The following is a 71130-nucleotide window of genomic DNA, read 5'->3' as shown; positions in this document are numbered from 1 at the left end:
GATCCTCCCTCCTTTGTGTGGGCAGGTAATCCCTCCCCTACCTGGCCTGGTCTCCTTGGCAACCCTTCCCCCAGGTGGGATTGGCCAACTGACTGAGGTAGGTGGAGACCTCCAGGTATCCCACCTGAGGGAAGGCAAAGCCAAGCCTATGCTGTTGGAGCCGCTCCAGATCTAGGGCCTGAACGCGTCCACGCAAAGGGCGCCCCCCGTTTTAAGCGGGGAGCGGTCATTAATGAGATACACAAAGATTCAAACACACTTCTGGTTTATGTCTGTGGACCAGTTTGTATGATCAGCAGGATCGTGTGCTTCCCTGTTCTCTGCTTAGTTGTTGAAATTGGGGCTGTAGGTATATGGTGGTGGTGGTGGGGAGGGTTTACGGCTAAGGGCTCACCGAGATTGACTTTGTTCCTCTTGCTTCCTTCCCTCTTATTATCACCTTCTGGGTTAAATAACTCCTAGCTTTCATTCCCTCCCTGCATCTTATTCAGTTGCCAGCTAATTGTTCCTCCTCTTTACTTTAAGGAAGTTGGGGGCAGTGGGAGGGGCACTGCACATGATGTTGGGGCCCTGGAATTTTTCATCTTCATCCATCACAGTTTTGAACCCAGCTCCCCTACTTCACTCTACCCAATAGCACTTGCTGGTATGGTGCTATGTGTGTTTTGCTTTCCTGTTACAAACAGATTTGAATGAAACCCTCCTGAATGATAAGCCCTCCACATTGATTCTTGTCTCTCCCTCCTTCCATCCTTCCCCAATTTCTGTTCCACTCACTCTTCTGCAGCAAATGCCTTTTGGTGTTACTATTGCGAAATAAAGCTTCCAGCGACTGCTTGTCCTCCAGAAGCAGAATTTTGTTGGGCCGGGATGGGAGCATCATGTTCCACACTGAACACTTATGTCAGTAAGTATGCAAGTGAGTTGGACTAACCCAGCAGGCTGAGGGATCCATTCCCTCAGGAGTAATGCTTGGGAGTGGAGCTGTGTGCCTGCTGTAAGACCAGAGGCAATAAGTAGGTAGGACATCAAATGAGAATCTGATCACTTAGCCACACAAAAGCCAAAGGTTTCTACACCTCCACAGCTCTCTCTGTCTGCACAAACAGGAAACATTCTCACATTCCAAGGACACATTCTGGCCATCTGGGAGAACTTGAGAAGGCTGTGGAGCAGTGGGGCGTGTGGTCTGAGGAGCAGGGATGCAGCCTGGGGCCCGAGAGAGGTCACTCCCCACCAATGCACTATAGCAGAGATGATTCCAGGTTGGCCTTGGTGAAAATGCCCTTACTCTGAGCAGCTCCGCCGATTCTGAAGGATGTATAGTAGCAGGTCATGCCTCAGACGTTATCTCCACCTTCAGAGGGTTTGTTTTCACTGGCTGTACAATGTTCTCCCTGATGAAATGCAAGGGCATCTACCCGTATTGGCATTCTGCTGGCTCTTGAAGATGCCGAGCTGTGTCTCTTCCCCAGGAGACTGTGCCAGTACTGATGGCCTTCAAGCAGCTTTCCCTTTCAATGTAACACTGCCCTAAAATGATTGTTTTTCATGTATGGATGAATGGTGCCTCTTCACTTATAGAGGAGGAAGGAAAGCTCATTTGAATTGGGCCCTACATCTGCTCCTTGCTCATGATGAAGCCACCCAACCTGTTTCTACCTGCTTGACCTCACACTAGGTACTATACCTGCTCAGAAGATCCAACTCACATGGTCAATGAATGCATGTGGAGGCAATGGGAATGTACCCTTTAGCCATGGCCCCCTAGTGGCCATGCAGTAGGTTCTTCTGTGCAAGGGGGAACCCTTTCAGAGTAGGTCCTCCTTCAGATTAATGCTGGATTGTGGCCACCAGGGAGGCATGGCCAGGAGTCAAAACAGAGAAGGCATACTTTGCAAGTGTTACCTTTCTCCCCTATCTTCATGCACATTAATTCAACTTGTTTGTGTGTGCTGGCATCTACTGAATGGCGATTTGGTCACCCAAAAGTGTGACCTGATGCTCAGAGTGGATGGAATTTTGGGAACCCCCCAAATTGGGATTATATTCATCTATCTATTTTGTGTCCTCTCCCCATTCTTCATTCTGTAAGACTCATGGGGTGGGGACACATCTACTGTACTTCCTTGATAATGGGGACTTCTCAGAAATTTCTCCTTTCCCATTTTTGTAAGAAAATTTCATTATTTGTGAGCTTGTTTCAGTGAGCAAAGAAACAGTATTCATTTTGTTGAGGAAGCCTATAAGGCCCCTGTGACTGAGCATAGATACAAAATATAGTTTGCTCATTGACATTTGAGATCTCAGGGAATCAATAATAATAATAATAATAATAATAATAATAATAATAATAATAATAATAATAATAATTTATTATTTATACCCCACCCATCCGGCTGGGTTTCCCCAGCCACTCTGGGCGGCTTCCAACTGAATATTAAAAACAATACAGCATTAGACATTAAAAACTTCCCTAAAGAGGGCTGCCTTCAGTGGTCTTTTAAAAGTAAAATAGTTATTTATTGCCTTGACATCTGCTGGGAGGGCGTTCCACAGGGCGGGTGCCACTACAGAGAAGGCCCAGTAACCTTACTTCTCGCAATGAGGGAACCACCAGAAGGCCCTCGGCGCTGGATCTCAGTGTCCGGGCTGAACGATGGGGGTGGAGACGCTCCTTCAGGTATACAGGACCGAGACCGTTTAAGCCTCAAGAGAGATCAGTGATAACAGAGCAGAGGGTACCGAGTGTTTCATGCATTGTACAAGGTCTCTTACATTCTCTCTCTTTTGGCTTCTAGGGAATACAAAGATTGGTTCTGTGGTGGGTTGTACCCAGGACTGTAGGAATTCACATTCAGTGACACGTGGTTCAATACTTGAGGAGGTCATATGCTGCCCCACTGAGTACTGCAATTCCTAAGCTTGCATAGGCAGTGGAGCCTAGGACAGAAAAAGCCTCAACATCAAGATGCTTGACACTCTTTTGATAAATTGGAGGACACATTTCAGCACAGCGATGTTCTTTCCCATCCTCTCTTGTCTCTCTGCAAGCGCAGTCTGCAGCTGCCATCATCAGCCATGATGCATGTCTCCTTCCATATGCTTTGCTGTCAGGAACCAAACAGATATTGGGGGTCAAGTCACACACACACACACACACACACACACACACACACACACCTTATTGGTCTTGGATTCTGTTCTAGGAACTAGTTTTTAAGGTCCAGTTCTTGAGATGCCTTCAGGGCCAACATCTTACCTTCCATTTGTGGCCAAGGCCTTGAGGACTGGAAGCTGAGAAGAAAGGACAGCTTTGTGTGGTGGGGAGGGATTGTGCTACCCCTCTACTGCCCCTCTTTGAAATTGAATTCATTTGACTGAATTAATTGCTTCAGAGGGGACTTTGTACATACTTTAAAATAAATAAATACAGAAAACATTGTGGGGAAAGATACACCTGACTGCGTGTCATGCAAAGTTTCCATTAACTTGCTTACTTCTCTGGAAATAAATTGCTTTGATTAAAACCAATCAAACTTTTCTGAAGCACCAAAACCTTGTACGGGTATTTTTCTGTGTGAATAATTTCATAAAGTTCCTATCAGTTTATCCTCACAACAATTTAAAGGACTACCTAGACGGCTTGAGCAGGAAGTAATGGTGCACAAGTTGCCTGCCTTTTGCTGGAGTTGGGTTCTTGTGCTCACAAGAGACACCATTCAACCACCTGCGTGGCCTTGGTGGGCGAACTCCAGACCACAATGTTCTTCTGCTCCTGGGCATTGATGTTATCATTTTCTGCATTCTTGTGTACTAGGCCTGAGCCATGATCTGTGGGGTGACATTATGCTAGGTGCCCATCACAGTGTGCTTGGAGTGGGAGGAGGAAGTTGAGAACAGCTAATTCTTATTCTAGCATATTTCAAATCAGTGGTACATTTCCACACTCGGTTTGCTGCTTTAGAGCTTTTCCAGAGATTCAGTAAGAGGGTGCTGAAAAAGAAGGCATCGTGGACACAGGAGAAATCTGCAGTTCATCAGCCTCACAGCTTGGAGGATGCATACTTGTCACGGCCACCCAGGATGGGTCCCAGCTCACAAGAGACCTCACTCCGTTGCAGTTTATTTACAGGAAAAGTTTATTGAAGATTTCTGCTTCTCATACAGTTCAGCATTGTGGCCGTACGTCTGTCACGTTAGACCGCTGAAGTCCCCTCTGACTCCTCCCCTCTTCCACACCAACTTAATAGCCTGGCTCTAGACCACCTCTTCCTCTCCTTTCTTTTCCGCAGGGTCTTCCTGCCCCCCTGGGTTCCCTCTCTCCGTGACTCGCCTGAGGCTGAATCCTCTGCCGCCTCTTCCCCCCTCCTTCTGGCTTTGGGGCCGGGCTCCTCCCCTGAGCTCTCTCCACTTCCGCGCGCCTCTACGTTTGAACTTGGCGCGCGTACGTTGCTCCTGACCTTTCTTTCGACCGCTACACCACCCTTTGTTCTGCTCTCCACCCTTTCCGGCTGAACACCTTGCTCCAACCCCCTTTCTCTGTTCTCTCCTAATCCTGCTCCCTCCGAGAGGCTGACGACTCCACCCCCTTTACTCCGTTCCAGCTGAGACGCCTCTTGCTGCGTCTGTCTTCCACTGGGCTCCTCTCCGCTTCTCCCTTCTCCTCCCTTTTGCTTGATTAAGGTAACCCCCTTTTGAGAATCCTCTGACTCGCTGCTCAGACTCGTGGATTCCCTTAGAATTCCGTCATCTTCTTCCTCATCCTTCTGCCCCTCCTCCCACTCGCTCTCCGTCTCCTCTGTCATCTCCTCCTCTCTCCCAGAAACCCTGACATCCATCCCCCCCTCGAAGCCCCCCCTTCCCCCCTCCCGCTCGCCGGGTGCAGGTTGAGGAAAACGTGGTTCTTCCGGGGTCGGTTCAGGATACAGGTTGTCCACTTCAACGTTCTCCTCTGGCAGCTCCGTATATGTGTGTTCGAACTCGGGTTCCCCACCCAAAGACATCACAGTCTCTTCCTCCATCACTGTTTCTCCTGGCGCTGCCTGCCAAGGACCTACCATCCATCTCTGACTCCATGCCTCCCTTGGCTGATCCACCCACCAACAAGGGCCTGTCTCCTCCCCCCCCAGTCTCGGATCCCTGGTCGGGCTTGTTTCGGGCGTATGGCCCTCGGGCGAGGAGAAACCCTCGAACGTGCTGTCCGACAAAGTGGGCGTGAAAAGCCAATCATCAAAATACTCCTCGGGCATGGGCTTGTGCGGAAAAAGTGCATGGAACTCCTCCTTCAACAGGGGTTCGTCCAACGCGTAACCCGGCACCCAGCTATTGGCAGAGGCCGGAGTGCCTTCCCTGGCGAGAAAATATTCAACTCCCTCCTCCCCCCATCTCGAGTCCAGTATCTCTGTGACCTCGTTAAGAGGTTCTGGTCTTGGCGATTCCCCCCTCTCAGGCGCCCTCCTACGTGGCTCTGGGGGTGCTCCTGACTCTTGAAACCTGTGTGGGGTTTTGTAGGGAGTGAGCACCGACCTATGAAAGACCGGGTGCACCCTGGAACCCTCCGGAAGGGCTAGACGAAAAGCCACCGGATTGATCTTAGCCTCAACTTGATATGGCCCTAGCTGCCTGTGTCCTAACTTCTTCTTGGCCAATGACCTGGCCGGCATCGCGTGGGCTGCTAACCACACCCAGTCCCCAACCTGGATGTCCTCTCCCGCCCTCCTGTGCTTATCGGCCTGCACCTTATACGCCTGTTTTGCCAGCTCCAAATGTCTCCGCAGCTCCTCGTGCACCTCTTGCAACTCCGCTGCAAACTGGTCGGCATCTTGAGGCCCCCCCCCTCCTGGTGCCGCAAATCTCGGGAAGGTCCTGGGATGACGGCCATTGTTCGCGAAGAAAGGCGTCACCCCGGTGGATGCGTGTTTCGTGTTGTTGTAGGCGAATTCAGCCATCGGCAGATAGTCCACCCACGCCGCAGGTCGCTGGTTGGCGTAGCACCGCAGGTACTGCTGCATGATCGCGTTGACCCTCTCCGCTTGACCGTTGGTTTGTGGATGCCTCGCCGATGTCAGGTTGATTTTGACGTGCAAGATGCCCAGAAGCTTTCGCCAGAAAGTGGAAACAAACTGGCGCCCCCTGTCGGACAAGACGGACTGCGGAAGTCCATGCACTCTGAAGACGTGATCGATGAAGAGCTTTGCGGTCTGTTCTGCCGTCGCCACCTTGGCACAAGGGATGAAGTGCGCCATCTTGGTGAACAAGTCCACCACCACTAACACCGCCGTCTTACCTCTGGAGCTGGGCAGGTCTGTAACAAAGTCCAACGCTACCCTCTCCCACGGTTGCTGCGGTGTCTCCAGCGGTTCTAGCAATCCCGCCTGCTTCTGGTGCACTGGTTTGGACCTCTGGCAGATATCACACCTGGCGACGTAGTCCGCCACCTCTCCTCTCATCTGGGGCCACCAAAAGTCTCTAGCCACCAACTCCATCGTCTTCTCTTTGCCGAAATGGCCTGCACTAGGGGCGTCATGCAATTGTTGCAGAACCTTGGCTCGAAGCTCGTCGGTGGGCACGTAAAGGGCACCCTTACGAGTCAAAAGTCCATCTTGCAAGTGAAACTCATCGTTGTCTCGCGACCCTCCGCGTAGCTCCTCCATCTTAGACTGTGCAAACTGATCCCTTTGCAACGCGCGTCGCACCGCGTCCAGGTCGACTGCGATGGTAGCGCACGTCCACGCCTGCGGTGCGAAAATGTGCTTTGCTGCGATTGGAGCTGCTTCCTCCAAGTATTGCGGCTTTCGGGATAGCGCGTCTGCAATAACATTGGAGTCTCCTGGGATGTATTCTATTTTGAAGTCGAAGTCCGCGAAGAACTCCGCCCAGCGCATGTGTCGCTGGGTCTGCAACTTAGCCGTCCGCCAATACTCTAAGTTCTTGTGATCCGTGCGGACCTGCACCGTGTGCTTGGCTCCTATCAAGAAGTGTCGCCACGCTTTGAAAGCTGCATGAATGGCCAACAACTCCCTGTCCCATATGGTATAATTGCGCTCCGTCTTGCTGAGCTTCCGGGAGTAGAACGCACCCGGTCTCCAGTTGCCTTGTGAATCCTCTTGCAAAAGAACGGCCCCAACCGCTCTGTCTGACGCATCGGTCTCTACCCGCATGGGTCTGCCGGGATTCACGTGGAGCAGCTGCTCTTCGGAGGCGAAAAGACCCTTAAGCGTCCGGAAGGACCGCTCCGCTTGTTCGGTCCAGACGAACTTCTTCTTCTTGGAACTGAGGGTGTCAGTGATAGCCGCCGTCGCGTTCGCAAAGCCTTTAATAAACTTGCGGTAAAAATTGGCAAAGCCGATGAACCTCTGGACCTCTTTCCGATTTCGAGGGCTTTTCCAGTCCAACAGCGCTTGAACCTTAGCCCTGTCCATGGCCAGTCCCTCGTCGGACAACTTGTAGCCAAGGAAATCAACCTCTCTGACATCAAACTGGCATTTTTCCAACTTGGCGTACAGCCTGTGTTCCTTCAGCCTCTGCAGGACCTCCCTCACGTCCTTATCGTGATCCTCCGGCGATTCCGAGAAAATCAGGATATCGTCGAGAAAGCAGACACACTTTTTGTAGAGGAGACCTGCTAGCACGTGGTGCATAAATGCTTGAAAAACGTGGCTGCCATTTTGGAGGCCGAAAGGCATGACTCTGTATTCGTATGTGCCCAGAGGGGTGAACATGGCGGTCTTCCACTCATCTCCTTTCCGGATGCGGATGAGATTGTAAGCTCCACGTAGGTCCAGCTTGGTGAAAATCTTGCCCCTCCTGACGGTCGCTAAAAGGTCGTCAATCTTGGGCATGGGGAAAGCTTTGGGCTTAGTCAAGCTGTTTATGAACCTGTAATCCACTATAAGCCTTTTTTGGGGCGTGTCTTTCTTCTTCACAAAGAAAACAGGGCTGCCTCCCGCTGCTTTAGATTCCTGGATGAAACCGCGCTTGAGGTTATGGTCTATGAACTCCCGAAGCTCTTGCATTTCGTCCTCCGACATGGAGTACAGCTTGGCAGCAGGCAGTTGCGCCCCTGGCACTAAATCAATCGCGCAGTCGTAAGGTCTGTGAGGCGGCAACTTGTCAGCTTCCTTCTCACAGAAAACCTCCAAGAAGTCCTGGTACTTGTGAGGCACTGTTTGCACCATACCCAGATGCAACTGCTGCTCGGCTTCTCCTCCCTGATCGGTCTGAAAGCAATGCTGAGCACAATACGATGAACAAAAGGTGATCTGCCGCTGATACCACGCAACCGCGGGACTGTGCCTCTCCAGCCAACTCATGCCTAACACGATGGGCGTGTCCGATAAGTGGGTGACATTGAAACTAATAAGTTCTCGATGGTTGCCAATCTGCATCAGCATGGGAGGGGTTTGCTGCACCACTTGCCCCCCCAGCAACTTCCTGCCGTCTACCGTGACCACGTTCAGAGGCGTCGTTGCAGGCAGGAGCGCCATGTTGTGCTGCTTAACGAACTGCAGTCCCACGAAGTCGGCGTTGCTTCCCGAATCGATCGTTATTGGAACCTCGAGGAGTCTCCCATCAGGCAGCTGGAGTGTTGCTGTGAGCAGAACTGCCGGTTTGGGAGGCAAAGGGTCCACGCTCTGCGGCGATGCTGGGGGCTTGTCTACAGATCCGCCTGGCTGAGCCCCAGGAGCTCTGCTTCCAGCCAGGCACTGTCGTTTCCCTGAAGTCGCTCCCCTGGTTGCACCTCTGCTGTCACAGTTGCCAGTGCCGCAGTGTGCTTCTGGAGCCTCTGGGGGCACTCTTTCGCCATATGGTGCGCACTGTCACAGATGTAACACTTCCTGGTTCCTCTAGGAGGCTTCGCTTTGGCTGCACCAGGGACAGGGCTCTGGGATGGCTTCTGAGCCCTAGCACCACCAATCTCCATTGGCTCCTCGCTGTCCTTCCCCATTGGCGAGGGGTGCGCACGGCTGAAATCCCTGTGCACAAAAGGGAGAGTCCTCGCTTGCGCACGCGCTTGGGGCCCGTCCTCCCCGTGCCACGGACGTCCCTCATGTCGAAGTCCAATAGCTAAAGCCCGTTGCACCACGTCTTCTAGGGTCTGGGGTCTGTCCCCCCTAGCGATCTCATCCTTGATGGGGGGGCTCAATCCCTCCCAAAAAAGATCTCTGACCGGTTTACTGTCCTTTGGCCAATCTAAGGCGGTGAGCAATGCAAAAAATTTAGAGTGGTATTGGCGCACAGTCGCTTTCCCCTGCCTCAGCCCGTGCATTTGACGGCGCGCAATGTCCACATCCACAGAGGATTGAAAACAAGAATCCATCGCTTTGATGAACGCAGTTGAATTGCGACGGGCCGGTCCATCTTCGCGCCACAGATTGCGTAGCCAAGCCCTGGCCTCCCCATGCAGGTGCGAAACAATGAACCCCACTTTCTCCTCCTCATCTTTAAAATCGTGACGGAGTAAATGCAGTGCATACACGACGTCCGCTCTGAAATTGGGATAGTCTTGCAAGTTGCCATTAAAATGCGGAACCAGGGCACCCCCCCGCCGTCCAAGCGCAATGCCCTCCGCTCTGGATCCTGGGGCCCCCGCCCTGTCCGCGTGTTCCCACCTTGCCTGCAAATCCTGGCACGTCTTCTCCAAGTCGTCATTCTTCTTCTGCGAAGCAATGACTGCCGATGTGAGAGCGGTAACCTGATCCCGCAGTGCAACCAGCTGCTCCTCAGCGCTCATGGCTGCTCCCGTTCGTGAGCTTCGCAAAAAAAAATTTTTTGCTTTCAGAGAGGGGACTTACTGTCACGGCCACCCAGGATGGGTCCCAGCTCACAAGAGACCTCACTCCGTTGCAGTTTATTTACAGGAAAAGTTTATTGAAGATTTCTGCTTCTCATACAGTTCAGCATTGTGGCCGTACGTCTGTCACGTTAGACCGCTGAAGTCCCCTCTGACTCCTCCCCTCTTCCACACCAACTTAATAGCCTGGCTCTAGACCACCTCTTCCTCTCCTTTCTTTTCCGCAGGGTCTTCCTGCCCCCCTGGGTTCCCTCTCTCCGTGACTCGCCTGAGGCTGAATCCTCTGCCGCCTCTTCCCCCCTCCTTCTGGCTTTGGGGCCGGGCTCCTCCCCTGAGCTCTCTCCACTTCCGCGCGCCTCTACGTTTGAACTTGGCGCGCGTACGTTGCTCCTGACCTTTCTTTCGACCGCTACACCACCCTTTGTTCTGCTCTCCACCCTTTCCGGCTGAACACCTTGCTCCAACCCCCTTTCTCTGTTCTCTCCTAATCCTGCTCCCTCCGAGAGGCTGACGACTCCACCCCCTTTACTCCGTTCCAGCTGAGACGCCTCTTGCTGCGTCTGTCTTCCACTGGGCTCCTCTCCGCTTCTCCCTTCTCCTCCCTTTTGCTTGATTAAGGTAACCCCCTTTTGAGAATCCTCTGACTCGCTGCTCAGACTCGTGGATTCCCTTAGAATTCCGTCATCTTCTTCCTCATCCTTCTGCCCCTCCTCCCACTCGCTCTCCGTCTCCTCTGTCATCTCCTCCTCTCTCCCAGAAACCCTGACAATACTGCACTGCCAGCCTGAATATCATCCTCAGCCCAGTTGAGGATTGATTGCCCCACAGACTTGTTAAAGGAGGAGGTGTTTGCTAAGCTTCTTCCCTTATCCCAGTTCTGCTTGTTCCCCAGTTCACAGAGGCCACCATCTGAACCAACTGGTAGGATTTCCTCAACAACGAAGATGAAAAAGCTTCTGGCGTTTGGGATATGGATGCTTCTTTGCCTTTGTACTGGTAAGTCTCTAAAGGACAACCGGAAGAGCAAAAGTATTTTCAAATCTCAAGCTACGGTCTCGACATTTTGTAAACCAGCAATGACATTTTTCACATGCAAAAGCTGAGATGGATTTTGCATACGCCAGATTGCTGATACAAATGGTAAGCAGAGATTTGTTTGTTTGTTTCTTTTTCAACATGGTATTTGACTTCTGACCTCCATTCATGAGATACACAAAGATTCAAACGCACTTCTGGTTTATGTCTGTGGACCAGTTTGTATGATCAGCAGGATCGCGTGCTTCCCTGTTCTCTGCTTAGTTCTTGAAATTGGGGCTGTAGGTATATGGTGGTGGTGGTGGGGAGGGTTTATGGCTGGGGGCTCACCGAGATTGACTTTGTTCCTCTTGCTTCCTTCCCTCTTATTCTCACCTTCTGGGTTAAATAACTCCTAGCTTTCATTCCCTCCCTGCATCTTATTCAGTTGCCAGCTTATTGTTCCTCCTCTTTACTTTAAGGAAGTTGGGGGCAGTGGGAGGGGCACTGCACATGGTGTTGGGGTCCTGGAATTTTTCATCTTCATCCATCACAGTTTTGAACCCAGCTCCCCTACTTCACTCTACCCAATAGCACTTGCTGGTATGGTGCCATGTGTGTTTTGCTTTCCTGTTACAAACAGATTTGAACAAAACACCACGAAACCCTCCTGAATGATAAGCCCTCCACATTGATTCTTGTCTCTCCCTCCTTCCATCCTTCCCCAATTTCTGTTCCACTCACTCTTCTGCAGCAAATGCCTTTTGGTGTTACTATTGCGAAATAAAGCTTCCAGCGACTGCTTGTCCTCCAGAAGCAGAATTTTGTTGGGCCGGGATGGGAGCATCATGTTCCACACTGAACACTTATGTCAGTAAGTATGCAAGTGAGTTGGACTAACCCAGCAGGCTGAGGGATCCATTCCCTCAGGAGTAATGCTTGGGAGTGGAGCTGTGTGCCTGCTGTAAGACCAGAGGCAATAAGTAGGTAGGACATCAAATGAGAATCTGATCACTTAGCCACACAAAAGCCAAAGGTTTCTACACCTCCACAGCTCTCTCTGTCTGCACAAACAGGAAACATTCTCACATTCCAAGGACACATTCTGGCCATCCGGGAGAACTTGAGAAGGCTGTGGAGCAGTGGAGCGTGTGGTCTGAGGAGCAGGGATGCAGCCTGGGGCCAGAGAGAGGTCATTCCCCACCAATGCACTACAGCAGAGATGATTCCAGGTTGGCCTTGGTGAAAATGCCCTTACTCTGAGCAGCTCCGCCGATTCTGAAGGATGTATAGTAGCAGGTCATGCCTCAGACGTTATCTCCACCTTCAGAGGGTTTGTTTTCACTGGCTGTACAATGTTCTCCCTGATGAAATGCAAGGGCATCTACCCGTATTGGCATTCTGCTGGCTCTTGAAGATGCCGAGCTGTGTCTCTTCCCCAGGAGACTGTGCCAGTACTGATGGCCTTCAAGCAGCTTTCCCTTTCAATGTAACATTGCCCTAAAATGATTGTTTTTCACGTATGGATGAATGGTGCCTCTTCACTTATAGAGGAGGAAGGAAAGCTCATTTGAATTGGGCCCTACATCTGCTCCTTGCTCTTGGCGAAGCCACCCAACCTGTTTCTACCTGCTTGACCTCACCCTAGGTACTAAAGCTGCTCAGAAGATCCAACTCACATGGTCAATGAATGCATGTGGAGGCAATGGGAATGTACCCTTTAGCCATGGCGCATCAGCATCAGTGCACCCACAGGCCATGACCACCTAGTGGCCATGCAGTAGGTTCTTCTATGCAAGGGGGAACCCTTTCAGAGTAGGTCCTCCTTCAGATTAATGCTGGATTGTGGCCACCAGGGAGTCATGGCCAGGAGTCAAAACAGAGAAGGCATACTTTGCAAGTGCTACCTTTCTCCCCTATCTTCATGCACATTAATTCAACTTGTTTGTGTGTTCTGGCATCTACTGAATGGCGATTTGGTCACCCAAAAGTGTGACCTGATGCTCAGAGTGGATGGAATTTTGGGAACCCCCCAAATTGGGACTATATTCATCTATCTATTTTGTGTCCTCTCCCCGTTCTTCATTCTGTAAGACTCATGGGGTGGGGACACATCTACTGTACTTCCTTGATAATGGGGACTACTCAGAAATTTCCCCTTTCCCATTTTTGTAAGAAAATTTCATTATTTGTGAGCTTGTTTCATTGAGCAAAGAAACAGTATTCATTTTGCTGAGGAAGCCTATAAGGCCCCTGTGACTGAGCATAGATACAAAATATAGTTTGCTCATTGACATTTGAGATCTCAGGGAATCAATAATAATAATAATAATAATAATAATAATAATAATAATAATAATAATAATAATAATAAATTTATTATTTATACCCTGCCCATCTGGCTGGGTTTCCCCAGCCACTCTGGGCGGCTTCCAACTGAATATTAAAAACAATACAGCATTAGACATTAAAAACTTCCCTAAAGAGGCCTGCCTTCAGTTGACTTTTAAAAGTAAAATAGTTATTTATTGCCTTGACATCTGCTGGGAGGGTGTTCCACAGGGCGGGTGCCACTACCGAGAAGGCCCTCTGCCTGGTTCCCTGTAACCTTACTTCTCGCAATGAGGGAACCACCAGAAGGCCCTTGGCGCTGGATCTCAGTGTCTGGGCTGAACGATGGGGGTGGAGACACTCCTTCTGGTATACAGGACTGAGGCCGTTTAAGCCTCAAGAGAGATCAGTGATAACAGAGCAGAGGGTACCGAGTGTTTCATGCATTGTACAAGGTCTCTTACATTCTCTCTTTTTTGGCTTCTAGGGAATACAAAGATTGGTTCTGTGGTGGGTTGTACCCAGGACTGTAGGAATTCACATTCAGTGACACTTGGTTTAATGCTGGAGGAGGTCATATGCTGCCCCACTGAGTACTGCAATTCCTAAGCTTGCATAGGCAGTGGAGCGGAGCCTAGGACAGAAAAAGCCTCAACATCAAGATGCTTGTCACTCTTTTGATAAATTGGAGGACACATTTCAGCACAGCGATGCTCTTTCCCGTCCTCTCTTGTCTCTCTGCAAGCGCAGTCTGCAGCTGCCATCATCAGCCATGATGCATGTCTCCTTCCATTTGCTTTGCTGTCAAGAACCAAACAGATATTGGGGGTCAAGTCACACACACACACACACACACACACACACACACACACACACCTTATTGGTTTTGGATCCTGTTCTAGGGACTAGTTTTTAAGGTCCAGTTCTTGAGATGCCTTCAGGGCCAACATCTTACTCTCCATTTGTGGCCAAGGCCTTGAGGACTGGAAGCTGAGAAGAAAGGACAGCTTTGTGTGGTGGGGAGGGATTGTGCTACCCCTTTACTGCCCCTCTTTGAAATTGAATTCATTTGACTGAATTAATTGCTTCAGAGGGGACTTTGTACATACTTTAAAATAAATAAATACAGAAAACATTGTGGGGAAAGATACACCTGACTGCGTGTCATGCAAAGTTTCCATTAACTTGCTTACTTCTCTGGAAATAACTTGCTTTGATTAAAACCAATCAAACTTTTCTGAAGCACCAAAACTTTGTACGGGTATTTTTCTGTGTGAATAATTTCATAAAGTTCCTATCAGTTTATCCTCACAACAATTTAAAGGACTACCTAGACGGCTTGAGCAGGAAGTAATGGTGCACAAGTTGCCTGCCTTTTGCTGGAGTTGGGTTCTTGTACTCACAAGAGACACCATTCAACCACCTGCGTGGCCTTGGTGGGCGAACTCCAGACCACGATGTTCTTCTGCTCCTGGGCATTGATGTTATCATTTTCTGCATTCTTGTGTACTAGGCCTGAGCCATGATGTGTGGGGTGACATTATGCCAGGTGCCCATCACAGTGTGCTTGGAGTGGGAGGAGGAAGTTGAGAACAGCTAATTCTTATTCTAGCATATTTCAAATCAGTGGTACATTTCCACACTCGGTTTGCTGCTTTAGAGCATTTCCAGAGATTCAGTAAGAGGGTGCTGAAAAAGAAGGCATCGTGGACACAGGAGAAATCTGCAGTTCATCAGCCTCACAGCTTGGAGGATGCATACTGCACTGCCAGCCTGAATATCATCCTCAGCCCAGTTGAGGATTGATTGCCCCACAGACTTTTTAAAGGAGGAGGTGTTTGCTAAGCTTCTTCCCTTATCACATTTCTGCTTGTTCCCCAGTTCACAGAGGCCACCATCTGAACCAACTGGTAGGATTTCCTCAACAACGAAGATGAAAAAGCTTCTGGCGTTTGGGATATGGATGCTTCTTTGCCTTTGTACTGGTAAGTCTCTAAAGGACAACCGGAAGAGCAAAAGTATTTTCAAATCTCAAGCTACGGTCTCGACATTTTGTAAACCAGCAATGACATTTTTCACATGCAAAAGCTGAGATGGATTTTGCATACGCCAGATTGCTGATACAAATGGTAAGCAGAGATTTGTTTGTTTTTCAACATGGTATTTGACTTCTGACCTCCATTGCGCGGACAGGCGGAGCCCCCAGATCCTGCGCGGTCCCCCCGTCATGTGGAATAACGACTCAAGACAATGTGCTATGGGATTAAATTGGCCACAACTTTATTAAATTTCAAATGTGGGTAGACCTTGGCTCAGGCATTGGGCGTTCTGCCTCCCCAGTCCCCAGCCGGGGCCCTAGGGAGCATCAGGGTTATCCAGTGTGGGGGGGGGATGGGCCGGCTCTGGAAAACATATGTTCAAGCAGAGATAGCCGCCCCCGTAACGCCGCCGCAGGGGAGAGCAATGACGACATTTCAGCGTACGGTCAAAGCCTCCCTTCAGAAAACCCCTTTAACGGGGAACCCTGGTATCGCCGCCGCAAAGAGGAAGATGGACAAAAGGATTCCGCCCAAGGCCTGATACCGCCAAAGTTGTGACGTTTTGCTACGGGAAAGGCGAAACCTGCCAATGCAGGGAAATTCCTTTCTGGCCCTTTAACAGCGACCTTAACGTAGCAGCGCCCGCATACCTGTGAAGAAAAGTTAACCTGCAAAACCTGTGAGGAAAAATTAACCTGCAAAATAAGACATTGACTGAGGGTGGGTAGGGTGGGAGAAGCTCTGGAGCCAAGTGAGAATTCCCAGGTAAGATCCTCCCTCCTTTGTGTGGGCAGGTAATCCCTCCCCTACCTGGCCTGGTCTCCTTGGCAACCCTTCCCCCAGGTGGGATTGGCCAACTGACTGAGGTAGGTGGAGACCTCCAGGTATCCCACCTGAGGGAAGGCAAAGCCAAGCCTATGCTGTTGGAGCCGCTCCAGATCTAGGGCCTGAACGCGTCCACGCAAAGGGCGCCCCCCGTTTTAAGCGGGGAGCGGTCATTAATGAGATACACAAAGATTCAAACACACTTCTGGTTTATGTCTGTGGACCAGTTTGTATGATCAGAAGGATCGTGTGCTTCCCTGTTCTCTGCTTAGTTGTTGAAATTGGGGCTGTAGGTATATGGTGGTGGTGGTGGGGAGGGTTTACGGCTAAGGGCTCACCGAGATTGACTTTGTTCCTCTTGCTTCCTTCCCTCTTATTATCACCTTCTGGGTTAAATAACTCCTAGCTTTCATTCCCTCCCTGCATCTTATTCAGTTGCCAGCTTATTGTTCCTCCTCTTTACTTTAAGGAAGTTGGGGGCAGTGGGAGGGGCACTGCACATGATGTTGGGGCCCTGGAATTTTTCATCTTCATCCATCACAGTTTTGAACCCAGCTCCCCTACTTCACTCTACCCAATAGCACTTGCTGGTATGGTGCTATGTGTGTTTTGCTTTCCTGTTACAAACAGATTTGAACAAAACACCACGAAACCCTCCTGAATGATAAGCCCTCGACAGTGATTCTTGTCTCTCCCTCCTTCCATCCTTCCCCATTTCTGTTCCATTCTTCTGCAGCAAATGCCTTTTGGTGTTACTATTGCGAAATAAAGCTTCCAGCGACTGCTTGTCCTCCAGAAGCAGGAGGACACAACAATTTCAAGGACTAGCTAGACAGCTTGAGCAGGGGGAGAAATCCGGGGCGGCGGGGGGTGGGGGGAGAGACATGCAACTCAATTCTGTTAGAAAATACAATAATTACAAAGCTCATCTACAATATTATTCCCCCAGTAAGGTTTGGACCACAAAAGGGGATAACTTCCCAGTTCTCTGCAGCCTATATTATAGGGCTGGATCAACTATTTCAGCCTGGAGTTTGTTTGTTTTGTCAACCGTGGATGAGTGTTGGTGCTCCATACAGTTAGTGGGGAGATGAAAGTTCGAGCAAGGTGAACATCTCTGGGATTTTGGAAGGTACTTACTTTATATCCCTGACCAATCACTGAGGTCTTTGTGAGAGGCTCTCCTAGTGGTTCCCCCATGACTTGGATGCACAGCTTGCATCCACCAGGAGTCTTCCTTCACTGGAAGTTTTTAAGCAGAGGTCAGTTAGTCATCTATCATGGATACTTGAGTTGAGATTCCTGCACTGCTGCGGGTTGGACTAGATGACCCTTGTGGTCCCTTCCAACTCTACAATTCTAGGGTTCTGTGTGTTCAGAACTGTGGAACTCCCTTGTGGCTGAGATCAGACAGACTCTCTCCATGCTGAACTTCAGGCGCTTGATGAAGACCTTTCTATTTTGGCGGTCATTTTAAGTCAGTTGTACTATGCCTATTTATTGACTTTCTGTTTTTACCTGGGGTTTTGGTTTGCTTTCAACACCGCATTATCTTAACTGATGGATCATTGCATCAAATGTTGTGTAAACCTTTCTGCAACCACCTTTGATGAAAAGCCCCATTTGCTCAGCAGATACCTATCTACCTCTTGGAGAGGCGGCTTAGCTTGTTTTAAAATTTAGAGAATAAAGGAAAGGGGAGAGAGCCACATTTGCCATCTCATAAAACTGAATGCACCCCCACCTGATTTTCTCCTGCTTCATGGAAACCACCAGTCATGAAAGGAGAGGGAGGAACACTGAATGGCTCTCCATTTACCCTAATATGCAATTATGTATTGGTGTAAGTTTGGGGGAGTTTAGTCTAACTGTCCTTTCTTTTTTTTAAAAAAAAAAAAAATTATTAAAATTTCAAAGGTTATACAAAAAAATAATAAAAACAAAACACAAACACAAAAAAATCACAAATATAGAAAAATACAAAACTAAAAACAATTTAAAAACAAGTAAAATTTCATTCCCTTATTTTCTTATAACTTACTTCCCAGACCTCCTCATACCTCCCCTTTTTGTATTCCAGTTCTAATTATTAATTCAGCAAATCCTCACCCTTAGTTTTCATTTAATTTTCAACCTTTCTTTTCTTTTTACTTAATCATTACAGCTGAAAACCACTTAATTTCTAAACCAACATCATTCTAACATTCATTAATTTTGCAGTATTTCCCAAGATAGTCCTTAAATTTCTTCCAATCTTCTTCCGCCGTCTCTCTTCCCTGGTCTCGGATTCTGCCAGTCATTTCTGCCAGTCTCATATAGTCTATCACCTTCATCTGCCATTCTAGTCTAACTGTCCTTTCAAGGATCCCTCATTGGGAACACAGGAATCAGCTTTCTACTGAGTCAGAACATTGGTCCACCTAGCTCAGAACTGTTTGCCCTGATTGACAGTGGCTCTCCAGAGTGTCAGATGGCATGCACTCCCAGTCCCACCTGGACATGTTAAAGACTGAAGGTAGGACTTTCTGAATGCAAAGCATGTGCTCTACTACTGACATACAGTTCACTGAACTACAGCAACGTCAAGCATTTATTTCACCTGCCCCAGAACCAGGGGCAACCCCCAAACCAGCTAGGGAGACAGCTTGCTGCAATTTTTAGCATCTCTCGGGGAGGTGAACATGGCTGTTGTCAAACCAGCATCTGTTCAGGGCTGCGCCAAGTCATCCGGCGACTTACTGTAACAACTTCACGGTGAATTGCTCTTGACAAAAAAAAAATGCCCTATGGAATGGCAATACCTAGCTAATGGCAATAAATAAGTTGGCAGCAAGGGGCTTGAACTGTCCAAAGGCATTGCAGTCACATTGCAAATGCGCTGTATACACTCACATTGCAAATGCACATGAGCTTATGGTTCCAGCAAAGGGATCTATTTTGGGGGTTGAGTAAAGGTGCACAAGTTGCCTCTCTCCTGCTGAAGTTGGGTTCTTGTGCTCACAAGAGACATCATTCGACTACCTGTGTTTTCAGAAAAGTGGCCTTGGTGGGCGAACTCCGGTCCATGATGTTCTTCTGCTCCTGCGCATTGATGTTATCGTTTTCTACATTCTTCTGTACTAGGCTCAGTGTGATCTTTGGGGCGACATTATGCTGTGTGCCCATTACACTGTGCTTGGTGGGGGAGGAGGAGATTGAGAACAGGGAGTCTGTTAGCACACCTAATTCTTATTCCAGCTTATTTCAAATCAGTGGTACATTTCCGCACTCTCAGTTTAGAGCTTTTCCAGAGATTCAGTAAGAGGCAGTGGCGTAGCGTGGGGGGTGCAGGGGGGGGCGGCCGCACCGGGTGCAACATCTGGGGGGCGCTCTCGCACTAGCAGCTCTCTGCCCCTACTAAAATCCACAGGTTAGGGGGCGCAAATTATTTGCCTTGCCCCGGGTGCTGACAACCCACGCTACACCACTGGTAAGAGGGTGCTGAAAAAGAAGGCATAGTGGACACAGGACAACTCTGCAGTTCATCAGCCTCACAGCTTGGAGGATGCACACTGCACTGCCTGAATATCATCCTCAGCCCAGTTGAGGACTGATTGCCCCACAAACTGCTTAGTGGAGGGTTTGTTTGTTTGCTTGTTTGTTTCACTAAGCTTCCTCTGCTATCCTATTTGTGTGTCCCCACCCTGTCCCGCGTTAACAGGGGCCATTCACATGACCCAGCTAGTAGGACTTCCTCAACACTGAAAACAGCTGAAGATGAAATGGCTTCCAGCTTGTGGGATATGGATTCTTCTCAGCTTTTGCACTGGTAAGTCCCTAAAGGAAAACTGAGCTGAAATAGCTTCAAATCTCAAGTCAATCTTTTCACATTTTGTCAATCAGTAATTGCTACTGCATTTTTCACATGCAAGAGTTTTTGCAGATTGCTAATAAAACACTTTAAAATATTTTTTTAAAATTAAAAATATTTCTTTAAATTAAAGAATGTTTTTGATTTCTGACTTCTGTTAATGCACATGCATGCACAAATAGCATGCAGCAATCCTAAAGCCTGTTTAGTGTCAAGTGTGAAGATAGACAAAAAAAAAAAAATCTACCCTTCAAAATTGGTACTTCTCTGTGGACTGGTTTTTTGTTTTTTGTTTTACAATCAGCCATCTTCAAATATCTTAGTCCATGTCACATGCTTGTTTTCTCTTGCTCTCGAGGGTAGGACTTGAAGCAATAGCTTCAAGTTACAAGAGATTCCAACTAAACATTCAGAAAAACTTTCTGACAGTAAGAGCTGTTCGGCAGTGGAAGGGACTCCCTTGGGATGTTGTGGTCTCTTCTTCCTTGGAGGTTTTTAAGCAGAGGTTGGAGTGCCATTTATCATGGATGTTTTAGCTGAGATTCCTGCATTGCAGGGGGTTGGACTAGATGACCCTTGGGACCCTTCCAGCTCTAAGATTCTAGGATTTTATGGGCTTATTTATTCTGCTGCTCTCAGAGGTATCTGTTTGGGAAAGATATGGCTAGCTGATGTAAAAACTGGGACCTGCCAGACGATTTTTTTTCATATAATTCTTTCTGAGCATGATGGAATGTCTGTTTCTCTTAGTGGGACTTGCTCTACTGTAATCAAAGAATGAAGTAGCAAGCAGTTTCACACACAGACCACACCAGCCTGGGGATGGCTGTTATGGAAATTTAAAAAGGAAATTGGGAAAATATTACCAGCAGAGGTAGCAGTGTAGCCCTCAAACCAAGTCATGCTCACTTTTATTTTTTAAATTTATATTTCTGCATGCACTTTTAAGGATTTCATCTTTAAAACCCAAACAGAAACTGGGACAGGATAGACTTAATCCTTTCTCCAGGCAGAACTGGGGTGGACTGGACAGGACAGGTCCACAGAGACCTAGTTTTGACTCTTGGTGAATTTTCAAAAATATACAATAATCGCATGATACACGCTTGGCGGGTGTGTGTGTGTGTGTCATTCCACAATCTGGGAATTGTATTATGGGGAGATTTTGGCCAACTAAACTTCCCTTCCTCATGGACAACAGACTTGCTGAAAACCCCCCACATACCTCACATATTGAATTAACATTTCTTGCTCCCCAGGAGTATTTGCATTAAAAGTAAAATATAATTTGATCCTGAATGAGTCTGCCAGTTTAAAATATTCTCCTACATGAGACCTAAATTGCTCCCATGTATCTAATTTTTAAAATCATATATATATATATATATATATATATATATATATATATATATCACAGAACTAGAAGCATTTGTAAAGCAAATTTGCATTTAGGCCAATGTAAGTTCCTATTACAAACTCTACCCCCTTCTTTCTTCTCCTCTTCTACAGCAAATGCCACCTGGTGTTTCCAGTGTAGAAAGCCACGAAAAACTGGGATTTGTCCAGCAAAAAAGGAATTGTGCTGGGCTGGTGGTGAAGCAGCTTGCTATACATTAAACCTATATATTTGTAAGTGGACGAAGAATAATATATTTGGGTTCAATGCAGTGGAGGGTCTTCCAGATTGACCTCACAGTTCTAAAAACACTGTGGTTGCTTCCAGGCTGCAATTATTTTGCAGGTCAGATGCAATTGCCTACCAGTGAATTCAGGTAACACAGTGAAAGTGGATTTGATACTCTTGTGTAGAGATGGGGAATGTTTTTCAACTGGAAGGCCACGGTCCCATCTGGGCCACACCCAGTGGCAAAAGTAGGCAGAGCAACAAATGCAAATTTGACCTTAGTCCAGTAGACATCCCTCTCTAGGCTCCATCTAGATAAGCAACAAACATTCTCAGAGTTCAAGGATATATTCCAGCCAGAAAAAAATCCCTCAAAGAAGGTTCAAAGCAGGGGTGGTGAGGCAATGTGGCTCAGAAAGGTTTGTGCCCTGGGGAAAAGGCCAGAGATTCCCCGTTGCTGGTCTTGTGCAATAAACTTACTTCCAAAAAATAATAATGAAAGAGATTTTCCTTTGCAGCAAGGAAAGTAGCAAGAAAATGCACTGGAAGGTGTGGGAGAACAACTGCTTGATGTCAAATAACTTCCCCACAAACTAATCAGAATGACAACTACTGTTATCTATGCTCTGGTAACCTCAAGGTTAGATTACTGCAATGCATTAGACGTAGGGCTGCCTTTGAAGACAGTTCCGAAACTTCAGCGAGTGCAGAATTCAGATGGTTTGAGCATATTACACTGATCCTGGTCTAACTGCACTAGCTACGGATTAAGTTTCCGGGCCCAATTCAAAGTGCTGGTTTTGACCTATAAAGCCTTAAACAGCTCAGGACTGCAATACCTCAAGGACTGCCTCTTTCCATATGAACCTATCCAGACCCTGAGGTCATCTTCTAAGGCCCTCCTTCGTATGCCGCCTCCTCGAGAGGTCCGGAGGGTGGCAACATGAGAACAGGCCTTCTCTGCAGTGGCTCCCCATCTGTGGAATGCTCTCCCCAGGGAGGTTCGCCTGGCGCCTTCATTATACACCTTTAGGTGCCAGGCAAAAACATTCCATTTTATCCAGGTCTTTGGTTGACCTGATCAACATCCCATACCTTTTTAAGATGTGGCTCTTTTTTTTTGGGGGGGGGGTATTATTGGGATATTGCTTTTAGTTTTAATTTATATACTGTGATCTTTTTATGTGAACCACCCTGAGACCTCCAGGTATAGGGCAGTATATAAATTCTAATTTGAATAGTAATAAATAATAATAATACTCAATAAGCAGCCCCACCCCCCTGCAAACTTGGTGCAAATCAATAAGGATGAATCCTCATTAAGCAGACTGTCTTAAACAACCCCACCATTCTGTCCTCTCCTGCATCTGTAAGGCCCCATAGCAGGTTTACTGGGTAGAGGCAGCAGCAACCCTATAAGTACTAAGCTGCTCAAAGGGAAAGTCTGGCGGCTGCCATTTTCATTTTCCATAAAATGCCTAGCATGGCTACATTGGGAGATTGTGGGAAGTTTCAATAGCACCATGCCACTAGAAAAACAGTTCAAGAAGTAGAGTGGGCCTTTATTAATCACTGGTGGCTCTTGATATCAGCTGCTAAGGAGCATAGAGATGAGAGAGGCCAGCAAATTTACTGTCACATCGCTTCCTATCAGATCTACTGACCTTCAAGCATGTGAGTCTTGGCAGAATTGGGAAGAGGAAGAGAGCTGTTAGGGCTGAAGGGAACTATAGTTCACCAACATCTGGAGGCCCAAAGGTTCCCCATACCTGATTTAAATCATTGAGAGAGAGACAGGATTCAAGAGTGAAAGGCACATTCCTTTTCAGTGAGACCTCATATTATTCAGAAAGATCAGAGGGAAATGACTGTTTTGCAACTCTCTTTCCAGCCAATGCAATGATCAGTTTCTTTTTCCCTTTTCAGCAAAAACCTTGATCGCTACCGTGGTTGGTTGCCTCCAGCAATGTGAAGGTTACAGATTATATGGTCCCTACACATGGCACGAAATCTTTTGCTGTTCCACAGATTATTGCAACATGTAGTTTTGGATGGGGAGTGGAGGTGATCTTAGGAGAACAAAAGCCTTCAGCACCAAGAGGTCAGGAGCAGCATGCTCTTGCTCATGATGTGCCAATAAATGTCTCCTGCATTCTCCACCACCACTTCATCAGTTAACAAGAAAAGAAAACACCTTGAAAATGAGCAAGGAGAGAGAAAATATCCTGGTAATAGTCCCATGAGTGGGGTGCAGGGTTTTTATTAATCTAGGCATACTCATCAGTTACGGAACATTTACAGTTATGCAGACAGCAGAGCAGCCACATATAAATGCTCAGTTTGAAGAGATTCTTTTGGAGATCTTTTTGTTTTTATGACCCCTGACAATTTAGTATCATCAGCAAACTTGGCCACATCACTGCTCGCTCTTAACTCTAGTTCGTTTATGAGCAAGTTAAAGAGCACAGGACCCAATACTGATTCTTGTGGGGCTTCACTTTATACATGTCTTCATTCTGAGAACTGTCCATTTATTCCTACTCATTGCTTCCTACAACTTAATGAATTTGGGATCCACAAAATGGAAGCCTTTATTGAGGGATCCACTGAGTATTAGGCTTGGGCATGGTGTGCACTGGCCTTGGCTGGATTGCCAAATTAACAGCACTTGCTTTAGATTTGAGGTGGCCAAGGGGTGTTTTGTGGGTGTCCTTTCCTTCATTGTGCAAATCATCTCACTTGTGGCCTGCACTCACAGCTTTCTTGGGTTGCCATGCTTCAGTCAAAGCCCTGGGAAAGACACCACAAGATTCCTCCTTCCAGGAATCACAGGCAGCCAGGGAGTCTGCAGAGAGATGTATACTGTGAAGAAGAAACATGAACCACACCTTGGCTATCGCAAACAAAAACTTGCTTTCACCAAAATTCTAAAGAAATTCTGAAGTGCAGCAAAAATGAAGGCAAAAAAATGGAGCCTTCCCACCCCACTCCTTGGAGGTCAAGAGAACCTTTTTGAGAAATTGGAATAAAGATTCTGGCACAGCACCATTCTTTTCCTGCTTATTTTGTCACCCTACATGCCCAATCTGCAGCTGCCATCATCTATCACAATGCATGCCTTTCTCCCTTCTCCTGCGTTCTTTGCTATGAGAAGCAGCAGGATACTAGACACCACGTGTGTTTGTGAGAGACAGTGGCATAGTGTGGGTTGTCAGCACCCGGGGCAAGGCAAGTAATTTGTGCCCCCTAACCCGTGGATTTGCGCCCCCTAACCCTAACCCCCAGATGTTGCGCCTGGTGCGGCCGGCCCCCCTGCACCCCCCACGCTACGCCACTGGTGAGAGATGATGAAGAAGATGTATCGTGATTTCTGCTCTTATTGATCCAGAGCAGACTCAGACATATACTTAGCGGAGTAAAAATGTAAACACGTTGCAGGATTCCCCCCAAACAGACCAGAGGCAATTAGCTTCATCCAGCAGAGCTTTTCACTACCGAAGGCAAATGTGCTTAATGGTCACAAATCCACACATCTTCAGGATTGGCACAGTCCATAAGAAATCCAGTTGCAGCAGACTTAACTTAAACGTACTATAAGACTAAAATCTTAACACTTAAACGTACTACGTACAGAACACCACAGCAGAAGGAAAAAGAGACAGAAAGTGAAACCCAGGCTCCTTCTGGCCTATAATTATAGTTAGCATGACCTTGAGTGAAAGAGATAACAGAATCAGGTTTTAAACCAGCTGTACTCAGCTTCTCTGAAGGAATAGTCAAAACATCAGGAACCTTCTGCTTGTTTTCAAGCAGAATAGAAGCTTGCTTGTTAACTAGAAACTACCAGCTTGTATCACACAGAGAAGCTTTCAGAACCCTCTTGAGTCTATTAGAATAGAAAATATCTCTGTACAGCAGATCAATACCTTCTGCACCAAAAAATGCAAACTGACAACGTGTCCAAACAGATACATATCCCATTGGCACCCCATCGTGAATAATTTCCCACTGTAGTTCCTTTTATCAATAAACTTTCAGAAATCTGCCTGGAGGCCTTTCATAAGGTGCTAAACACACACTTAACTGAGACTAAGACTGCAATCCTGAGCACATATATTTTCCCACCATGGAACCGAAGAGAGTTTACATGGTGCCTGCCCTGTTACTTTATCCTTATAACAAACCAGTGAATAAGACTAGGTGGAGAGATAGGCATGTGTTGACTCCTTTCTCTTCAAACATAAGTAAAGTGCTGCTGGATCAGGCCACAAGGCTCATATAGTTCAGAGTTCTGCTCTTACAATGGTCAGCCAGATTCTTATGGGAAGTCCACAAGCAAGGGGCGGCTGCCAAACGAAACACAGGAGAGGGTTCCTGCACCTTTAAGAGAAAATTTCAGCAGGTTTAGCTTGCATGACATGCTACACCTGCTGAAATCCCATTTTCTGCACAACAATTAAAGGTGCAGGAACCTGATCCCTTTCTTATACAGCATCTTGCTATCCTAGTTGTAGGGTGGCTGCCTTTTATTTCTTTCCTTTGTAGGGCTCTTTAACAGCTGCCGGATGAGCAGGCATTCAGTGGGAAAACCAAATAGCTCTAGAGGTGGAGATGGAGATGTGAAATGACAACAGGGATGAGAGATTTGAAGCTGGGGGAGAGGGATTGTACCACTTCTTATTGGGAAAGTACCCACCCCATCCGAACATTTTACAGCTGTTTTGTAGAATCTAGCATCTGCAGACATGGGTGCATTATACCTCAGTGACTTGCAGGCTGTTTGTTGATGATGGTGATGATGATGATTATTATTAAAGGTAAAGGACTCCTGACAGTTAAATCCAGTCACGAATGACTCTGGGGTAGCGGTGCTCATCTTGCTTTATTGGCTGAGGGAGCCAACATTTGTCCGCAGAAAGTTTTTCTGGGTCATGTGGCCAGCATGACTAAGCCGCTTCTGGCGAAACCAGAACAGCACATGGAAATGCTATTTACCTTCCCGCCGGAGTGGTACCTATTTATCTACTTGCACTTTGACGTGCTTTCAAACTGCTAGGTTGGCAAGAGCAGCGACTCAGCAACGGGAGCTCACCCCGTCATGGGGATTTGAACTGCCGACCTTCCAATCGGCAAGCCCAAGGCTCAGTGGTTTAGACCACAGCACCACCATACCAGCAAATTCAGATTACATAAGAGAAGTGAATTTGGTCCTGTTGGGTGACTAGCCTGCTTCCCCCTAAAAATGAAACCTTTGTAGTAAGGACAATGGGTGGAAATTGCAGTGGAAAGTGTGCAATAATGCCACATCCTATTTCATTTGTTCACAGAATGAATGCTTGATAAACAGTCCCATTGTATAAAACTCTCTGCAAACTTGGGTGTGAATGAAGCAGGAGGAATGCACACCAAACAGATCATCTGGAAGTGACCCTCACTTCCCTTAAGTTCACCAAATTCACAACATGAGTTTGTTTCTCCAGTATTTTAAGAACTACACAAAAGAGAGAATCCTGTCAAGTTCGGTTCCTCTCACCTTCAGAGCAGCGATCGCTTGGAAAAGGAAGGAAATGCTTGTACCCTCAAAAAGGATTGGATGAGGGAGAGCAATGTTTCCTCCTCTTGGTAAGAATATTTGAAGCAAGAAGGCCTTTACAAGGGATGTTTGTTTATTCCTTATCCAGTTCCTTGGAAAATCTGGACCTACTGTAGTGATGGGGAACCTGTAGCCCTCCAGATGTTTCTGGACTCCAGCTCCACCAGCCTCAGCCACATGACTAATGTCCAACAACATCTGGAGGGCTAGAGATTCAGTCCACATCATATGGAAATGTAGTGATGGACACCAACTTGGATGGCTTTAAAAGAAGATGAGGCAATTTCGTGGAGAATAAGATGATCCATGGTCACAAGTCATGTTGGCTATTTTCTTTCGTGTGTGTGTGTGTGTGTGTGAACCATGGAAAGAGAATATATATATATTCATTGTGTTTTACAATTTTAAATACTCATTTTATACCCTTAAGATATCAATGACTTCCCTTCTTCTCTTTCCATGGTTCATTTTACATATCATAAATCCCTGCATATTTTACAAAAACTGTATCAATCAGTATTCCATTACTGCATCCATCAAAACTTATTTACACTGTTGAATGTATCTTAATGCTGCCAGTGTTTTCAGCTGTACACAATTATTTCCCATATATTCAATAAACATTTTCCAGTCTTCTTTAAAAGTTGTTTCTTCTTCTTATGTTAAGTCTGCAAGTTGTGCATATTCTGTCAACTTAAGTTGCCAATCTTCTTTGGTTGGGACCTCGCTCGCTTTCCATTTTTGGGCTAACAAAACACGGGCCGCAGCAGTAGCATACATAAATAACCTTGGCTATTTTCTGTCTCTTATTTTTGGATCGAGTATGCCTCTGACTGTGAGTCGCTGAGAATCAGAGGTAGGGAGAGTGCTGTTGTGCTTGGGTCCTTCTGTGAAAATAGGATATTGGACTAGATGGGCCATTGGGTTGATCCAGCAGGGCTCTCTTTAGGACCTCTCCTATATAATTATTTAAAAAATCAGAAGCCCTTTGCATCTCTTCCTCTACAGCCTTTGGATAGGACAAGCTATTCCTTGCTGAAATCCCCTCTTAAAGGCACACAAATTGTCACAATTTTGGGGTGGGATTCAATCACATACTGGTGAATTCACATTGCACAGCAAACCCATCACCCCTTCAAAAGAAGAAGAAGAGAGAAACCAATAAGAAAAGTTATTGGAAAATGCACTCAAAAGTGCAGGATAAAAAGTGCTTGCTACGACTGCATAAAAACTCATGGTAAACAAATCAGAAACAGCTGACTTCAACAGAGTGATGTTCTCTAACCTCCCAAGATCTTTATGCAAATGAATAAGGATGAGTGCTCAATAAACAGGCTCCCTGGAAACAACATTACATTTTAACGTACAGCCATAGGCTTAAATGATAGGGCAGTTACGGTGATCTAATGCAAGAGTGAATGCGAAAAAAGCAGTAGCCTTCAATCGCGTGTAGGGTAGTCAGATGCAAGTTACACCATCACGACTATTACAGGGGCAGAAACCCTGCCTTCAGTTTCACTAAGACCATGCTAGTAATGTACTTACTAACCAGATGGTTGCATTACATGGATTCTATAAGGCTTGCTCCTTAATTAAAGAACTGGAAGTGATCATGCCTGTTTCATCCTTTTGTGCACTGCTCAGTTTTGGAGATAGATAGTCTCGCACACTGGGGCACCCAAGAGTTGGGTCTCTTTAAGATAAAACATTTGCATCTTGTTTCAGGGCTAAGTTCATTGGCCCAAGCTGAAGCTAAGCACCTTATCTCTCTATATAAACGGTCTCTGGTTGGATAGGATTTTTACTCTTGTTTGGGAGGCTGCTGGGTTACAGTTTTTGTAAGCAACACTGACTCCTTCAGGGACCTAAAAGTGGTAGGAAAAAGCTGTAACTTGAATGGTTATTTTATATGTTGGGCTAGTATGCTTATTCTGTGGTAACTTAGAGGACATTTCAGCTATATTATTATTTGCTTTGGAAACTTCATTTTTGTAGTATTTCTTATTAAAGGCTTAGGGGCGTTGCATGTGCCTTGGAAAGGTGCTCTTTAATCCTTATTTCACAGGGCTGTAAGAAGGATAAAAAAAACCCTGTTGCTTCATCTGAATAGTAGTAGTGAAGATGAAAGAGGCTTGTTTCAAAGTCTTCTGATGCGCTTAATATTTTTTAAACAGGGCACTCTTGCAATTATGATGTTGTAGTAAACAGGAGTGAGTTGCAGGATTGTACCCAACCACAGCTTGCCAAGAAAAAGTACAGTAAGTGAGGAGCTGGGCCTGTAATTGGGGAATGTGGAGAATTGGAGTTCTGTTTAACATTTCTCCAATTAAGATTTCAAACAAGTATGGTAAAGTGATTTGAAAGCTGTGACCTTTCTGAAACCTTTGGAAACAAGTATGGTAAAGTGATTTGAAAGCTGTGACCTTTCTGAAACAGATAGGAAGAACAGCTTAGAATCAGTTTTTAAGAATTAACTTGGAAGGCTGGAGATAGCTAGAATTAGCTGACTTGGAGCAGAGGGTAATAGATTTGTTGTCTGTGCTCTGAGAGCCATTTTGCTGTTACATAGGCTTGTTTCTGGTAGGTGACTTCTAAACCAATATTGGCACCACTAATCGCCGGTGCATGTAGACACAAACAAAGCTAAACTCTTTAGCCTTCTCATTGTAATACAGCAGGTTGTATGTCCCAACTCCACCATGGAAGGGAAATAACAATTTGCAATTCTCTATCTATGAATGCAAAACTTGATATTACTTGATTGCAATGAGTTCCTGTTCCCCTTATTTCCTCGCTATTGGCAAAATTTAAGAAATGCTGTTCATACTGCTGCCAACAAAAGCTTAAAGCAAGGAAGAAATCCCAGTAAAAATACTTCTGCCTACTTAATCTCCCCCTCTTGTGTAAGATTCCCTAGCTAGTCTCCTTCTCAAAGAGCTGCTCTTGTGTTTTACCTTGGCTTGACTTTTTTTATATGTTTGTTAGTTTTCTTACTTAACAAAAACATACAAAAAAATTAACAAAAATGATAAAATAACACCCCCCCCAAAAAAATCAATAAATCCATATGTTCTTACAAAAGAACTTATGCCACCATGTTCGTAATTCCCAGTTCCTTATCTTCCCCAATAGACTTCCGTCTTTCTCAAAGCGGGTCTGTCTTACCTGTTGAATTAACTGCTTCCTTAACCATTTTGCCATTTCTTCTGTTATCTGAATACTAATAATCCATATTGTAGTTTGTGAAGAAAGCATGCCCAGGTTTTAACTTTATAAATTTCCCACTCCTTTTTGAACTTTTGGTTTGGCTGTCTCCTAATTGTCTGTCATTTTTGCCAGTTTGAGATATTCAAATAATTCCTCTTTTGTTGGTACTAATTCTCCTTTCTAATTTCTGGCAATTAATATTCTTGCTGCCGTTGTAGTATATAAAAATATTCTCTTTTTTTCATTTGGCATATTTGAATCTAAAATGCCTAAGAGGAAGGCTTCTGGTTTCTTTATGAAAGTTTTCTTAAACATTTTTTTTCCCAATTCTTCAAATCCCAATTATTATTTTTTTTGCAACCCCACCACACCTCCAGCATGTATTAGATCTTGTTTTATAAATTTTGGATAGTTTGCTGGGAGTTATATACCACCTGTAAAACATCTTCAAAAGATTTTCTTTTAGTGTATAACAGGCCATAAATTTCTATTCTTTATTCCATAATCTTTCCCATGCCAGTAGTTGGATATTTTTACCAAAATCTTTCTCCCACTTAATTATTACTTCTTTCATCTCTTTAGCTTTCACCTCCCATTCTAGAAGAAGCCTATACATTCTCGGTATTCTTTTTAAAAAATAAAAATAAAAATTGGTAGTATTATTTGACTCTATCTGTTTTCCACCAGGAGCCTTTAGCAAATAACTCCCTCCTCACAGATTCTAGTTTAGAGCATACCATCAGTAACATGTCTCTAAATCAGTGTGTCTGCTGTCTTTCTGAAGTATGTGCTTACACATACATACACCTGTGAATAACAAAGGCCAAAATATTTATCCATGAAGAACCTTTCTATCTTGGCTCTAGACTGGAATGTCAGCCTAATTCTAAACTTGGGGATTAATCTTGTGTGTGAAACTGTTAGCTAATATATGCATTTTTGTGCACGTTGCTTGGCTGGAGAACTTCATTGCAAAATTCAGAGACATGCAAGTTTCAAAGGCTGTGTTGACTCTCATACTGTACTGCGCATGGGGAACGTAAATCAGATTTGCCTTTAAATGTGAATTAAATCAAATTTCCACCCCCTCCCTACCTGTGAGGTGCAGAAACTGTAAACCACACTCAGTGCTTGGGAAGGTGGGGAGTGCATATTCAGCTATTAAATGTAGCTCTTCCTCACTGGTATATAAACAGCCATTGGCTGGCAATATAGCTTTCAGAAGCTAGATTTTCCTCCATTCCTGTGGTTCAGAGGAAACTCCCCTACCATACCTGCTGCAGTGCTCTTAATAGTCACTTGCAGCTGATGCAATTTCCTTTTTCGAAAATGATGATAAAAGTATTTGTTTTGTAACCTTTCCTCCAATTTACCTCTCAAAGCAAAAGAGCATTTGCAGAGCTGAAATGAAGCACGCTGCCGTTTCTATATGTTCCAGGTTCTCTCCTTGTTAGAAAAGTACAGGTTTTACCACATTCCTTTTTTCCCCCTCAGACTTATCCCTCTGCAAATAATGGTACTGGAAGACAGCACGGCCACCACTCAAAGCTCTAGGTCAGAGCAGCCTACTTGTGTCATTTGGGGTAAGAAGTTTTGCTTCTCCGTGCGCACTAAGAAGCCTTTGCTCAGTGGCTGGTGAGGGCTTTCTGACATCTCCTTTATTTTTCACAGGATGTCGTCTAGATGGTAAGAACCCGAGCTACACATTTGATATTCCAGAAGAGGAGGCATATGAGCAGCAGCTGTCCCTGAGGACAGTAAGTAACTTGCTAGCCTTGTCGGTGAAGGATATTTAACAGTTGGCTGGCCATGGTATGTAGCATTTGGTTCACATCTGGTGTGTGAGAAGGTTTGACTTTGGGTGTATATAGAGCAGGTAAGCGGGTGGCACTGTGGGTTAAACCACAGAGCCTAGGACTTGCCGATCAGAAGATTGGCAGTTCGAATCCCTGCAATGGGGTGAGCTCCTGTTGCTCAGTCCCTGCTCCTGCCAACCTAGCAGTTTGAAAGCATGAAGTGCAAGTAGATAAATAGGTACCGCTCTAGCGAGAAGGTAAACGCCGTTTCTGTCCGCTGCTCTGGTTTGCCAGCAGTGGCTTAGTCATGCTGGCCACATGACCCGGAAGCTGTACGCCGGCTCCCTCAGCCAATAAAGCGAGATGAGCGGCACAACCCCAGAGTCGGTCACGACTGGACCTACCAGTAATAGTCAGAGGTCCCTTTACCTTTAGAGCAGGTAAGGGGGGAGCCTCTTCAGCCTGAAGGTCACATCCCTTTGTGCGCAGCCTTTCATGGGTCACAGGCTAGAGGCAAACGTGGGTGGAGCTATGGACCCGACTCTTCCATTTGTTCAACACGCTACATTTCAGAAAAGTCAGAGGTTTCTACCCACACACCTGTCTTCATCTAGGCAAGCAAGAGGCATTGCGTTCCCCCTACTCTTCGGTCCTCCCCAATATCAAGAATAAGAGACAGGACAACCAATATTTGGGTGAAATCAGGCCACAGCTTCAATGACAACGGATGTAAGAGGTTTGGCATAAGCATTAGGTGGATCCCCATGCCTTCTGGCCCACCAGAAATGAGGGAGTCCCTGACTTACATCAAGGGGTAACTCCCCCACTGGATTATACCTGGGGAGTGCTGTGGCCCCTCGCCCCCACCTGGGTATCCAGACAGAAGCATCTCCCCTGGATCCTTTTAATGGAGTGCTACATTCCAGAAAAGTCAGAGGTGTCTACCCACACCCATGTCTCCATCTAAGCAAGCAAGAAGCATTATCATTGTTCAAGGATACATTCTGCATGAGGAAGGCACAGAGCAGGGCCAGTAAATGTGTGGCCTGCAGAGAGCCTTGAGGGCCAAAGACACCTTTGGCCCCTGAGGTTGCCTGTTCTTGGTACAGAGTACCAATTTGGTTTCCTCCAGGAGTTATTGGACCACAACCCCTATCATCCCTGACCACTTATGGCTCATAACTAGAGAAACGCAGGTTCCTCACCCATGACCAAGCCAATAGACCCTGGTCCCTCCACCCAGTTTATTCAGCAAAGTACAGTTTCTGCAGCCAAGTCCAACCAAAATGAACTGTAATGTTACATGACCTCTGTCCACATGTGCCTCATATCTCGTGTGCCAGGGCATGGTTGGGTTCAGTGTCTGGAGGGCCACAGGTTCCCTATATTTGGCCTAGGCCTTGAAGTGGTGGGGAACTTCACATTGCAGTGGGAAAGAGATCATCCAGTTCAGTATCTCACTTTGCTTGTTTCTTATTTGCAGTCCATTTGATGGCAAGAATCTGATTGCAGTCTACATTATAGCTAAAATAAAAACACTGTACTTGGGGTTGGCTCATGGGGGAACTATCATGGTGTTATGCCAAAGATACAAGACTACTTTCAGAAATAGCGGTCTTACGACAATTTCTTTGAGGTCTTGATGGCTTTGATTTCTGCCAAAAGGTCTGCCTAGGGGAAAATGCAAGGGATGAACTCAATATGGTGGAGATCTTGCCCCCCAAAGATATCAAGCCATCTACTGCAGTGCATATAGCAACCTTGAAACTTTCTGTGCTTCCAATGGTGAGTACTTCCTTTGCCATTTATTTATGCATTTTTTTTAGAAGTGTTGATTACCTCTGCCAAAATAATTTCCAGACAGCTCAAATGTATTGCCTGAACCTCCCAAAGATCTGACTGGGGAGGCCATCAACTAGAGGAGGACTGATCTAGCATAGATCACAATAGGTTTTTTGTTGCCAATCTATCAAAATGGAATAGCTGATGATGTCAATGTTATGATATGTGTAGTGGTGAGTGTCTCAAAATATGAACTTGTGTACCCTCCAGGTTTCCTTAATGGGACTTGACCTGGCTCTTCCTGTCACATTCAGGCTAAAATCAGGCTCTGGGCCAGTCTACCTTGCCGGACAATATTTATCAGGTAACGTCTACTGGGGCGGGAAATCCTTCTTAGCTCAAGGACTGAATTCCTTTCCAGGGCCCCCATGTCAAGGGTGGGTGAGGCCAGAGAGAAAAGTAAATGTGACTCATGGGCTGGAGTTTGGTAAATGTATCGCAGGGGAGTGCAGAAATACGTAGTCTGGTAAGAGAGCTGGTTGAAAGAATAAATAAACTTAAGTTTATTAGTCATGGCACAGAAAGCCATTCTGAGTATAGGTTTTTACCCATGGCCAAGATAGAGCCAAAAACTAATATTAGCCTGTGCTAACTCATACTGACTAAATGGGAGAAGAATCCAGAAGGGAATAAAGCCAGAAAGGAAGGAACGAGTATTTACTAAGAGAGAAGAAATTGGTGAGGAGGAAGAACAGGTTGGCCCTCTGTCTGTCCCTCCCGACTGGTTCAGATAACTCATTGCAAGCATTGTTGCTTTATTCCCAACCTCTTGTCATAGAGACTGCATTCCAGCTATGCAAAAAATTAGAGGTTTCTACTCATGCATACACACCCTTCTTGTTTTATCTAGGCAAGCAAGAGGCATTATCTTGCTTCAGGGATGCAATTCCAGCCAGGCACCCTTTAGACCCCCTCCTGTGGTCTAAAGCATGTGATTGTGAAGGGAAGATGCAAAGTTGATTTTGAGATGCACCAAGTACGCTGTCTGACAAAGGCTCTCCTGAAATCTATTTTTCATGTAACTTGGGGTGGATACATGCCTTGATAGTTGCTTATCCTGTATCCTGTTTCCCCATAGGCATCTGAATTTGAGTTTATGTATGTCATCCATGAGCCCAGGTGGGCTAAATCCTGTTGACAGGCTAGTGTTTCTCCCCTTGCAATCACACACCCCCCCGTACATCTTTATTGCTGCCTCATTCATGCATGCATGTGTTTGGGCATATCAAAATACTGCTATTGCTTAAGTGCTGCCTGAAACCTGGTGCTTTCGAAAAAGCTGCTGCTTGCATTACCAGAATAATCATCACGAGTAACCCTTTCTCCCATATAATCCTGGGGATCATAGCTTCAGGGTATCAAGTGCTCCATTTGCGCCAGTCATCGTCCAGGATTTCCTGTGGCCATCATTTTAGATAAGGAAAACAGACATAAATTACATCTACAAAATTTAACGTGGCATCTAGTTTTGCCCAGCCACTCTGGTTGGCTTCCAACAAAATATTAAAATACAATAGTCTGCTAAACATTAAAATCTTCCCTAAACAGGGCTGCCTTCAGATGTCTTCTAAAAGTCTGTAGTTGTTTTTCTCTTTGACATCTGGTGGGAGGGCGTTCCACAGGGTGGGTGCCACTACCAAGAAGGCCCTCTGCCTGGTTCCCTGTAACTTGGCTTCTCGCAGCGAGGTAACTGCCAGAAGGCCCTCGGTGCTAGACCTCGGTGTCTGGGTGGATAGATGGGGGTGGAGACACTCCTTCGGGTATACTGGACCGAGGCCATTTAGGGCTTTAATGGTCAGCACCAATACTTTGACTTGTGCTTGGAAACATACTGGGAGTCAGCAGGAAACATGGCTGTTTACCTGTGGCTTGATTAATCATGGTAACCTTTCATACACCACCTCCTACATGATCGTGAGCCAGCTCTCCTCTTGCAGTTGGTCCCCCTTTGGACGAGGATGAAGATCAGGAAGAGTCCTCTAATGAAGAAGAGGAGATGGAGGCTTCTTCCAAGGAAAACCTGTCAACGAAGACAGATGAGATGGAGGCTTCTCCTGTAAAACTTGTCAAAGCCCAATCTAGCAAGCAGGCAAGCACATCCAAGGAAGAGGCACCACAACCTGTTCAGGAGGACTCTCTGGTAAGCCTACACTCATGTATTTAGAGAATCTTCACCTGCTGTTATTTTCCGTACGCTCTGGCTTTCGTCATGGTGTTCCATTGTGCCAGAAGCAAGTTAGTCATGGTGGCCACATGACCTGGAAAGCTGTCTATGCACAAACACTAGACTTATCCACCCTGGGGTCCTTTATCTTTCCCCTTTTTACCTATCCATGTAAATAATTTGTTTACCCCTGTAAGCAGTGTACAAGAAAATTAAAGGAAAAAATCCGTTAAATCAAACTTCAGTTAAAATGTCTGCTGGAATTTGTTTTTAAAATTCCTTCAGTGGGCACTGGAAAAATAAAACATGACTGGTATAGAGAAGATATTTCCCCACTTAGGTTTAGAGATCTCCCCCTTCCTAAAAATTGGTCATAGAAAGCTAGCCTCTATGACTATACTGAAGTATTTTAGAATTTATTTTTTCATACAGAGTAATGATGCTGCCTTGTTGCATTTCAGACTTGCAACACCCTTGGTCTAAACCAGGCTAGATGATCAGGTTAGATGAACAGAAAACCTATACAGTGGTACCTCGGGTTAAGAACTTAATTAGTTCCAGAAGTCCGTTCTTAACCTGAAACTGTTCTTAACCTGAAGACCACTTTAGCTAATGGGGCCTCTTGCTGCCACTGCGCTGCAGGAGTACGATTTCTGTTCTCACTCTGAAGCAAAGTTCTTAAACCAAGGTACTATTTCTGGGTTAGCAGAGTCTGTAACCTGAAGCGTATGTAACATGAAACATTTGTAACCCGAGATACCACTGTAAAATGTTTTGGGTGGGTTTGGCAGTGGCTAGAGCAGATCCAAGACCGTTGCCCCAAAGGTACTTCAGGATACAAAAGCATGACTCTAAGACTTCCTTCAGTGTTCGAAGTGACCCTCTCGCTTTATTGGTGCTCCTAAAAATATTGCCCTCCTTCTTTGCATCTTGATCTTCATGAAAGTACCGTTTAAACTTTCTTCTACAGGGAAGAAGAGGAAGCAGAGGAGGGAAGGCTGCAAACAAGGGACAACTGCGATTATAAGTTCTGATTGAAGGTAAGGTAGAAATGACATAAGAACATATACCGAGGTCAGAGCATTGGGCTATCTAGCCTAGCACTGACTGGCAGGAACTCTCCATGGTGCTGAACAGGAATCTTTCTTAGCCCGACCTGGAAATACTGGAGATGGAAGTTGGGACCTTATGCATGGTTCAGCAAAAGCTCCACCAATGAGCTACAGCCCTCCCTCAATGTTGTTGACCTTCTTGATGATGGTTGAGAGAAGAAATAAATTCATTATGTAATGCCCAAACCCAGGGCTTCCTTTCCTACACAAGACAAACTAGAATGTGGCTTCAGGACGTCCCTAAGGTGGATAGCAAAATTTGTTAATACACAAGTGTCCCATTTCTCCTGGCCTTGTGGAAATATGTTCCTGCCCCTATCTGGTCTTCGATGGCTGTATACATAAGAAAATCTTTTTGGATCAGGCCAGTTGCCCATCTAGTCCAGCAACCTGATCTAGAGTCCAGCAACCATTTGTGACCAACCTGCAAGCAGGACCTAAATAGAAGAGCACTCTCTCACCTTGTGGATTTCCAGCAATTGGTTTTCTGGAGCATTACTGATTCTAGGCATGGAGCAGAACCATAATGGAGGGCAGAGCTATCAATCGCTACTTGCCATGATAGCTGTGCTCTGTCCCTATGGTTGGGGGCAGAAAGGCACCTGGTGTTGGCCACTGTGAGAACTAGATTCTGTTTTTTTAATATAATGAATATTTATTAGCATTTTCTATAATAAAAACAAAAGTAAACAAAAAATAACAAACATACAAAAGTACAAAACTTAAAAACAATTAAAAACACATAAAATTTCAATTGCTTATTTTATTTTAACTTATTTCTCAGACCTCCTCGCACCTTCCCTTCTTGTATTCCAATTCAAATTATTAGTTCAGCAAATCCTTATTACTTATTTCTCAACTTTAACTTAATAATTTATTTTAACATATTATTATTTTGCTATTTCTCTTTCATCCATTTCCTCAATTTATTTTTACTAACCTTATTTTCATTTAATTTAGTTCCTTTTAAAAAACCAATTTTGCCTTATCCAAACTTAGACATCAATACTTATGCATCAATACTCATTCTTAAAACATTTTTCCTAAAGTCAACCAAAATTCCCTTCCACGAATTCCCCAATTTTCATACAAATAACAAAACAAAATAAAAACAGAACAAATTATAATTATATACCCTTTGGATTCCCAAACTCCACCCCCCCCTTTCCCGGTTTCAGTCCCAAACAAATGTCCATCAATCTTAATCTACTATCAGCCTGGAGATCTCACATCCGAGGCTCTTAATTCTCTCTCAATTCCTCTCTGCCGGTTTTTTTGATAGTCCTTAATATTGAACACCAAATCTCGGAGAAGCTTGTGAGAACTAGATTCTGAATTAGATGAGCCATTACAGTGGTGCCTCGCAAGACGAAATTAATCCGTTCCGCGAGTCTCTTCGTCTTGCGGCTTTTTCGTCTTGCGAAGCACGGCTATTAGCAGCTTAGCAGCTATTAACGGCTTAGCAGCTTTAAGAAAAAGGAAACAAACTCGCAAGAACTCGCAAGACATTTCGTCTTGCGAAGCAAGCCCACAGGGAAATTCGTCTTACGGAACGACTCAAAAAACGGAAAACTCTTTCGTCTTGCGCGTTTTTCGTCTTGCGAGGCATTCGTCTTGCGAGGTACCACTGTAGTCTGGCTCATCAGGCTGTTCTTAGGTTCAGCTATAGGACTCCAGATTCTTTTTGCTCTGTGGCACGTGAGTGAAACCAAAAGAGTTTCAAGGAATGGTTATTGTTATTGTTTAATTATTAAATGTCTATACTGCTCTTCATCCAAGGATTGTAGAGTGGTTTGCAATATGAAAACGTAAAAATGCGTAACACAGTAACAACAACAACAACAATAATAATACCACCATAGTTTGCTGAATTGACCAAAGGCTCAGAAGAAGAAAAATGGTGGGACTTTTTTGGTATCTTCTCAGGCAATTGATTGATTGATTGATCTTTATTACGGCCATTGGCCCGTCACACCACCATAATGTACTTGAACCTCCAATTTTAAAACCGCCAAAACTTACAAAAAAACAGACAAGAACCAAAGCAAAACAAAGACAAAAGACCAACATCATACATTACAACAAATTTGTAGCATAAACATCGCCCTCTGCTCATAAATTAATAGAAGACATCAATGGTGATATCACCTAATTACATCCTAAACATAGATCATGGTTTAAAGGGATTATCCGAGCCACACAGGAGTCCGTTTCTCTTCTTTAGGGATAGGACGCTGACCAAGAATCTGGCAACCATGAGTGATCTTAGGGGGTCATCATCATTTAATAGATATCTCAGTTTGGCTTCAGTCGTATCATCGGCAATTCCCTTAAGATATTGAGCAAGAAACTTGCTCCTGGCCGATAAGTGAAAAGCACAATCAAGAATTATGTGATGCAACGATTCCGGTGCCCCACAATTACAATCACATAAGAGCGATATCTGTCCATTGGAGAATCTATTTCTCAGCACGTTCGATGGGAAGGTGTTGAATCTTGCCTTTACAAAGGCATATCTATGAGCTGAGGAAGTTAAAGAATTCAAATAGTTTGGGAGCCTTAAGAGGGGTAATAAACCAAGATTTAGAGGTGAGCAGGTACCATTGCCCAAGATCATTTTCTGCTGCAAGTCCATCTCCTCTAGCTTACAGGTTACTGTTCTTTTAGCTGGAACTATGTCCTGCTCTAGTAATTTGGATGGGGAGATTCCCATTGCCGTTATTTTCAGCTGTAAATTTTTTACCCATGGGCTCTGGAAATCATCTCTCCACATACATTGTATCAAGTACAAGTTTGGGAGATTGTGCCATAGAGATAACCAGTGACAAAGTATGTGCTTCCACAGAGCATTTTCCAGGGATACAATATTAAGTTCCATGCGTAATGCTGTATTACTTACACAGTTGGGCAGTTTCAATATCCCTCTTAAAAACTGATTTTGAATGACGTCCAGGTGAGATAGGTTGGCAAAAGTCCCCCAAATTGAGATGGCGTAAGCAATTGTCGGGATCACCTTGGCCTTGAAGACTTTCAACGCCGATGGGATATGAAGGGCCCCATCGGTGAAGAAGAATCGCAAGATCGCCAAGGAGATAGATTTGGCTCTATTTGTAACATAGGCTACATGGGCCTTCCATCTAAGGTTATGTTGTAACCAGACTCCCAAATATTGGAATCTATAGACTTGTTCGATGATTCTCCCATCAATTCTCCAATTATGGAGTTTCCGGCTCTTTGAGAAAATCAGGATCTTAGATTTTCCATAATTAATTGTAAGGGAATTTGCGTGACAGTATGATCCAAAATTTTTTAGGGCCCTCCTGAGACCTACTCTAGAAAAAGAAAGAATGACTGCGTCATCCGCATATAGTAACAAGGGGCAGCGATAAAGTGCTAGGCGGGGTGCATGAATCCTTTCTTGGGCCTCTATCAGGGGAGTCCTCATGTCACTTATGAACAAATTGAACAGGAGTGGAGCCAATATACAACCCTGTCGAACACCTCTGTTAATGGGAATTGAATTCGTGAGATCACCCTCCGGGGTGAATCTCACTCTGGCCGCTGAGTTCTCATGGAGTTTGATTATTATCTTCTCAGGCAATTATGCAGCGGTTACAATCAATCAATCAATGAATCTGAATTCTGGTCAAAGATCAGACAGCAGCAGCAGTCACAAATATTGGCACTTTTCCCTTGAAGGAGGAGCTGATTCTGGGAGACCCTCTGGTGTTTGGAACCTTGACGGATGCTTTAGGGACTCCCTCCCAGGCACAAGGACCAGTGTTTAGCCCAATGTAGATCACAAGGTTCTGTAGAGTATCCTCTATCCATAAATACATGTGACCATGTTCTGGAAATTCCTAACACTTCCTTTTTCCTTTTTCCAGGAACCGAAAGAAGAGTTGGGTCTATTTAGCGCAGCTCAGAAGAAATAAAATGTGCATAATGTATTATTCCTGAGTCTGAATCCATCCTTTTTTCTCAATCTGACTGGAATTTAGGCAAGACTGACCCTCAACAATAGCAATTCCTGTGGCAACTGAAAAGAACAGGTCCTACTAGGATGCTGGCTTTTAGCAAGGATTATTTATTTTTTTCCTAACAGTGGTTGAAGTTTGGAAAAGGAGGACTGATGCTTCAGCCCCCTTTTAAGTAACAGAACAGCCAAAACATGAATAAGCTTTGTGACTTGCCTTTTTAGAGAAACATGGAAACACTTTAAGGAATACCAGGGGTGGCCTGTGACGTTTTGCTGCCTGAGGCAAAATGCCCCACAGCTGCAATGTGGGGGAGCATGGGGATGTACAAGGGCTTCTGCTTCAGGAATAAGCCCTTGCAGAGCCCCGCCAGCAGAGTGGGGGGCTGGGAGACTTGAGACTCTGCAGGTTTTGCACTGGAGCTCTTGCTGTGAATAATGAGGAAGAGGCAGGATGTGATCTGAGTTCACCAACTGGTTTCAGAATGGGAGTACAACAATAAAACAAGTGGATAGACTAAAAACCATAAATACATTTTTTAAATAATAATTTTATTTATACCCCATCCACCTGGCTGGGTTTCTCCAGCCATTCTGAGCAGCTTCCAATGTAAAAAAGTCAAACATTAAAAACTTCCTGCTAGAGGGCTGCCTTCAGATGTCTTCTAAAAGTTATATAGTTGTTTATCTCATTGACATCTGATGGGAGGACGTTCCACAGGGCAGGCGCCACTGCCCAGAAGATCCTGTAGTTTCCTGTAACTTCACTTCTTGCAGTGAGGGAACTGCCAGAAGGCCCTTGGAGCTGGACCTCAGTGTCGGGGCTGAACGATGGGGGTGGAGATGCTCCTTCAGGTATAATGGGCCGTTTAGGTATAAAGGCCGTTTAGGGCTTTAAAGGTCAGCATCAACATTTTGAATTGTGCTTTGGAACTTACTGGGAGCCAGTGTAGATTTATTTAGCACCGGTGTTATATGAACCCGGCTGCCACTCCCAGTCACCAGACCTCCTTAAAATGCATGAAATTAGGTAAAGATAAAGGGACCCATGACCATTAATAATAATAATAATAATAATAATAATAATAATAATAATAATTTTTATTTATATCCCGCCCTCCCCAGCCGAAGCCGGGCTCAGGGCGGCTAACAACACCAAAATAGTGCAACATTATAAAAACATTATAAAAATTAATTAAAATCAAGATTGATGGCAACCATAAAGTTTTGTAAAGGTTGCCAAGGAGGGAGTCAGGCTGCGCCCTAACCAAAGGCCTGGCGGAACAGCTCTGTCTTGCAGGCCCTACGGAAAGATGTCAAGTCCTGCAGGGCCTTGACATTAGGTCCAGTCGTGGCCAACTCTGGGGTTGCAGCGCTCATCTTGCTTTATTGGCCGAGGGAGCCGCTTCTGGTGAACCAGAGCAGTGCATGGAAACACCGTTTACCTTCCCACTGGAGTGGTACCTATTTATCTACTTGCACTTTGACATGCTTTAGAACTGCTAGGTTGGCAGGAGCTGGGACCCAGCAACGGGAGCTCACCCCGTCATGGGGATTCGAACCGCTGACCAGCAAGTTTCTGATCAGCAAGTCCTAGGCTCTGTGGTTTAACCCACAGTGCCACCCGCATCCCAAAACGCATGAAATTGGCTGATGATAAAAACAGGTTCAAACTGTGTGGCTTTCTCCAGTTTTCACCCTCTCTTGCCAAGGTCTGAGCCAAGAGGTGCATCTTCACAAACAGATGAAAAGTGCCATGTTGGGGGTAGATGCACCTCTGAAGAGAAGTTATTCTAGAGATGAGAAACTGTGGCAAAGGCCTTACATGGGGAGCCCCACTCCCCGATCCCTACCTATTGATGGAACCACAGGTTGGGGGACTCTATGGCAGATCTTCACACATGAGCAAGGTGATATGGGAGGAAATATTTTAACTATTGTGCTGGAATTGGCCTTCTCACTGCTTGAAAAACAAAACACCACTCCCACATTTTGACACCGCTGTCATTTTCAGGCATGACCTTCTGACAGGCATACTTTTTTTGTTTTTTGTTGAGAGCCTGGCTATTGAAGACAGCACACCCTGTTACAGCTTTATCTCCCAATAGTGGTTATGTTAAATATAAAAAGTCTGTCAGAAAAATAGCAAAGCACCCTAAAAATCAACTACGGCAGAACCCAAAAACATTTGTCCTTATAGGTAGAAAAGTGGATTTAAAATAATTTCTTGTGGAACCTATTTTCTCAAATGATTGCTTTCCTGGCAACTTATAATCTAAACCAGGTAAGGTGAACCTTTGGCCCTCCAGATGCTCCTGGACTAAAATTCTCATCAACCCCAGCAAGCATGGCCAGTGGGCAGGGATGATGGGAGTTGTGATCTAGCAACCTTTGAAGGACAAAATGTTCCCCACAACTGACTAAATTTTTTTGTAAAGTGGGTGGAAATTGTCAGCTTTAAAAACAAAAATGTACTGTGGTTTGGAATTGTTATGGCTTAGCATTTTTCATACCAGAAGTGGAAAACAAGCAGGGTGGATATCTTTGACGTTAGCTGTTTATTTGATGCACTGACAAACTTAAATTTTATATTCTCCATAAACTGCTTATAGGCTTTCTTTACAGTTGAGCAGTGAACAAATTCTGCTCAATAAATCAAATGATTGTGTAGGTCAAAGTTTCTGGTAACAAGGCAGCTGAAGGCGGAGGCCAAATCTTGATTGTCCTTTGGAAAATAGGGTTCAGGGGGAGTGTTAAATCCCTTTGCCGTTCCTTACAACAGACCTGAATCTCCATCTCCTCTTCTTCCCTAGCTACTATTTGCCAACATTTTTAAAAAATGAGAGACCTTATCAGGGATCATGGCCTCTAGTTTGGTCTTGTGATTGGGAGGTGTTCAAGGAAAAGAGGCCTGTAGAAGCTTCCAACCCTCGAAACTTCATTCAGAAAGCAGATGCTTTGGTGCTACTCAACACCACTTAGAGATTGCAGAAACTTCTATTAGAGCAGCATTTGAAAGTTTGGGTGATGGTATTCTCTGCTGGCTTTTCTTGAACATTAACACAGTGGGTGCTGCAGCCCTTCTTGGAAAAGAGAAGAGTATTTCCTGTAGAAGAAGATTGATTAGTGGGACCACGACAACTATGGATAATAGTAAACCAAGCTAGTGCCTCTCTCATTTTTGTACCATTGTTTCAGGCTTGGAGAGTTGGTAAGGTTGCCACTTTTATCAGCCTGTGCTCCTGAACAATAAGCATTAGCAGATGACCATTCTCATCTTCATGTGCAAGAAAGAGTGGGTAATTAACCAACGTGAATAGAGGAGGCTGCTATTTTTACTTCTGAGCAGACAGCAGCCCTGATTAGGAGAGAGGACATCCTGTCTTCAGAGGACTGCACCACATCACCACTTAATCCCTGTGTTTAAGTTACAGTTTACAGGTAGCATGCATCAAGCATGTCCAGTAACTTCTTGGACTGAGAAGCCCAGTCCATTACGTCCTTGACTGCAACTGCCCCATGATTGCAAGAGCGCACAGCAAATGCCCCAAAGCACACTTTCTCCACAAATTGTACACAAGGGAACCACTGTGACATGTCTGATCATTCATTCAAAATGACTGTATTGACCTGGGGAAAGGCTGCAGTTCAGTGGTAGAGCAGCCGTGTTGCATGCATAAATCTCATGTTCAATTCCTGGCATCTCTCAGTAGGATGGAATGAGATTTTTAGCTGAAAGGTTGGAAAGCTACTGCCAGTCAGTGCAGGTAGTAGTAGTAGTAGTAGTAATAATAATAATAATAATAATTTTATTTATATCCCACCCTCCCCAGCCGAAGCTGGGCTCAGAGTGGCTAACAACAGTAAAAATAACACAATCAATTAATTGAAATACATTCTAAAATCAATTCAGAGTCAAATTAATGGCAACCATTGGCCTAGAGTTCTTGGAGGATTACGGATCAGACTGTGCCTTGGCCAAAGGCCTGGTGGAACAGCTCTGTCTTGAAGGCCCTGCAGAAAGATGTCAAGTCCCGCAGGGCCCTAGTCTCTTGTGACAGAGTGTTCCACCAGATCAGGGCTACGGCCGAAAAAGCCCTGGTTCTGGTTGAGGCCAGCCTAACCTCCCTGTGGCCCAGGATCTCCAAGATGTTTTTATTTGAAGACCATAAGGTCTACCAGGAGATTGAGCCAGCTGGACCAATAGTATGATTCAGTGTAAAGCAGTTTCCAATTTGGTAACTATTCAAAGATCTAAATGGCTGCTCCAGAGGGTAGGATCCAAACCAAATGGATTCAAATGTCAAGAAAGAAGGTTCTGACTTAACAATAGGAAGAACTTTCTGATGCTAAGAACTGTCTGACAGTGGAATGAACTCCCTTGGATGGTGGTGGACCCTCAATCACTGGAGGTTTTTAAACTGACGTTGGGGTGGCCATCTGTCTGGGATTCTTTAGCTGCGTTGCCTGCATTGCAAGGGTTGGGCTAGATGACTTTTAGGGTCCCACCTCTACAATGCGATGAGTCTATCATTCTGTGGTCCTGTCATTACATACCAAAGTAGACGGTCTGTTTGTAGCAAGACTTCCCCACGTGCAATCTGCAAGGACGTTTCCGCTCAAGGCAGATACCTTTCGGATGCTGAAAATGACAGTGAGCACATCTGATGCTGACAACTAGAGAAAAGCAAAGGTACCAAGATCAACAGGTGAAAGGTGCAAAAATCACCCAGCCTGTTAACAATCCATCAGAGCCAATTCACTCCTTGCTTTTCAAAATGTTTGCTTGCAATGTCAGCCCATTCTTGGTAAGCCACAAAGAAAGAAAGACGGCAGAGTTAATGAGCAAACCTCCAACTCCCTAACCTCCAAACGCATATCAAAGTGCCTTGGGGAGAGAACGGGCAGAGGAGCACAGAATCTCTGTCCAGGATCCTTTCTCTGCAGCTGTGTCTTCCACCTCCTCCTGCTCTAAATGGGGGGAATTGACTACACTCCTTATAGACACAGGGTGCAGGAGAGGGGAAACTTCCTGTCTTGATCCCAAACCTGCAGGGCCCTTTGATAATTTTCTCTAGATCGTAGAAGCCTAAAAGTTGGTCCAGAGTGGGTAGCTGTTTAAGCAGCTTACTTCATAATTTCATTCTCTTCTACAGGACAGCTGTACATTTAGCAGGTGAACACACAACAGCCTTGCTGGTTAAAATGAGACTATATACCTACCTACCTACCTACCTAACCAGTAATCTATATTGATCTTTGCACACACACTCAGATTCAATTGGCCCTAGACTTTGGGGAATGTATGTACATTAGCGACAATATCATGCAAAAGTTTGTATGCGTACATTGAGATACATGCAGGCTAACATTCTGTAAACTTTCACAATGGCTTTTTGACAACAGCAGCAACCATCACAGACTGATGCAGAAATATAGAGAACTGAATTTAAGACTAGAAAAAAATCAGAAACTTACCCACCAGAGACTTACCTATCTCAACAGACAGCAGCAGCCAGAACCCGAGATACAGAAGGCTATTCATGTTCTGTTTTCTACCTTCGTCAACACTATGTGCAAGGAGGGCGCAGCTGGAATCTGAATTTATCTCCACCTCTGACGATCAGATGTGAGGTGAGCCTGTGATTCGTTTCTGGAGGACACACCTTTTAGTTTTGCTTGAATGAAAAACCCCCGACGCATCCTTGTGATCAGAACGTTTTATCCTTTTGAGTCATTAGGTGCATGCATGAAGGGGGAAGAGGTCTGCCCAGTCCCAGCCTCTGCATATTCGACTGCCTGCCTGTACAGAGATTATGTGGCACCTACAAGTGGTATTACACGTGATCTTAGCTAAAACACCGACAAGAGTGTCGGTTCCCTAGAAGTCTTTGTATGATGTATGAGTCATGCTGCCCATGCAATTTATACTGAGCACAGACCATCAGATGGGCAGGTGAGCAACAGGAGAAGGGACATGGATTGTGATTTTCATTCTATCCTATCTAGGCTTAGGCGAGGATTTTGGAGCAAACCTTTCTTGTCCATATCCTGGATTTAAAAAAAATGTTTCATCAATTCATTGCTCCCCCCCATTTTTTTTACTGCTTCCATCCACCACCCAGATTTCGATTCTGCAGAGAACTCAGGTGTATGTTGTGATATCACAATGCTGAATGTTTATGAATCCATTTGGATGTGTTTTTTATTGTGCTTTAATGATGGTATCAGGTTAGTTATACATCTCACTTTCAATACTCTTTGTGGCTATAGTTTTGGGGTGGCCCCACTGTTTCATTTCCAATCAGTTCCTATCTTATAAGCTCGTGCTGAAATTCCATAACTTTTTATACCACAAAAGTTCTGGTTTATTTCCCCCCCCCCCCACAGAACCACACACTTTTATTGTACTATAACCCCACTGAGCAGCAGTAATGTGGCAAGATCAGGGAAGCATCACAGGACAAAGCAGAATAAATCTACTACTGTTGTACTATTATTGTGTCAATAACAGGTTGCAGAATACATCCTCAATAAAACACCTGTCTGGAGGGGCCCCATGTCTGTCTGGAAAAACTGGACCTGTAGAAACTCCCAACTTAATGAACATTAAATATCCTAACACCTTATTTTTTTATTGCATTTGATGGCCACCAGGACCACAAATGTTTCAGTCCTTCTCTCATTTGTTGGTTGCCCCTGGAAACCCTCAAGGACAAATATTTGGATGCTACTACAGTGCAAAGCAACTGAAATCATAACCCATTATAGCTGATAACTCGCCGGTTTACATGGCTTTGACTGGAGACTAGACAAATTCATGGTGCTTAGATCTATCATTTGCTATTAATGGTTTGTTGTTGTTGTTTAGTTGTTTAGCATGTCCAACTTTTTGTGACCCCATGGACCAGAGCATGCCAGGCACTCCTGTCTTCCACTGCCTCCTGCAGTTTGGTCAGACTCATGTTTGTAGCTTCGAGAACACTGTCCAACCATCTTGTCCTCTGTCGTCCCCTTCTCCTTGTGCCCTCAATCTTTCCCAACATCAGGGTCTTTTCCAGGGAGTCTTCTCTTCTCATGAGGTGGCCAAAGTATTGGAGCCTCAGCTTCAGGATGTGTCCTTCCAGTGAGCACTCAGGGCTGATTTCCTTAAGAATGGATAGGTTTGATCTTCTTGCAGTCCATGGGACTCTCAAGGGTCTCCTCCAGCACCATTAATTAATGGTTTAGGGATTATCAATGGCTTTTAATCTATTCACACTGAAATGGATCAGGTTCTGGAGCTCCTCTTAAAAGGCAATCCATATCTATTGCAAGTCCCTTGGTTTATTAACAAACTTGGACACAGTAGGCGGATTGAGGTGGATTTGTTCCAAGCACTGATGTTCTTATTTGATGTACCATCTGTTGGTACAGCTGGAAACTCAGAATGGTTTTTTTTCACCCTGAGATGATCTAACAGGTATCCCTACATTCCTTTCTGCTGCAGTATGAAGATGTGCTTGTTTGCTGGGTGGGGGAATCAATGGGGGAAATGCGTTGCAGTGCCTACCCAATGCTCATGCATAAGTATCAAACCACCTTAGCTGTAGGCATTCATTAAAATGTCAGATTGACATCTCTCAGGGTTGAATGACTCAGTACCTCATTAACGTAGATGGCTTTATATAGCTTCAAAGGGGGATCAGAGAAATTTATGGAGGAGTGGCCTATCCATGGTTGTCAGTCGTGGCAGCTAAAGAAGACCTCCAGGTTCAGAGACAGTATGGAGCCCAGAGATGACCCAAGACATTTTGCTACCTGAGGAAAAGAACAAGGTGATACCCCATTCTAGGGATGGGGAACCCTTGTCAACCCAGAGGCCACATTCCCTTCTTCCAAACACTGAAAATTCACCAGCATTTTAGTTTGGATTTATTCTGCCCCCTCAGTATCTGCCAGCTAAGGCAGCCTCCTCAGAGTGCCCAACAGTAGGGTCAGCCTTGATGGTGACCATAGAAAGTTATTGCCAGTTGATGTATGCAATACAAAGCTAGATGCAGGGATGAGTAATCAGACTGTTTCTGGTCCATGCTACTTATAAATCATTTCAGCACCATTTCCACATTAATCTGCAATTGAAATAAACTGACGAAAATTTGCTTTGGAAGCTAGACATAGGAGAGAAATTAAAGGACCACCCAGACCCCACAATCATCATCTGAGGCCCTTTCTCATGTGCCTCCTCCATGAGAGGTCCAGAGGGTAGCAACATGAGAGAAGGCCTTTTACGCAGCTGCTCCCTGTTTGTGGCCATCTAAGTAGGTGACCATTTTTGCATTATGTGAGAGAGACTTTCATACATTGTGTGAAGAAGGACCTTTTCCCTGCCCCAAATCTTCCAAAATTCAGCATCATTGGATTGCCCCGGTTTTAGAATTATGAGATAGGGAAAAATTGTTTCCCCAGCATCATGTAATTTAAATATTTCCTTAAAGTGGGTGGAAATAGGCACTTTTGATAGCCTGAGCATTTATTTTTAAAACATGAACTGTGGTTGGAAATAGTTACAATTTTGTATTTTTGGATACTGAGGGCATGAAAAAAACCCAAACATTTGATCTCATCTAGCCTGGCCTTAAGAGGAAGAGGTATCTGTAGAAAGGAGACCTGCAGTAGCTTCCAGCCCTTGAAATTTCACCCGGAAAGCAGAATCTATGATGCTCTCCACTGACACTGAAACACCACTACCGTGCCTTAGTGGTTACAGAAATTTCGATCAGAGCAGCAAGTATAGACTTCACTCACTGTCTTAGGCTTCTTTGGTGTCAATACATTTATGCAAGCTGAAGAACAGCCCTTGATGGTATGAAGAGGAGTCCGTCCTGTAAAGGAAGAAATATAAGGGTGTATCCAGGTACTGGCAAACCCCTTCCTTCTGATCAAATGCTTTGATGTCAATCACACATCTACAAGTGAATTCTTCTAGATAACATAGGATTATACCATAGATATTGCCATCATTGTACCATTGTTTCAGAGGCAAAAACCTGGTAGTAGGGTTGCCAACGTTGAGTATCCTCTGCTTCTCTGCCTTTAAGAATCTCATGGTCTGCAGGCATTCAGTTGATCATATATCTATTTTTATTTAATTTTATATATCACCTTGAGATATGTGTGGAAAGTGATTGGTTAATTAATTAACCAATCATCATTCTCATATCTGCGCAGTGAAACATTTCGTCTATAAATTTCTGCAGAGCAGAGTGCTGCTAAGACAACATGAGCAGATAAGACTCGTTTTTTTAATGAGTGGTTGGCAACCCTGATTGGTAGGATTGGCCTACTGTTATCAGGAACTGCATCACAGCAGCCCACCTTGTTACCACTCTTCTTTGCCCTATAAACTCCCCACCCTCTAGTCACTTGTCTTGGAAAACATGGACAACAGGTTGCATTTAATGAGAGAGTGAACAAGAACAGTGTACACTGTGAAGTTGATCATTTTCACCACTCCCTAAGGTCCCACTCCTTTACTTATTGCTCCACTCAGCAGTCTAGGCGCCACCCCCAGGTGCTTGGCTCTGCATGGATTCTTGAATATGGATTTCTATTGAGAATCTCCGCTCTGAGTCTCCCTCATTCCCTCAACATGCCCCAGAACAGAGCCAGAAACTCTGCTAGCCTGAGAGCTTGAGTTAATTCTATTAGAAGTCATGGAAGAGAACCAAAGATAAAAATGAAAAACAATCACCCCCCCAACCCAACACACATTTCTTCTCACCTGACTTAAGAAATAGTGGTAGCTCCACCATGACTCTCCACCTCCCTCCCACACCCTGTAGGGTTGCTTTGTAGAATGTACTGGATTACTCAATAGTACTCCATAAAATCCATTTCCACCTACCTGTGTCCAAAAGTGATAATTCTGGGAGCTTTGTCTATTAATTGCTGTAGAAGTTGGCTGTGGTTGCCTTGTGATGATGTGGAGAAAACCCATTTATATGCTCCGAGAAAGGCTTCTTTCTTGGTTATTTATTTACAATAGGATTGGGTATGCCACCAATTAACACAATAGTGCGTGGTGGCATACATGCAATAAAATAAAACATCATAAAAAACATAGAAAATTATTGTTAAAAAGATGGGTTGGGGGGGAAAGTTAAACAGTTGCATTGGCCTGTCTGTATAAAAAGGTCTTCAAGAGACACTGGAAAATCAAGAGCGAGGGCACCTGCCACATCTGTGTTAGAAGAGCATGGGACCAGTGACACTAAAAGCCTGGCTTCTAGTGGAGGCCAGCTGGGCCTCTGTAACATGGGGACAACTTGCAGTGCTCCTTCCGATGATCTGAGTAATCAAGCTGCAAGGGCTTACGTGGTCCTGGGATATATTACAGGATCTGAGTCGTGAGTAACCATTATCACTTACCAAAATAAACCATCTGCTTGTAGCATGACTCCCCTGAGTGCAGTCTGCACGGACGTCTCCATTTCTCGCACCCTTTACCTGGGAGCTGATATGCACACTGGGAGCACTTGATGCCAGCACCTAGGGGAAGAGGAACCAGGAAGTGAACTATGAACTTTGAAAGAGAATCGGCTGCTAAACTGATCTGATCCCAGAGGACAAGAGGGCACTGTTCCTTTTCTACCAGCTTGCCTGTGGTGGGTGTTACTCTGTTACATGTGGGTTGTAAAACAGGCGTAACATACAAAAAGAACCCGCTTGAAGGGATGGGGTAGAGATGCAGTTCAGTTTGCATTTAAAGGCCCAAAAATGGCAGTGGTGTGTGGCAGGCAGCATGAGCAGGGGTTGGGGGGAGGTCTAGGGGGAAGGGATGCAGTTTGGCCAAGACGTAAGGGGAATTTGGCAAGGATCATGGGAAGGGTGGGGGGTTGGTGAGTGGTGAGGTTGCAGAAGTGGGAGTGGGAAGAGGGGTGGCCAAGCCAAGAGGTTGGGTGTGGTGCAAAGGGCAGGGGGTTGATAAGGGGGTAGGGCAGAGTGTGGAGTTGAGGAGGGTCGGTGAATGAATCAAAGAAGGTGCAGAGCCCCTAACATACCTGAAATTTCACTTTTCATTGGTGAAAATCCAGTCCGCACCTCTCCCTATTCACTTCCAAATTTGCATCCAATAAAATCAACTCGTTTTGCCTCTATTTTTGCCTCCATGAAAAGGTCGAATTAAATAATTAAAATTAAATAATTGACTGTACCAGGCCTTGGAACCAGAAAGAAACCCCACTCTCACTTGATTATACATCCACAAGAGAAGCTTCACAGTTGTGGCATGGAAATTTAATACACATTAGTCATCTTTAATGCTATAACCATTTGAAGGTAATTCAGCAATAACACAGAACTATGTAGAGCTCTGTTAGCAACAAAATGATTACATGAGCAGAAGATGATCCATTTTCTTGATATGCCATTTTGAACATCCTCCCTCAGCTGCAACTGGTGCAAAGCTTATTCGAGCTCCTGTAACAACATTGGAATCAGGTATACGCTGATGGAGAAATGCAGAGAACTGAATTTAATACTGGGGTGGGTGGTGAAGAAATGGAGAGAAACCAAAATTGACATGTTGGCCCATCACAGACTTACCCAACTCAATGGATAGCAACACCCAGAACATGATATTCAGAAGCCTATTCATGCTGCCCCTTCTGCCTTCACGTCAGCACTGCGTGTGAGGAGAGTACAACTTGAATTTATCTCCACCTCTGAGGATCAGGTGTGAGGTGAGCCTGTGATTGGTCCACAGAGGACATACCTTTTAGTTTTGCTTGGATGAAAAGCTACGAGCATATCATTGGGATCAGCTAATGCAGAACATCTAATCCCTTTGAGTCATTTGGCGCATGCATGAAGGGGGAAGGAATTGAGGTTGCTCCTGTTCTGCCCAGTCCCAGCCTCTGCACATTCAACTGATTGTCTGTACAGAGATTGTGTGCCGCCTCCAAGTGGTATTGCACGTGATCTTAGACAAAACACCACAGAATTCTTTGTATGTTGTACGAGTCTTGTTGCCCATGCAATTTCTACTGTGCACAGAACACTTAGATATATTTGTTGGATATTCTTTCTGTGTGAGAGAGAATCGTTTGTCCCAGAAACAGAGAAGAACAGAAAAGAAGTTTCAAGAGGCAGCAGATGGCTGAGATTGTTTTGTCTATGCAAGGACATTTTCTGTGGGAACTGTTCTTTGGACATGTGAAGTGTGACAGGAAGTAATGATAACAATGGTTCCGTGTAACTTGTTGTGAGTCTCTTGCTTGCAACATGTGGTGAGTAAAGCAGAGAGAGAGAGAGTCTTGGACTTTTGTTGGACTCTAAGCAAGCCTTGACCATGGCAGTGGTGAATGTCTGTATATAGTTGCTACCAATATGCTTTTATACCTGTCAAGTAGCCTCTACACTTGACTGAATCTTTATGGTGCCCATGAGTGTTTATTGTCTACTGTGTGTACCTTCAACCCTGAAGACACTTCCAAGCAAGGAGCTGTGTTGAGATGTAACTCCGCTGAGTATAGATACTGCCGCACATGGGCAGCGAAAGTGATGCTGGACCCAATCCTTCTAAATCATCCATCAGAGGTTGATGGATTGATCCAACAATACTGGCATTATTTCCTTTTCCTTTTCCCAAATATTTTTTATTAGTTTTCAATTACAATAATCCCGTAAAAACCTCATTATAACAATGCCGAATTATAATACCATTAATAATGCCAATCATTCAAAAGCCAAATTATACAATTTAGGTGGCCCCTCCGTGTGCTAGAATGAATGGTTTGATATTTACTTTGTTTCTGCATTCTTATAAATTTCCATTTCATTTCAGTCAGAATAACAAGCCCTTATATCCAACTGCAATTTTAACGACTTCCATTCATGTTAACACATTAAATTATTTATTGTCCTACAGGTGAAGCATTCAAACTCTCTTTGTTCTTGTGTGTGGCAATTATTCTGTCCATGAGGTTTCTTCCTGTCCTGTTGCTGTTCTCCATAATAGTCATTATTTTCAGCTCTCCTATCCCACTTTCTCCTTCCCCCTTGATGATCAGGTCAGGTGAACACACACACACACACACACACACACACACACACACAGTTATGCCTCTCCCTGCCACTTTCTTTTTCTCGTGCACACAGACAGTATGCACACTCTTCCATCTTTTCTTCTCTTTCATGTGCAAGCATTGATATTATATGGAGTGAATTCTGCTTGCCCCTTGTTTGGGCAGCATTGCAACCTCCTCCATCACAATCTCCTCCACTACACCTCAACAATCAGGACAGCCAAGTAAACACACAGACCAAAAATACATACGGTACTTCTCTCTCTCTCTCTCTCTCTCTCTCTCTCTCTCTCTCTCTCTCTCTCTCTCTCTCTCACACACACACACACACACACACACACACACACACACCCTCCATTTCTCTCTCTTGCACACATTCAAGCGACACCATACTGTCCTTCCAGTTCAACATTTTTGACGTCCTCCTTTTCCTTATCCTCCTTTTGTTTTGGTCAAGATAAAAGTTAGCCTGCAAAACATAAAGCTGTGGGCTCTCGCCTGGTGTGTAGGTAAACAGAGTGTTTTGGTCTTAGATGGGACTCTGATCAGAATCAATAAGCCACTGTCTGTGTATGTGTGTTCTTGAACACAAGCTCAGATCCTCCCATGCCTGTCCTTTTGGTGACTCCCACAGAACAAAAGCAATGAAGATTATACAAAAACTCACACTCTTTCAACCTCATCCTCGGTGGTGACCATGGATGAAACACACATCCCCTTACTATTTATGTATATGACAACAGCAGCTAGGATATCATATGCACAGAAATGGAAAGAAGAGAAGGTTCCAATGAAGGAGGAGTGGCTTCTGAAAGCAATGGACTATGCAGAAATGGCATAGATGGAGAGATGTGCTGAACTGAACATTAGTGGGAAATTTTGGAACAAGAGGGTGACAAATTGAAATTGCAGAGCTTTGAGAAACTAAAAGACAAAGTGCGAGATTGGCTTCATTATTATCAAATAATGGAGGCTTACAATTCGGACAAGAAAATTGGCTTCCAGGTGGAAAAATCAAAATTGGAAACAGAACTGTTAGATCCCAAAACTAAGATTTTATCAAGAATGTATAACTTGCTGTTGAAATGGAACACTCAGGATGAAACGGTGAAATCTGCTATGATTAAATGGGCACAAGATGTTGGACACAACATTATGTTGGCTGACTGGGAACAGTTATGGACCACAGGTATGAAATTTATGCCATGTAATGCCTTAAGAGAGAATATTATGAAAATGACACCAGTCAAGCTTGCAAAAATATATCATTTGCCTGATAATAAATGTTGGAAATGTAAAGAGATTGATGGTACATTCTTTCACCTTTGGTGGACGTGCCCAAGGATTAAGGCTTTCTGGGAGATGATCTATAATGAAATGAAGAAGGTATTTAAAAAAACCTTTTTGAAGAAACTAGAGGCCTTTCTCCTGGGCATGGTCGGCCAATTGGTGTGAAAGAAGGACAGAACTTTCTTTATGTACGCTACAGCAGCAGCAAGAATACTCACCGCAAAGTATTGGAAGACACAAGATTTACCCACCAAGGAAGAATGGCAGATGAAGGTGATGGATTACATGGAATTGGCGGAAATGACTGGCAGAATCCGAGACCAGGGAGAAGAATCGGTAGAAGAAGATTGGAAGAAGTTTAAAGACTATCTACAGAAACATTGCAAAATTAAGGAATGTTAGAAGGATGCTGGAATGAAGTTATGTGTTTTTAGCAGTAATGTTATAAAGGAGTATGTAAAAATGGGCTGTCAACAGGTGAGAATGTAAAATCATAACATATTAAGATAAATGATTAAGATAAAAACAAAGATGGAAAGGATTTGCTGAATTAACTAATTGAACTAGAATACAAAAAAGGAAGGTGTAAGGAGGTCAAGGAAATAAGTAAATGAAAGATAAGCTATGGAAAAATTGATTTATTTTTAACTTTTTATTTTCCTGTTTTTTTAATTTTTTGTTTTATTATTTATGTTTGTAATTTTTTGAAATGTTAATAAATATTATTATTTAAAAAATGAACTGAACATTAGGAGGGAAAATGAGAAACTAAAATTAACAGATCCATGAAAAGCAGAGCACTGCCTCTACCAAGCACAATTTATTGCCAGCTAGTTCCAAAACACTGGCACAAACCATTCCTTTCATTCTACATCCTGAATATAGTTGTCGCTTCAGCTCCTTTCCACAATGATGATTTGTTTTAGAAAGAGAAAATGCCTCTGTGTGAAACCACATCACACAACAACTGCACAAAGGCGTGAGAAAGTTTCCAAGGGCCCATGGGTGTGTGTGTATGTGTAATGTCCAATGCACCTCAGTGTTTCAAACAATGTTCTTCAAGGAAATCAGAATTCTATATATTGTATACAACTCACTTCTACTCAGAGTAGACCCATTGAAATGAACAGACCTAAGTTTGTCATGTTTCTTACTTCCAGTGACTCTGAGTAGGACTAGCATTGGACACATCCCGTAATATTTTAATAATGTTAAAAACAAAGTCAATGGCTGGGAAATTTATGGAAGCTCGTCTCCATCATGGTGGTTCTGGAAAGAGAGAGGCATGATAGGCAAGGAATGTCTGCACACCAGACATTCTCTAATTAGGATGTTTCAACCTTGGTACCCGAAGTGATGCCCTCCAGATGTTGCTGGAGTTCAGTCCCCATCAGCTCCAGTCAGTATAGTCAATAGTTGGGGATGATGAGAGCTTGACCATTTGAAGGGCATTGTGGTGGCTACTGTTTTTAGCTGCTAGTTTCGAAAGCTAGTGATGGGTGGCCTGTCCCTTGGGTGCCAAGTTGTAAGTAAGCCCATAAAAGTTACTAGCCTGAATCAATCAACCACTAGGCTTCTGGGGTCTAGAGGGGTGAAGAGTTGTGTCCCTCCTGGAGCAGCCCACTCATTCACTTGCCTGGAACCCCATGCACTCCCCTAAAAGCCAACCCTTCACACCTACATCTACTTAAATGCACCAAACCCAGCTCATTACACTGTGCTGTTAACTGCACAGTTGCAGGGGTCAGTTGAAAAGTTGGCAGCCCTTCCCAAAAACAAGAGCCATTTGTTTCAGAGACTAACCATTCCTGTTGCCCCTCCTTTGATCTTTAGAAAGGGATTGTTGTACCTGTGTTAATGTTTAATGGATCTTTGTACACTGCTCCAGGTCAGCCCTTCATAAGCATCCTGGCTAAATATCCGGAACAAACCTGGTGCGAGAGTTGCAATCCACAGCATGAACAAGCTTTTGTCACTCGGATTATGGATCCTGCTTGCCTTTTCAACGGGTAGGTTTCTAAACAGGCACCACCAGCAACTTCCGAGTCCTTAGCTGACCATATTCTTTATGCTTGTACTTGTCTGGAAGGTATGATTCCTGTTTTTAACTGATGGGGTTGTTTTGGTTTGAGCCGCTCAACATACAACTTGCTGGAGATTGGAAAGCAGAGGTGAGTAGTTCTAATATATGCAAGGAACTGAGCTCATCTTGCACCCACAAGCCAGCTTTAGTTTTTGCTGATCACCCCATGGAAAGGAACTGTCTACTTTGCAAAAGCACACCAAGAGAATAGCAGTTTCCAGAGGGCGTGCTATGTTAGCCTGCTGCAACAAAAACAGGCTTGTGGCACCTTAATGACATATTGACTTATTTTGGCATCAGGTTCTGCAGAACTGTGTCCACTCAATCGGATGGATGGAAAATTATTAGCTGCATGGGAGGAAAAGAATGTTAGCAATAAGGTCAGAGGGAAATTTTTTAAAGTGCTGGTCAGTATAATTGTATTAAAGTCTCAGTTTAATCAAAGGTGGGTTGCAGGAGCACTTCCACCATAAAATATATATGGGATAGAATATTGGTCCCCAAATGCATTTTTGCGTTCAAGGTTGGTCCTGGGAGGTGCTATTTTTCTAGAAAAAGAGGTGCTGGAGCTCACCATTAACTTCTCCCTTGTTTTCTGAGAAGTGCTGGAGCTGAGCTCTGACTGGAAAAATAATAATCTTGTCCCGGGCACGAAAAGGTCAAAAACTGCTTAGAAAGGTGATACTTTGCTCGGACAGCCAATGGACCTATTTCCTATAAGGCAGCTTACTGGACTCCTATCAAACAAAATGAGGAATTGTTGGGCTTTGCTGGATTATGAGATCCCAGAGTTGGGCAACTAGATATTGTTGGACTCCCATCAGCCTCAGCCAGCAGGGCCAGTGATCATGCATGATGGGAGTTTGAGATCAGCAGCATCTTAAGGGCTGCAGTGTCTCAATTTCTGGGGTAAAAATCTTCTGTTGGACAAGGCACTGATCCTAACTTTCTTTTATACCAAAGACTAAAATCAAAGTGTCTGGGACAGTAGACCTGCTTCAGGAGAGTTAACTGTCAAAGCTGCCCCTCAGGCCGCAAAACCTTTGGCCCACTGGCCCACCAAGTATTCCAGTTTGTCATGCGAGACCATTTTTGTGAAAAACACACCCATCTGTCTGTCAGGTGGTGTCAATCCATTGGGCGAGGGTTGATGGGGATAGTCAATTCTTGCAGAAAACAGGACTGAAAGTAGGAGATTTAGGTGTAGTAAGTTCCACGGTGCCACTGCTGTCTAACTTTGAGGTGGTCCATCCACTGCACTCTCTGTCCACTCACCTGTAAATCTCCAGGTGTCATGATGACCTCAGATAATTCAACATGGGTGATCCCACCCACCTGTAAAAGTTGGCCCATGGAGGTGGTGTTGGAGATAAAGAACTGACCCACCGAGCCAAAAAGCCTCCCTTTGCTTTAAGAGCTGCAGGCAATGAAGAAATCAGAAACTGTTCAAAGCATGTCTGCACATTTTCAAATGATGCCCACACACCATGACCGCTGTTGATTAAAGTTTCATTTGCCAACTGATGGGCCGTCAGGCAAACTTATGCCATGCTGTTTCCCAACTCTGTATTTATCTACCCTCCTCTCCAGTCAACAGCCTCAAATGCTACACCTGTTTGTTTGAACTTAAGAATGGCACCTGTCCTGCACCAAAGCCCCCCTGCATAGCGCAATCTAGGGAGTCCTGCTTCCGGCAGGCGCTCTTTACAGGTAAGGTGTGTGATTTTTAGTCCTAATGGGGCTTGCTTTGGGACTCTGTGTATCTATTTATTTCTACTGTCCAGAAAGGAATTCTTAAAAGGATAGTGAATAAATGTGCCCCTTGGCATTCACACCCTCAATACCAAGGATGGGGAATCTGTTGTCCTCCAGACATTGTTGGACTCCAACTCCCATCACCCCCAGCCAGCATGGCCAGTGCTCAGGTATGATGGGACATGTAGTCCAGAAGCATCTGGGCAGCCACAGGTTCCCATTCCTGCTGCAGAGACTGGTGGGCTAGCATTTTTTAGTCATGCCCACAACAACAGGTCTTCTTCTTTCAACATCCACTGCTGCCCACGGCTGCCATGAGAATGTAAGAAGATCCTGCTGGATCAGGCCAGTAGCTCATCTCACTCAGCATGCTGGCCAACCAGATGCCTGTAGGAAACCCACAAGTAGGACCTCAGCAGAAGAGCACTCTGCCCTCCATGGTTCCCAAGAATCGACATTCAGAAGCATGGTTGTCTCCAACCTTGGCAAAGCCATCACGGATAGTAGCCACCGATAGCCTTCCCTTCCATGAATTTGTCCAGTTCTCTGTTAAAGCCATCCAAGTCGGTGACCATCACTGCCTCCTGTGGGACATTGTTCCACAGTTCACCTATGCACTGTGTTGAGAAGTGCATTCTTTTATGTATGCTGTATCTTCCAGCTTCATTAGATGTCCATGAATTCTAATGTAATGAGAGAGGGAGACGAGAGGCTGCCATGGTGAGTCAGGTGGGATGGTAGGTGAGGCCTGGGCCTGGGCAAGGGCACAAAGCTCTTTGAGGCGGACTGACCAATGGAGGGATGGAGGCCGGTGGGTGGGCAGGTGAGCGAGTAAGCGCCAATCTGGCACCTGGAGGCCCCCGTCAGCCAGGCAGCCAAGCCATTTGCATGGACAGGCAGAGTCCCCCAAACCCAGGGCAGCCCCCATATGGAATAATGACTCAAGACAATGTGCTATGCGATTAAAATTGGCCACAACTTTATTATGTTTCAGATGTGGGTAGACCTTGGCTCAGGCATTGGGCGTTTATTCCTCCCAGTTCCTCGCTGGGGATCTGGGGAACATTAAGGTTGGCCCTTGTGGTCTCTTCCAACTCTATGATTCTATGATTCTATGAAGGTTATCCAGTGTGTGTGGAGAGGGGATGGGCTGACTCTGGAGAACATATGTTCAAGCAGAGAGAGCCCGCCCCCATCACAGGGGAGATCAATGACAACCTCTAGGTGTATGGCCAAAGCCTTCCCTCAAACAACCCCTTTAACAGGGAACCCTGGTATCGCTGCCACAAAGAGAAGGGAGGCGTGTGGGTCACCGCTACACACCCACTCCCATTTAGGGAGGATAGACTAAAGGATTGCACCCAAGGCCTGATACTGCCAAAGTTGTGACGTTTTGCTAGGGGAAAGGCAAACCTGCCAATGCAGGAGAATTCCTTTCCGGCCCATCACCAGCAACCTTGATGTAGCAGCCCCCGCATACCTGTAGATAATACGTTAACTAAGGGTGGGTAGGGTGGGAGAAGCTCTGGAGCCAACTGACGATTCTCAGGTAAGATCCTCCTCCTATTGTGTGGGCAGGTGGTCCCTCCTCCCTACCTGGCCTGATCACCTTGGCAACGCCTCCCCAGGTGGGATTGGGCAACTGGCTGAGGTAGGCAGAGACCTCCAGGTATCCCACCTGGGGAAGGCGAAGCCAAGCCTGTGCTAATGATGCTGCATAGGGTCCAGGCAGCTGTGCGCAACCACGCAAAGGGCACCCCCCATTTAATATGGGGAGCGGTCATCACTTGCATGTCCGTCTAGGCAGTGCTGTGCTCCTGTGGGTGCACATGCAGCCATCCCACCTCTCACAGCCCGCTTTGCTCTCTGAGCCTGGAGAGCCAAAGGGAAAGAAATTGACCCGCCCAGGTTCAGGGGCAGTCCACCTCTGATTTTTGAGGGTGCTGAATTTTGTCATTTACCTTAGGTGGCAAAACGTATTAGTCTGGTCCTGTCCCAGATGTTCAGTTGGACATATAAGCAGGCAACTAATAGGAACTAGATAGGAAGTCTGCCTTCTTACTGATTTTTCTCTTCCTTTCCAGAATCTGTTCTCCTTTACACTACAGCAGGCTGTGCCTATGACTGCAGGGATGTAAATGGAGGAAGGCACATTCATCACGTCAACAAATGCTGCACTACAGAAATGTGCAACTCTCCCTAGGCTTGGGATGTGTATGAATGGGCTCCATGCATCTTCTGCCTGATTTGAAACAAAAGATTCTTTATTGATTTCATGCTATTGCCATCTGTTTTTCCTGGAAACCTCTCTAATTTGAAATACCTTGGGGGGAAAATCAACATTTAATTACCAGAAGTGAAGAAATTTTTGCTGTAAAATTTAAACGAACTAGGGCAGTGATGGTGGAAATTCCTGGACAAAATTCTCTCCATTCAAAGCCAATAGCAACATTTTCATTTAGGGTTGAAAAACATTGGAGTTTAACTGATGGATCTATTGAAACCTTACTCAATTGTCTGAAAAAGAATACCTGAATAATTTGGAATTCTTTTCTTTGTAAAAAAGTTAATTAGTTTTAATGGATTGTATTCAATTATTAAGGAACAGAATTTGTGCTCTGTCAATGGAGCTTTGCTTCCCACATTACAACCCCAAAACATTATATATAAAAAAACACTTTTATTAAACCAAACAAAATGTTACAAAATAGTGTGCAAGTTGTGAATTTGCCCAAACTCCCCACCAGGTTAGAAAGTAAAAATGCAAGAGTGGGGGCTGAGGGGGAATTGGAGGCTAGGATTATTCAAGCCACCTTTGTCTGCTTCTGCTAAAAGTCTTAGAATGGAGTGTGGGGTCAGGCAACAATGTAGACAGAACAACCCTAGATGGACCAATGGTCTGACTCTGTATGAGGCAGCTTCCTCTCACAGTGGCTTTAATGAGATGAATCGTGGTATTTATAAATGGCTGCATATTTCGCATAGACAGAGCCAGTCCTTTAATTTGGTCCTTTGCATCGACCACTAATAAATTGTTCAGTCACAACAATGGGTGTCTGACTGAGTCCTTCAATGGGTTTTAAGGTTTTCATGCAGGCTGGTTATGTAGTTCAATGGAAAAGTGGAAGGCTTCAAAAACAAACAGACAAATAAATATCAAATCAGCAGCTAGTGTGAAATTAGAAGTGTGTATCTTCTTCAGTTGGTAGAGCATGATACTCTTAATCTCACAGTCAAGGGTTCGAGTCCTGCGTTGGGCAAAAAGATTCCTGCATTGCAGGGGGTTAGACCAGATGACTTTCACAGTGACTTCCAACTCTATGATTCTGTGATTCTTTTATTACTTCTTTTTTTTAGGTAGGCTGCACAGCCAGCCCAAGAAATCTTGATGTCTGGTGCAAAGTACAAGGTGGTGCTATTTGTTTGTGCATTTAGAATCATAGAGTTGGGAGGGACCGCAAGGATCATCTAGCCAAACACCTTGTGTTGCAGGAATCTTTCTGTCCAAAGTGGGGCATTTGTATCCCACCTTGCCCCCCAAGGAGCTCAATGTAATGTATACCATTCTTCCCCTCCTCAATTATTCCCCACAACACTGTGAGGTTTGTTAGATGGAGAGGTAGTGACTGGTCCAAGGTGATCTAGGGAGCTTCATGGTCAAGTGAGGATTTGAAGCTTGGTCTCCAAAGTTCTAGCTCAACGTTCTAACCGCTACACTGCACTGGCTCTCATTCCATGTAAAATGTTTGAACCGTCTGAAATTTGCATCAGCTCCAAGGATGTATTCCAGAACTTTCAGTGTGCACAGTTAAATTGGAGTCAAAGGCTCTGTCTCCCTAGTGCAACAAGGCTTTTTTAAAAAAATAAAAAACCCAGAATTTCTGCAGTTGTGAAAGTGACAGGGAAGCACATTGAAAAATCTGGGATGAATGAATAGTTAGGGAAGACATTTCAACACCACACAAGCAAATCTGGAAGAAGACAGGGTGAATTAACAGAGATAATTCTCCAAACACTTGATGATAACACCAGAGGGAGAGCATCCCGTTTTGCCATTTGAGACAAAACAAAGTGCTGCCGAGGTTTGCAAATCAGTCCATGAGGGTAAAAAGGTTGGCGCCCTCTGATGTAGTGTAACCCAGCAGTTTCTTGTTCTAACCTAATTGCGGACTGTAGCCCATGAAAGCTTATGCCATATGTTGAATTAGAAGACACACATATCCCGATTCTGTAACAGCTGTTCTTTCAGGAAAGCTACTACAGGGCTGTGAAATATGTCAGGATTCATGCTCTTAAAATGGGAGATACTGCCTGCAAATTTCATCCACTTCTGGCCAAAAAAAAAGTCAGAAGCTGTTCATTTTGTGTGTGTGTGTGTGTGTGAGAGAGAGAGAGAGAGAGAGAGAGAAAGAGAGAGAGAGAGAGAGAGAGAGAGAGAGAGAGAGAGAGAGAGAGAGAGAGAGAGACATTTTAGGGTATATGCCTGTAATTCAACAGGATTTATTCTCTCTGGAGGGGTTACTATGTCTTCAAATTGCACCCACTTCTGTATAGCCATTTTGAAATGTCCTAATAGTGAATCGGGATGGGGAAAGAAGCAGATTAGGCTCCATGAGTCATATTGGGTAGTCTCTGAATGGTCTGTGAGAAAAATTGGTCTGTTACTGAAGTCACATCATTTGGTCTGAATCAAACCCAGTGGTCTGTGTTGCCTGCCACCCTCCCTTTTGCAAATATGAGCAGCAGTTTATGTGAGAAGCACACAGCCCTGCAGTGTAGATGGTAGTTTATCATACCTGCAAGTCAAGTTTATGTTTACCCCTTGTGCTGGTCCTGCCTAGATGGCTCATAACACAAACTGGGAAGAACCTGAAGTTAATTTGGACATCCATTGTGTCTGGTTCCTGCCTGGCCATTTACACAGCACACAGATTTATTTCTTGGGATAATTATGGTCTTCAGCTCTAATTCCAGCTCTAAAAACAGACTATGCAAGAAGCTTAAGACCACAAGGGTGTGCATATGTCAGGGCTGGGTAACCTTCCAAAGACTGCATGTTAGTGGTGGGCAAGGCCAGAGACAAAAGTTGATGAAGCAACAAATGTCAATGTTACTTTTGCATGGTAGGTAAGTTTCTGCAAACAATCACACACCCTTCACTTTCCTCATCCAGGACACGCAAGAGGCATTATCAGAGTTGAAGGACATATTCCACCCATGTGGAATGGAGCTCTACTGTCATGGAGCTCTACTCAAATTGATCCAGAGAAGTACTCCAATGTTGCAAGATTCCCAAAAAATAGACAGGAACTGAAGGCAAAGAGGGAGGCTCTTTCCAAGATGGCGACGGAGAAAGCAGCCTAGTCAGTGTCCTCTGCTTTTAGTTAAGTTTTTAAGTAGTTTTTAGTAGCTTTTAAGTAGTTTTTAGCCACTTCTTGGTTTTAAACCCTCAGTTTTAACGTCTTACCGGTTGTTTTATCACCTCCTCGCTTCTCTTTGCCTTTAGTCTATTGTTTTATTGTTTTAGTTTATTGTTTTATTGTTTTTTCGGCGTTTCCGTGTGCGGCTCTGGCTCGCCAGAGCAGCGATGTCACGCTGGCCACGTGACCCGGAAGTGTCTCCGGACAGCGCTGGCCCCTGGCCTCTTAAGTGAGATGGGCGCACAACCCCAGAGTCTGTCAAGACTGGCCCGTACGGGCAGGGGTACCTTTACCTTTACCTTTATTGTTTTTTATTGTTTTAGTTTATTGAAGGCAAAGGAGCATAATGGTCACAAATCCAATACATTCAGGATTGGCACTGTCCATAAAAAATCCAGTTGCTGCAGACTTAAATTTACAATAACTTGTAAGAAGACTAAAACTTAACACTAAGCATACTATATAGAGAGCATCACACCAGAAGGAAAGAGAGATTGAAAGAGAGTGAAACCCAGGCTCCTCCTGGCCTTACTATTATAGTCAGCGTGACCTTGACAGAAAGAGATAACTGAACCAATTTAAGCCAGCTGTACTCAGCTGCTCTGAAGGAATAACCCAAACATCATGAACCTTCTGCTAGAAGCTTCTAGAACCCTCTTGAATTAATTAGAATAGGAAAGATCTCTACACATCACATCAATAATATCTGCACCAAGAAATGCAAACTGACAAAAACACCTGGGTCCAGGGAGGAGGGTTGAGTGGGTGTGTAGCCCTGGGAGGGGCCTCTCCAGGCCTGAGGTTCCCCACCTCTGATATAAGCACTGAAGGTACTCTCACACTGAATTCATTATCTTCACATCTTGACCCATCACCTGCCTGGGTCATTTGGGAATCAATCCATGCCTCCCACTGGCTACCCTGAGACCACAGCTTCTCCTATATTTAGACTAATTGATGGAAATGGCACTTAATGGTCCAGTATTTGGCAACAGAGCACTCAAATGGGCAAAGGACATCCAGTTCCTAGGCTGTACTTTGCTGCTAAGACTGTAATCAACCACCGTAGCAGGTGGGAGATGTAACACGAAGTCCCTCCAGAAGCAGCCTATAGTGTCCATGAGAGTTTAAATCCATTATCCGGAGTCACGTTTTGTTGTTCCTTCACCATCTCCACCAAGGAGACCTTGTTGTTCTGGGTTGTCAAAAATGGCAAGAAAGCCCAAGCTGATTAACTTGGTTGTGCTTCTCGGCATTTTAGCTCTGCTCTTTTGTGAGTAAAACAGATGGGGTGTTGTCAGTCTCGGGTGTGGAGATAATTCCATTGCTTCATGTTACACCATTAGCAACCATTAAGTCTCTTCCATTCTATCTTGGTATGAATTTTGGGCATTTCCCATACATATGTGCTTTATGTCCTGTAAGTGCTTGTTGTTGTTATTAGCAAAGCGGGACCATAAATGTTAACATTTTTTGAAATGGCATGAGCCTCTGTAAACAAGGCTTCAAGTGATTTTAAAGAAGTTATTGATAAGGGGTCTTTGGGACAACCTTTAGCATACACTACTGGGACACCTTTAACAAGATGAAAGGTTACATCAGCCCTATCCTATGAAAACAGGATGCTGGACTAGATAGGCCTACAGAGCTCTTCCTATGTTCTTATGTCATGTTCTCTGCATAATTCTTGTTCAAAATGAATTCTTGTTTATTTTCCATATACATTTTCTTAAGCTATTCCTGTGATTGCACATTGTAGATCAGTAATGATGACCAACAGCTGCAACAACAAAATGGCCTCGTATATACTAGCAGTAAATGCTTACTGGACCTCAGATCATTCTGTAACTTTATCTTGTATTAGTTTTGATGCACGTGAAGCTATTTAGAATTAGGGTGGGTTGTGATGCAACTTCATGCTAAATTACTTTCCCCTTTCAAGCAGCTGAAGCTATCAAATGCAAGGTGTGCAAATTCCAATATCCTGGTTTTATCTGTTTCAAAGGAAGTGATGTATGTTCAGCCTTAAGTTGCAAAACAACCTATATCAAAGAAGGTATGTTTGCCTTGAAATTAACTCTTATGTGTTAATTTAAGTGGGATGGAGTGGCCATACTAGTGGGTCATTGAGCCTGTTGCTTACTGGAAAGGAGAGGGGTGAGGAGGTGGTTGTGCTGCAAAAGCACTGGGAGAGCCATTCCAGAGCTCCTGGTGGTGCATTTGCACCAAGCCAATCTCCTTGCCTCCTTGCCCTTCTCCCTTCTGGTAAACAACAATGATCCAACTGCTGGGAAGCAAATGTAGCAGTTACCTCAAGCTACTTATGTACATGTCTCATCTCACCGGCTTATTTTCTGTCTTTTAGTGCTATGTGCTAGACTAGGGCTTATCTGGGGACGCGGGTGGCACTGTGGTCTAAACCACTGAGCTTTGGGATTGCTGATCAAAAGGTTGGTGGTTCAAATCCCCGCCACGGGGTGAGCTCCCATTGCTCAGTCCCTGCTCCTGCCAACCTAGCAGTTCGAAAGCATGCCAAAAAGTGCAAGTAGATGAATAGGTACCACTCTGGCGGGAAGGTAAATGGCGTTTCCGTGCACTGCTCTGGTGTCGGTGTTTTGTTGTGCCAGAAGTGGCTCAGTCATGCTGGCCACATGACCCGGAAAAACTGCGGAGCGGACAAACACTGGCTCCCTCTGCCTGTAAAGCGAGATGAGCAACCCCAGAGTTGTTTGCGACTGGCCTTAACTGTCAGGGGACCCTTTACCTTTAGGGCTCATCCAGAATTCTTTGGTGGTGCATTTCTAGGCAGAAGTTCAAGCTTTAAAGCTCCGCATCTGAGTAGGTTTTTTGTTTTGGTCCTGGTGCTTTCCCCAGGAAAACCCATGTTTTACCACTGAATCAGAGCAAACAGTGATCAGGTTTTCCATGGATAGCTTCATTAATGAACTCCCAAATCTGGAATCCCCTTAGAACTGGTGCCAAAGTTTTGCAATTGTTTTGCAGTGAAGGCCCCACGTTTGCAGTACCCCACAAATAGAGTAATTGATACATCAAAACGGGGCTCATAATTAATGCCCCAAACCCAAAGTTGTCCGATTCACTCCAAACAGATGCCAAACACTGGCAAAAAGTTTTGCAGCATTGGTCAGTGAAAACCCTATGTTTTGCAGCACCCCAAAAATGGAGCAGTAGACATTCAAACCCAGGGGTCACGGGGTCACCAAAATCCCAACATTGTCCAATTCACTTCAAACCGGTGCCAAACTTTGTCAAAAAGTTTTGCAGTGTTTCGCAGTGAAAACCCTGCATTTTGCAGCGCCGCACAAAAACCAAGGGAGGGAGCAGGGCAGGAGCCCCTGCCATGATGCTGATGCCCCTGTTGTCACCGACCTCTCCCCTTCCCTGGCTTGGAAGGAGCGGGGCATGGTAAGGGGGATGGGGTGAATCTGGAGCCCAATGTTTTGTTCAAGTTGGTACTACAGTCATACCTCATGTTACGTCCGCTTCATGTTACGTTCTTTCAGGTTACGTCCCACGGCGACCCAGAAGTACTGGAAAGGGTTACTTCTGGGTTTCGCTGCTTGCGCATGCACAGAAGCGCAAAATGACGTCACGTGCATACGCAGAAGCGGCAAATCGCAACTCGCACATGCGCAGAGGCGCTGCTGCAGGTTGTGGGTTGCGCTCTTTTCATGTTGCTAACGGGCCTCCAGAACGGATCTCATTCGCAACTAGAGGTACCACTGTACTAGCTAGAAGGAAATTGGATTCCCTCTGCATGTTTGTGGGGGGTAGCGGGGCAGCTGCCATGACTTCTCTTTGAATGTGGTTTCACCAGTTATGCATTTGTTTTTATTCCTTTGCAGTTGAACGGATGCTTTACGTGGAAAAAGGATGCACCGCTATACCACCTGACAGGTGTCATTATACCACCGGAAATCTTACCCACAGCCTCATGACAGTCTGCTGTAAAGGAAAAGATTATTGCAATGCCTGAGCATTTCCTAGAGGAGCATGACCCTCTAGGCTGGGCTTCTTTATGGCAGCCATACTTCCGAGACCATTTCAGCTGTGCTTTAAAAGGCTTTGCCATGCAACATTGTCTTCCGAAATCTCACCCTTTTCCTGAAAGAGGGATAACGTGGTTTGTCACCCAAGGATCCTTCTCCCTAGCACTTCTTTTCCTGTTCCTTTTCCTTCCTTTTTGGAGGGGGTGAGGTGTCAGTATTCAGATCTTGATAAAAGTGCTCAGAGTGCCAGCACAAAAGGGCTACCATGGCAGGGGGCAAAAAAACAGGTCACGGTATTCCATATAATTGAGTACTATCACGCCAAAACAGAACAAAATCCTGCCTCTTCCAATTTCCCAGAGAGCCACGTTTTAGACATTTTCAAAAAAGAAAAAAAAAGAAAAGAAAAAAAGATTGCCCAGGCTTTTAACTGATTTTATATTTACTGCTTTTTTAATTTTTACTGTTGCTACAACAACTGTTTTTGTTTTCCATGCTTTTGATCTGTTTTATATTTGTTTTATGGTTCTCTTTCTTGAAAATCTCTATTTTCAAAATCTAGATTAATAAAATTACGTGTTTTTTGTTTTTTAAATGAATCAAAACACATGATGGTTCAACTGCTGGCCATGGGCAGATTACCACTTTACCATTGTGATAAACCACAAAGACAAAATAAAATAAATAAAATAAAATAAAATCTTTGTGCTCAGTTTTGCTAATCTAGAGCTAGACTTTTTTAGATTATAGTTCCCTTGGAACTTAAGAACTTGGGCTGGAGCTTGATTTTCCTTCCTTCCTTTGTGTACTATGCCTTTTTAGAGACTCAGTGAAAACACATAGACATGACTGAGCTTCAGTGGAAGAATGGGGAACACCACCAAAAACCAGGATTCTGAGGGAATTTACAAGGTGACCATCAGTTCATGTCAATTGGCATGCAAGAATGGAAAGAACTGTACAAAATGAGAAGTTCCTTGTTCATACTGAAGAGTTTGCAAAGAGTTTGTGTGCTTATCTGGACTTCTTACGTGGTTTATCAAGTGGATCATGGAATCAATGCTCTTGGCATTGCTTTAATATAAATATACCCCTCAAAGACTCTGGTACCAACTCTTATCTTAAACATGACGTGGAAGTTACAAGTAAATATCCTGGCCTCCTAATGCTTAATGTAAAAATCAGCACACTAATCTTGTGCTACCAGCAAACTGCAATTAACATTCTTGTAAGGAGGAAGAAGACTCAGCACAGATAATGAAAGGTACTTTCAATAGTAAATTCATGATTCAGGGAATATCCAGATAATTACTTAGTCATTTCCACCTAGGGTCACGTCCCTTCAACTTCAGGTTGTTTGCTCTCTTGGGAAGCCCTCTTCCCTCTCCATAGGGAATATTTGGCCCTCAATTGTACTTCAACTCCAGTCTTTCAGTGAATTTGTAGCTCACAGCTGTCTCTCCTTAATGATCTCTATGATCATCTCTAGGCCTTTCTGCACACAGACCACAGGAACCTGTGAGAGTTCTGCTGTCTGGATGGTATAAGATAAAAAGCAAATAGCTTAACTCTTTCAGATGCACAGAGCTCTGATCCTTGACTCTGTGTTCTGGTAGGATTCCTTCCTCTTCCTCTTCCTCTTCCTCTTTCCTTTCCTTTCCAACTGTGAGTTTGCAGCAGGAGTGCTGGCTTGGCCCCACGACTGTGGGTGCCCGGAGCTGTGGGTGCCACACAGCATACGTGGCCCTGGCACCAAAATTTTGGGTTGCCTGGCCCCTTCATGGGGAATTTTGTGGGTGCTCAGGACCCCAGGAGCCAGCACCTAGGGTCTGTGAAACATTGCTTTCACTCACTTTTCTGACTTGGACTTGTTAGGGATCATCTCCTTTTTAGATCTAAGGTATATATATACAATATGTTTTGCTGCCTGTGTATCTGTAACTTGTCTGTCTGAAACCATACCCATATATGCCATCTCTCCTTCATTTCAAGGAATAAACCAATCTTTCAATACTCCTCTGGTGGGTGCAACTTATGGGCAATAAGCGAGAAAGTAAACACATATTCCTAATGGGTGCATGTACTGTCTCCAATAAAAGATTCCAATCCTTTTTGAGTTGCTTCATTGAATATCTATCAGTGCTTGAGATGCATGTGAGTTGAGTCACACACCTCATGGGACGTGGGTGGAACTGTGGTCTGAACCACTGAGCCTCTTGGGCTTGCCGATTGCAAGGTTGGCTGTTTGAATTCCAGCAATGGGGTGATCTCCCTTTGCCCTGTCTCAACTCCTGCCAACCTAGCAGTTAGAAAGCACATCAAAGTGCAAGTAGATA

General features: G+C 44.8%; 2 protein-coding genes and 3 long non-coding RNA genes across 6 annotated transcripts; 4 read left to right on the top strand and 1 right to left on the bottom strand.

Annotated features, from left to right (window-relative positions):
• The first annotated feature begins 10703 nt into the window (after positions 1 to 10703).
• On the top strand, positions 10704 to 14276 carry LOC309358331. Its single transcript, XR_014163457.1, has 3 exons — positions 10704 to 10792; positions 11565 to 11684; positions 13629 to 14276. It is a non-coding gene; the product is annotated as an uncharacterized lncRNA (long non-coding RNA).
• Positions 14277 to 31779: 17503 nt separating this feature from the next.
• On the top strand, positions 31780 to 41141 carry NPM2 (nucleophosmin/nucleoplasmin 2). Its single transcript, XM_081891185.1, has 7 exons — positions 31780 to 31862; positions 31951 to 32036; positions 33741 to 33860; positions 34128 to 34221; positions 35855 to 36057; positions 37052 to 37121; positions 41081 to 41141. Exons 1-6 carry the CDS (start codon positions 31793 to 31795, stop codon positions 37106 to 37108), a joined length of 630 nt encoding a protein of 209 aa, XP_081747311.1. The 5' UTR covers positions 31780 to 31792; the 3' UTR covers positions 37109 to 37121; positions 41081 to 41141.
• Positions 41142 to 43708: 2567 nt separating this feature from the next.
• On the bottom strand, positions 43709 to 52828 carry LOC309358252 (uncharacterized protein). 2 transcript variants are annotated; one of them, XM_081891239.1, is made up of 5 exons: positions 52756 to 52828; positions 51580 to 51699; positions 46663 to 50033; positions 45727 to 45846; positions 43709 to 44275 (listed from the first exon to the last, which is right to left on the bottom strand). In XM_081891239.1, the coding sequence occupies exons 1-3, from the start codon at positions 52805 to 52807 to the stop codon at positions 49906 to 49908; spliced, it is 300 nt and encodes a 99-aa protein (XP_081747365.1). In that variant the 5' UTR covers positions 52808 to 52828; the 3' UTR covers positions 43709 to 44275; positions 45727 to 45846; positions 46663 to 49905. The 2 variants fall into 2 exon arrangements, with proteins under 2 accessions (XP_081747365.1, XP_081747364.1); XM_081891238.1 differs by having other exon boundaries at positions 45727 to 50033.
• Positions 46673 to 61892, top strand: LOC309358297. Its single transcript, XR_014163425.1, has 4 exons — positions 46673 to 46803; positions 57415 to 57535; positions 59200 to 59319; positions 61449 to 61892. It is a non-coding gene; the product is annotated as an uncharacterized lncRNA (long non-coding RNA).
• Positions 61893 to 65934: 4042 nt separating this feature from the next.
• On the top strand, positions 65935 to 68891 carry LOC309357466. The gene is made up of 3 exons (XR_014163136.1): positions 65935 to 66057; positions 66730 to 66840; positions 68651 to 68891. It is a non-coding gene; the product is annotated as an uncharacterized lncRNA (long non-coding RNA).
• Positions 68892 to 71130: the final 2239 nt, after the last annotated feature.

The sequence above is a fragment of the Podarcis melisellensis genome (genome assembly GCF_964234715.1).
Source record: "Podarcis melisellensis genome assembly, chromosome: 15".
Classification (NCBI taxonomy): domain Eukaryota; kingdom Metazoa; phylum Chordata; class Lepidosauria; order Squamata; family Lacertidae; genus Podarcis; species Podarcis melisellensis.
The sequence above is the reverse complement of the archived record's forward strand: the minus strand, read 5'-3'. Positions and strand labels throughout refer to the sequence as shown.

Excerpts from the sequence above, each read along its gene's own strand:
- LOC309358252 (XM_081891238.1), bottom strand. The coding sequence starts at position 52,807 with ATGAATAGGCTTCTGAATATCATGTTCTGGGTGTTGCTATCCATTGAG. Across the intron at positions 51,700-52,755 it reads GTTGCTATCCATTGAGTTGG|GTGCTGGCATCAAGTGCTCC; the intron begins GTAAGTCTGTGA and ends CTCTTCCCCTAG. Across the intron at positions 50,034-51,579 it reads CAAGCAGATGGTTTATTTTG|GACGGACTCCTCTTCATACC; the intron begins GTAAGTGATAAT and ends CTTCCTTTACAG.
- NPM2 (XM_081891185.1), top strand. The coding sequence starts at position 31,793 with ATGGTACTGGAAGACAGCACGGCCACCACTCAAAGCTCTAGGTCAGAG. Across the intron at positions 32,037-33,740 it reads AGCAGCTGTCCCTGAGGACA|GTCTGCCTAGGGGAAAATGC; the intron begins GTAAGTAACTTG and ends TTCTGCCAAAAG. Across the intron at positions 34,222-35,854 it reads TGCCGGACAATATTTATCAG|TTGGTCCCCCTTTGGACGAG; the intron begins GTAACGTCTACT and ends CTCCTCTTGCAG.